At 36.6% G+C, this 72,089-nt stretch overlaps 5 protein-coding genes across 6 annotated transcripts; 2 read left to right on the top strand and 3 right to left on the bottom strand.

Annotated features, from left to right (window-relative positions):
* Positions 1-1,416: 1,416 nt before the first annotated feature.
* On the top strand, positions 1,417-2,546 carry LOC132162879 (zinc finger BED domain-containing protein RICESLEEPER 2-like). Its single transcript, XM_059573097.1, has 2 exons — positions 1,417-1,510; positions 1,606-2,546. Exons 1-2 carry the CDS (start codon positions 1,417-1,419, stop codon positions 2,544-2,546), a joined length of 1,035 nt encoding a protein of 344 aa, XP_059429080.1.
* A 10,351-nt stretch (positions 2,547-12,897) lies between these two features.
* On the top strand, positions 12,898-19,038 carry LOC132164204 (NADH--cytochrome b5 reductase 1-like). Its single transcript, XM_059574640.1, has 9 exons — positions 12,898-13,114; positions 15,396-15,537; positions 15,706-15,796; positions 15,897-15,974; positions 16,412-16,492; positions 16,610-16,699; positions 17,503-17,568; positions 18,774-18,860; positions 18,941-19,038. Exons 1-9 carry the CDS (start codon positions 13,006-13,008, stop codon positions 19,031-19,033), a joined length of 837 nt encoding a protein of 278 aa, XP_059430623.1. The 5' UTR covers positions 12,898-13,005; the 3' UTR covers positions 19,034-19,038.
* Positions 19,039-20,561: 1,523 nt separating this feature from the next.
* On the bottom strand, positions 20,562-32,222 carry LOC132163987 (T-complex protein 1 subunit eta). The gene is made up of 14 exons (XM_059574382.1): positions 32,108-32,222; positions 31,754-32,014; positions 30,533-30,658; positions 30,251-30,454; positions 28,450-28,619; positions 28,226-28,361; positions 24,195-24,311; positions 23,927-24,046; positions 23,737-23,835; positions 23,560-23,649; positions 22,636-22,723; positions 22,177-22,265; positions 21,920-21,994; positions 20,562-20,898 (listed from the first exon to the last, which is right to left on the bottom strand). The coding sequence occupies exons 1-14, from the start codon at positions 32,120-32,122 to the stop codon at positions 20,800-20,802; spliced, it is 1,689 nt and encodes a 562-aa protein (XP_059430365.1). The 5' UTR covers positions 32,123-32,222; the 3' UTR covers positions 20,562-20,799.
* A 2,564-nt stretch (positions 32,223-34,786) lies between these two features.
* On the bottom strand, positions 34,787-54,783 carry LOC132163940 (probable apyrase 6). 2 transcript variants are annotated; one of them, XM_059574324.1, is made up of 8 exons: positions 53,925-54,783; positions 49,951-50,046; positions 48,356-48,474; positions 43,849-43,903; positions 43,164-43,319; positions 39,563-39,660; positions 36,215-36,411; positions 34,787-35,327 (listed from the first exon to the last, which is right to left on the bottom strand). In XM_059574324.1, the coding sequence occupies exons 1-8, from the start codon at positions 54,526-54,528 to the stop codon at positions 35,057-35,059; spliced, it is 1,596 nt and encodes a 531-aa protein (XP_059430307.1). In that variant the 5' UTR covers positions 54,529-54,783; the 3' UTR covers positions 34,787-35,056. The 2 variants fall into 2 exon arrangements, with proteins under 2 accessions (XP_059430307.1, XP_059430306.1); XM_059574323.1 differs by having other exon boundaries at positions 48,367-48,474; positions 49,934-50,046; positions 53,925-54,782.
* A 13,768-nt stretch (positions 54,784-68,551) lies between these two features.
* Positions 68,552-70,310, bottom strand: LOC132164172 (geranylgeranyl diphosphate reductase, chloroplastic-like). Its single transcript, XM_059574609.1, has one exon. It carries the CDS (start codon positions 70,109-70,111, stop codon positions 68,771-68,773), a length of 1,341 nt encoding a protein of 446 aa, XP_059430592.1. The 5' UTR covers positions 70,112-70,310; the 3' UTR covers positions 68,552-68,770.
* Positions 70,311-72,089: the final 1,779 nt, after the last annotated feature.

Genomic DNA, 72,089 nt, shown 5'->3' on the forward strand with positions numbered 1-72,089 from the left:
ATCAAGCTGCCTTAGCTGCGTCTCAGTCTCACGACTCTCACGGTTTCACCCCTCGGTAGTAGGTAAAGAAATCTCAATTCTCATATTTGGTAAATTGGTATGAATAGATTTTTGGTTTGATTTGTTGTTTTGGATTTTTCGTCTGTGAGTAGGGCCTACTGATTAGTGATTAGGTTTTTGGTCTATTTTGATTATGCAGTATTGATTATGTTTTTGGTTTTTGGTATTTTTTTTTTTGTCTAATTTTGCTCATTAGTTAATTTTGCTTATTAGTAAAAAACTTTTAATGATTTTGCTGATTAGTTAATTTTGTTGATTTTGCTAATTAGTAAAAGGGCCAACTGTTAATGATTTTGCTGGTTTGCTGATTATGCAGTACTGATTAGGTTTCTGGTTTGTGGTCTGATTTTGGGTTTGATTTTGCTGATTATTTAACTTGGGTTGATTTTGCTAATTAGTTAATTTTGCTGATTAGTTGATTTTGCTAATTAGGGCAATAAAAGGGCCCAACTTTTAATTGATGTAAATGTCAATTAATTATTTGTTTCCTATTTTATAAATTGTTGATTTTTTTTTTTTTTTTCCATTTATTGTAGACTCATGGCTGGTCATTCATCTAGTGGTATGGGTTCTAGTTCTGCTTCATCTACTCCTACTCGTAGTGATAGTACTATGCCTTCCATTGATAATGATACTGTTGGATGTGTTGGTGTTGGCACTCAAAACCCTAGTTTAGCTCTCCCACCAAAACCTAAAAAATCTGAGTAAACATCAATGGTTTGGGAACATTTTACCAAGGTAGAGGGGGGTGATCCCGATGATCCTAAATCACAATGCAATTATTGCAAGAAATTGTTTAGTAGTCACAGTAAAAGGTTAGGTACTTCATCAATGCTAACACATTTGAAGAATACTTGCAAAAAATATTCCAGTAAGTTTGATAAGTCACAATCAAAGTTAAGTTTTGAGGTTAAGAGGGAAGGCCAAATGGCAGTGGGAGAAGGAATTGTTGGTAATTTGGTGATTACTAAATACAATGCTGGGAAAATAAGGGAAGCAATTGCGAAGATGATAATTAAGGATGAGTTGCCATTTAGGTTTGTAGAAGGTGAAGGGTTTCGGGATTTCATGAATATAGTTGAGCCTAGGTTTTCAATTCCTTCTCGTTATACTGTGATGAAGGATTGTATTAAGCTCTTCTTGTCTGAGAAGGAAAAGTTGAGGGCAATGTTTAAGACAACTTGAGTTCGGGTTTGTCTTACCACTGATACATGGACTTCGGTTCAAAACCTTAATTATATGGTAATCACCTCCCATTTTATTGATAGTGATTGGAACTTACACAAAAGAATTTTAAACTTTTGTTTAATTCCTAATCACAAAGCTGATACCATTGGGGAGAAGATTTTGTCGTGTATGCTTGAGTGGGGTATTCATAACATTTTCACTATCACAATTGACAATGCTTCTACCAATGATGCTGCTTTGGAGTTTGTGAAGAGGAGAACTGGTAATAAGGAGGGTCTGCCATATTAGAGAGTCGGTTTATGCATATCAGGTGTTGTGCACACATATTAAATCTTATTGTGACTGATGGTTTGAAAGAGGTAGATGACTCCATTGTGAGGGTTAGAAGTGCGGTGAAGTATGTGAAGTCTTCACCTGCAAGATTTGAGAAGTTTAAGGGTTGTATTGAAAGAGAACAAATTTCTTTCAAGGGTTTGTTGTGTCTTGATGTTTCAACTAGATGGAACTCTACATTTTTTATGTTGGAAGGTGCTGAAAAATGTCAATCTGCTTTCCAACTTATGGAAGAGTTTGATAAAAACTTTAAGAGTGCATTGAATGAGGAAAAGAATGAGAAAGAGGGTTTGGGACCTCCTACATGTGTTGATTGGAATCGTATTAGGATTTTTCTTAAGTTTCTCAAACTTTTTTATGATGCCACAATGCGACTTTCAGGGTCTTTATATTGTACATCTAATATGTACTTCCAAGAAGTTTGTGGCATTCAAATGCATTTACAAGAGTATATTGATAGTGATGATTTTGTATTGAGTTCTATGGTAGAGAGGATGATGATGAAGTACAATAAATATTGGGGGGATCTTGAAAACAATGATAAGGTTAACTTGATGATGTTTGTTACGGTTGTACTTGATCCACGAACCAAATTGGAGTCATTGGAATATTGGTTCAAAGATGTGCTTGGTGACAAGAAATGTGAGGAGATGGTGAAAAAATTGAAATCATGCCTTAACAAATTGTATGATCACTACAATGTTGGACAGAGTTCATCTCAAGTTCAACATGGTAGTGAATTGCTTCAAGGTTCCTCAATGAAAATAGAAGAAACTGAGAGTGCCAACTTTTACTTCATGAATAGGTTTCATAAATACCTAACTTCTAAAGGTGATATGGAAAGCAAATCGGAGATCGATCGATATTTGATGGAGGATGTTGAAAAAGCGAATGTGAATTTCGATGTTTTAAATTGGTGGAAGGTGAACTCAACCGAATTCCCAATTCTTGCCAAAATAGCATGAGATGTGTTGGCCATTCCCATTACAACAGTTACTTCAGAATCGGCTTTTAGCACAGGAGGACGTGTGTTGGATCCTTTTCGAAGTTCACTGGTCCCAGGAACGGTTGAAGCATTGATATGTGCACAAAACTGGTTAAGATCAAAACCTTTAAGTTCTGACTCAGATGTGGTTGATGATCCTGAAAGTTATAAGCTTGCATCAGGTAAGCTTTTTGATTATTTTAGTTTACTTCTTAATTTGTTTTCCTATTTACAAATTTCATTTAACTATTTCAATTGAGATTGTAATTTTTTTTTTTTGATTCATTCTTTATAGAAATAACTTTGAAGAATATCAGCATTCTACTTGAGGATGATTAGTGACTTAAAGCTGCATTCTGCTTGGTGGCTGTTGGATTTTGTTGCTAGGAGCCTAGGCCTGGTGGTCTAGTGATTTGTTGGCCAATAGCTTGGATTTTGTAACTTTTATTTTTGATGTAACAGAGTTTTATGTGTGCTTGCCCTTTAAATTTTATTTATGTAATATGTGCAACACTGCAACTGTTAAACATACATTTTATTTGCTTTTTTCTTTTTTTTTTTTCTTTTTTGGTAGTTGTTTAGTGCCCTACTGTGACACTGTCCAGGTAGAATTATTTTGTAGTTTGATTTTTTGTTTAGTGCTCTACTGTCTAGGTAGGGTTATTTTGTAGTTAGATTTTTTGTTTAGTGCCCTACTGTCCAGGACTCCAAGTAGAGTTAGTTAGAGTTATTTGATTCACACAAAAAAAATCCAACCATATATTTTATGAAAATTGTAAACAATACAAGACAATGAATTCTTGATGGGTTTTAGTCCAAATGTAGTTTTTAAAAAAAGTTACAAGAAACCAGTTTTTAAAAAAAATTACAAAAAACCAGTTTTTTTTTAAAAAAAATTACAAAAAAACCAGGACTTAAATTGAAATTGATACCCATTAAAAATACCCGACCCGCCCCGAGCAACCCGAGCAACCCGCCCCGTTCTACTCGAAACCCGGCGGTTTTAGTGCATACAACCCGGGTAATGGGTAAGGGTTTATCAAACCCGATGGGCACGGGTTGGGTGGTAAAAAACTCCAAACCCGCCCCGAACCGACCCGTGCCCAGCCCTATACAAAAGCACCATCTCCTCTAAGCCTTTCTCTCAAGCCCATACTGACACAATCATTTACCCAACAGTGCATGATTGAACCTCAAAAGGTTCATCTTTGTCAGTTATGGAAAATGAAACATTGACTTCACTGGAATTTCCTAATTTGCAACCATGAGTGAACGTAGCTACACAAATTTCAAGTGAGGTGTATATTTGGAGCACTTGGTTAATACAGTAAAAAAAAATGTATTGAACAACATATGTGCTCAAAGAACTTATTACAAGGAAATTTCCTAGCTGTGCAACCATAATTTGTGGTGACAATATCATGTGTTCAGATTTTTCATGGGGTATATGCTTGTGAGTATGCCCTCAAGGAAATTTGACACATCAAGTTTATTGTAAGATGAAGTTTTACAATATCATGGTATGTGTTCAAATTGTTCATGGGATTTTGCATGGCCTCAAGGATTTCTACCCTCTAGCAGCCTCTCACAATCTCAATGATTTTACTGTACAAGGCGGCTTCCTTAGCTGTGGTTAGGCTTTTTCTCCACCCATTCTCAGCCATCAACAAAGGGCCAATCACCCAAAATCACAATTAAACCCACACCAATTTCAACCCAAAATCAACAACTTCAAATCCTATCATAAAACTCAATGTGGGAAAAATATAGCACCAACAACTGAAAATCACTACAACCAACCACAATAATTTGAACCCAAAATCAACAAAATCAAAACACATCCGAAATTTCCAAACAAAAACTCTCATCCAATGGGTATAACCCTGTTTAAACTACAATGGAAATCCTCAAAGTTAAACCCTAAAATTTTTTAACCCTCACAACACACCAAACAGCAACCGAAACGCTAGAAACAATGGCCCCAAATTCTGAGGAAAAAGAAACCAAACCGAAAGGAATTCAAAAAAGAACGACACAGGGGGAGAAAAAGAAAAGGAAATTCAAGCTCTTACCTTGTGGTCGCACACTGATTTTCCCCCTACTCGAAATAGAGCATACGTCTGAAACCACGGTGAAACGGGAACAAGAGGCTGTATTTTCGAAAGGGGTGGGGGTGAAACGACAGCCGGTATTTTCGCAGGGGGGGGATGGGTGCTTCAGTCGTTTAGGAGAAGCCACAGAGATGAAGAGCGGGCTGGAGGATTTTGAGAAGCTGGGGGAAAACAGACGCTGCGCACGGACGGTTTTGGGAGAAATATAATCAAGGGCAAAAGTGTAAAGACATATAAGGAAAAAGACAAACACAGTGTTGAGGCCGGCCTCAAGGCTATTGCCAAACGCCACCTTAATGTATGAAGAAAATAGCAGAAGCAAGAACAAAGAGAACACAAAAATTTGGGATGATTTGATTTATGTCCACCACTGGCCCATTAGAAAAGAAGTTTCTCAAGAGTTGCATAAGCAATATATTGGTTTAGTGCTCTAATCTTTTTTGCCAAATGTGTGGAGCTTATGACTTGCGACTATATGTCGGGAATATCTACTAAAATAGAATTGAGGTTTAAGTTCTTTAGAGGCTGTCTTTTGTGCTCTATTAACGTTAACGTATAGGCATAGGGATGAATTCCATGTTATAGTTTTTCAAAGTATGGTAATGTGTTCATGGAACCTCACAGACATGTCTTGCATCTTCGTGTTTTGAAGAATACTCAAACAATCTACAAAGAAAGAAGTTAGAAATGAATATGTAATTCACATAATCAAACATTCTACTATTTTATTATTTCAAGCAATATCTTACACCCTCTTTGTATTAATGGTTCTCAGAATTTTACAAGCACATGGTTTTACCTCACAACACGGTCACACACTCACACAGGCATACATGCCTGAAAAAAACCTATAGGTTGACCATTCCTATGTTGGCTTCACTTCTCTCAAGGGTGTGTAAGTTACTTTTGATCTTCCTGGCCAAATGAGTGTGAGAAGTTTAATTATAAATCAAAGTTTGGAAACTCATTCAACCCTGTAAAAACAAAACAGAACATTTAATTGCCTCATTTGTGGTTTTGTTTTATAGGTCTTCTTCTTTAAGTATTCATCGGTTTTGTTTTATATGGCTTTAATTTATTAGTCTATATTAATCATGTGCTACTTCTCCTTTTAGGGAGGCTAAATTTAGTTTTGTATGTTTTATGTTTTGTGTTTTAAATTTATAGAACGAACAATTGGTGACTAATTTTCATTTATGAAATATGCAGAACGAAGGTGATCGTATTTGTGATTATTTTATCTGGGTTGACGAAGAAGTTATGCTCCCCGTGTCACATTTCAATGCCCACTTAAGAATGTTATTTGCCACTTGCTTGATTTTAGCATTTTTGTTGTTGTCTTGTTTTGTTAGTGTTAGGGAGAAACATCATTGCACTGTTAGTAGGCAATGTTGTCGTGAGAGGGAGAAACCTATGTAGTTTAAGAACTTTTATTTAGTGGCTTGTCTTAAAGTGCAAAAACAATGTTGCCTATTAATTTTTGTTGAACTTCTTTTGTTGATGCAGCTCTTAATGTATGGACTTTTACTCACCTTGCTATTAATTTGCAAAGTTATTCTTGTTGATGGTGTTGGTGCAATGATGATATGATTTGTACATGATATGGCGATGATAAAATGCATCTATATCCTAACGGTTGCCAGTTGTAGTTAGTGGAGCCTTGGTTAACTGGATGTAGGAAGGGAGCTTAAACTATGCCATTAGTCATCTTCTCAAAGAAGCAACGAAACTAATCCTGCATAAACTAACCAATTATGTCTGAAGCAATTTAAATAAGCTTATTCCATTATTCTGTGGCCTGAAAAATGGCATAGTAACAACTAAGTTTGTGGTTCATCTAGACATCTAGACATCTAGACATCCACACATTTAGACATCCAAACTGGATATTCATGCTTGCTGAATTTTGTACAACTAAGTTTGTGGTTCATCCATATATATTACACATCGAACATGACCATTTGTTGCTTCCACCATCCCTTCCTTTGGATATAATATTTTTGCCAATCCGGCTTCTTTCCTTTTTTCTTATTAACCTCTATTACTGCAATTGCCTTCTCCACAGTTGGTACAATAGTTTTACCTCTTCTGGCAGGTGTTGATGTACATGCATTAGTAAGCCCATATTGTGGTTGAGGAGGCTAAGAAGATCCAATTGGTTGAGCAAACCCTTCTGGTTGCGATGTCCCATATACCTGCGTCGACAAGTGTGTGCTTACATTAACCAACCATCAAATTCAAAGGAAAAAAATAAATAAAAGAAACATTTAGTGTATGAAGTACTCACAATAACACTAGCATTGCTCTGAGACTATGTGGACTGTGTGGACTGTGTTCGAGGAGGTCCATACAACCGTATTGTGTTGACAGTACCCTAAAACTATGTAACATTAAAATAGTAACTTCCATTCAAAAGTAAAATGCACATTAAATAAAATGGACTACAATGAAATAATATTATCAATAGTTTACTTACACTAGCATTGCTCTGAGATTGTGGTGTTTGATTTCGAGGATGTCCATACAACCGTATTGTGTTGACAATATCCTAAAACTACGTAACATCAAAACATTAACTTCCATGCAAAAGTAAAATGCACATTAACTTAAAAGGACTACAATGAAATAATATTATCAATAACTTGCTTACACTAGCATTGCTCAGAGACTATGTGGACTGTGTTTGAGGAGCTCCATACAACCGTAATGTGTTGACAGTACCCTGAAATTGACAGTACACAACCGTAATGTTTTGATGTTACATAGTTTTAGGATATTGTCAACACAATACGGTTGTATGGACTACAATGAAATAATATTATCAATAACTTGCTTACACTAGCATTGCTCAGAGACTGTGTGGACTGTGTTTGAGGAGCTCCATACAACCGTAATGTGTTGACAGTACCCTGAAATTGACCTCTACCTCCACCCCTAGTCCTTGGTCCACCTCTATGCAGTCCAGTAGGCCCTCCCCTAGTCCTTGATCCACCTATTTGCAGTCCAGAATACCTTTTTAGGGTAGGTTGACCCCTACCCCTACTCCTACTCCTATTACTCTCTCTACCTCTAGAAGATGCATCAGTAGCTTGCGAAATCTGTAAAGATGATGTAAACATGGTAAACCAAATGTAATGAAGTTATGGCAATGAGTAATGACATTTTAATAGTTTGGAACTTACTGTTTCAGCATCAGAGGTTGGCTGGGGAGTTGGGGTCTGACCACATAAACTTGGACCACTACCATCTTGTACCTATGATAACAAACTTGTCAAACATTAACATAATATAACCAAAAAAAAAAAAAAAAATCTACATAATCAAGTAGTAGCTCACCTCATATTGTCTTGCACTCCTGCTTTCTCCCCTGTAATTCACTGCCCCTCTTCTATTCTGTGGACATGTTCTGCTATTGTGTCAAATCCCTCTGCATTTGCTGCATCTCATTCTAACCCACCTTTTCTCATACTGTATTGATTAATAGGCTTTTCTGGACTCCTTATTCTTACTTTTTTGGGCCTCCCTAGTTGTATTCTACGTAAGGGGTCCACATGGTCGTAGTTTGTCTTCACTCATTGGTCCTTTCCAAGCATTGGATAAACAATTTCATCATAGGCTTTTTTATACATCTCAACAGTATACCAATCATCTACATAATCTTCGGGGTTTGCATTAACAAATCAAATTGCAGATATTACATGTGCACATGGGATTCCTGTCAAGTCCCACTGTCTACAGCCACAAGTTCTCCTCATCATATTTACAACATACTGCTTGTTATTGTGTGTCACCTCATATAACCCAACCCCAGCATATGTGATGTAGCAATGCCCAGCAACTTGTCCAATTTCATCCAATTTGGCAACAACCCTTGGACAAAGCCTACCAGTCATGGTTGGGATGTCATCCCTCTTTGTTTGATATCTTTTCATCAACTTCTTCCTTATAATTTCTAACATGGATATGATTAGCAAGTCACGTGTATTCAGAATATAAGCATTGAAGCACTCGAACAGGTTGTTTACAAGTAGATCACACTTGAGAAATGTATTGAACCAAGCCCTGGACCATGAGCTTGGGTCAATCTTTGACAAATAGCTGTATGCATCCTCGCTTATATGCTTCAATTCATCCATTTTCTTATGGAACTCGGCTTCAGTGTATGATGCAACCACAGCTCATAACTTGTCCTTCAATGCAAGACTACGATGACCTATGTCTTTGAAGTTTGCATATAAATGCCTCACACAAAACCGGTAGTCACCCCCAGGAACCACCACATCAAAAGCTGGTTGCAGCCTCTACACTCAGTCACAATAATAAACAACACTTGGTTACCTTTTGATGAAAACAAAGAAAAACAAAAATAAAGAAACATAATGAACTTAAAATATAATTACCTTTTGATGATCAGAAATAAATGTCCATCATTGTGCAGGGAGTGCCAAGATCTGATAGCAAAGTTTCAAGAAACCATATCCAACTGTCTTTGGTTTCTGTCTTAACAACTGCAAGTGCCACTGGTTACATGTTATTATTGCCATCCCTCGAAATGGTAGACAAAAGCTGTCTCTTAAAAGTCCCCTTCAAAAAACATCCATCTAACCCAATGATAGGCCTACAACCAGTTCGAAAACCTTTCTTCATGGCCGCCAAAGAGAAATTCAACCTATGGAAACATGCTGGATGGTCAGGTAAAGGTCTATCAATCTTCATCATCACACAACTACCCCAATTCGTTTGTCTAATTGTTTCACAATAATCCCAAAGCCTATTGTATTGAAGCTTTACTTTGCCCTAGATCATTTCCTTTGCAATTCTTCTAGCCCTAAACAATTGCCAATTATTAATATCAACACCCCACTTATCTTTCACTTCCTCAAGAATTGCCTTCAATGGCATGTTAGGTTGTGCTCTAAACTTGTCAATTAGTTTATCAGCAATCCATGCAGATTTCACAGTCGAATTCCTATGCTTCCTTGTACAAGTGTGTTTGTCCTATATTGATCTAATTTCAAATGACTTCAGATCCTTACATTTACGACGGTAAACCCGATACCTACAATCTGGATCACTGCATACCACAATACATTTGGCCAGGTAATTCTTTTTAAACCTTATATCCTTCCAATTTTTTAAATTGTTCTATCTAATAGCTTCTCTAAAGACTTTGATTGAGGAAAATCTCTGCCTATTACCCAATTGTGGGTTCGACATGTCAGTTTCTTGAAACTCTATTCGCCTAGTTACACATGTAGTAAGAGATGAAACCTCATTCTCCTCATCATTTATGGGAGGGAATACAAGAATGTCACTTCGTGCCATGTTAGAGTTTGCATCATCATCATCAACCTCATCACCATAGCATTTACCCCTTCCACTATCTTTTTCAGCTCCCTTTGCATTTGTATTTTGATTATCATCCTCCGCCTCCTCATCACTCTCCTCCTAATCATCATTATCCTCACCCTCATTACCCTCCACATCACCCTCAACACCACCCTCCTCAACATTGCCCCTGCCATAGATTGACCAGGTAGGTTGTTATCTTCATCAAACAAGTCCAATTCTAACACCTCTTCCCAATAAGGATCATCTCGATCAATCTTATTGTTTTCACCATATTCACCATCATTATCATCATTACCGTCTTCATATTCATCATCATCAACTGTAGGATCATAAAATGAAACATGGTACAACTCAATAACCGGTACCCCTTTATGTGCAGCAACCATTTCCAACACATTATAGTATGATGAAATTAATTTCAAACCGCTTTGGATACTACAACCCAGGTGTAAGAAATATACCAAATCCCCCGACTTGTATCCATACTTTTTGACTATACCTTCAATCTCAAAAAATGACAACTTGTCCTCGTCATACGTCTCATTATACACATCTACCTCACTCTCCACATATGAGAACGTAAACTCCCTATTAATCGTACTACCATAATGCACCTCAATGACAAACTATCGTGTAGTCATCCTAAACAATAAAAAAATTAAAGAAAATTAACAACTCAATAAAATATTAAACAAATCAAGCTTAAGTAAATATCAAGTAAATATTAAGTACAATTTAACTTTAATTAATTGGGCACATCCCGAGACCACATGTAGACAATATATGGTCATTAATTATGTACACAATATTATATGGGTACATGCAGCTTTCTATGATCTATTATTGAATTACCTATTTGCCCTGTTCTTTACACTTAAAAGGGTAAATATCATTCTATTTCCCGTTTGTGCTTTGGTGGACCTTGTTGTTAATGCTAGGACCATTTTCTTCATTTTGATAATTTGTTATGTTCAAAGAATACTGATTCAAATTGTTTAAACTTAGGCACATTGTTTCTTTATTATTATTATTATTCAAGCATAATAATTTAAAATGGTTTTACCTTAGTTTATCTTCCACTGTTGCAATATACTAGCACTTGAGCAGCACATTTGTTTTACTATTTACCACAGACAAAAGGGGACCACAAAAAAAAGAAAAGAAAAGAAAGGAAAAACAGACAAGCAAAAAAACAAGCAGACAATAAACCCATCCGACAATAAGTAGACAAGTAGACAATAAACCCATTAACCAGAAACTACAAACATTATTCAGTGGAACCAAAACCCCCAATAAGTAGACAAGCAAAAAAATATACAAAATAAAATAAAATAAAAAATAACAAAGGGACCCATATCATTTTCTTTCACCATAAAGTCAATTTGCCTTCACACTAAACCAAAAAATCGCTTGGGAGAACTACAAAATGACCTAAACCCATCGAGATTGAGCTTTCTGCACAAACCCTAAAAATAGAAAAAACTCAATTAAATTTAGTAGGTTACTTTTAGTGCCGAAATCTTCAAAGGATTTCAAAGTTTAATAGGTTGGCCTTCAATCTTTATGGTTTAACGATATATACTTTTTTCGGAATTTAATGGGAAGTGAATAAATCTGAAGCAAACGTTGTTTGTTAGGTGAAGGCAAATTCCTTAAACACTTGCTGCGTGAAGGGAAGAGAAACACATAGGTTATTTTGTGGGTGAGGGCAAATTCCTTAAACGGCATTGTTTTGAGGGATTTATTTTTAATTTGATTTTTTTTCCCAAAATGGCATTTTAGTAACTTAATCTTGCCAAAACGACGTAATATTGAATTTTTCATCCAATTTGATGGTAATGACTAACGTAGTAGCCAAATTGCAACTGGTTGGTAGTTTGGAGGCTATTTTATCACTCTTTGAATTTTAGGGGGCTAAAATGAAAATGATTGGTAGTTTTGGGGGTAGATTATATTTTTCCCAAAAAAACTAATAAAATATTCTATTTGATTCTCACTCCTCTCTACAAATAGTGAAAATAAATAAATAAAATTAATATTTTAAATGAAAATAATGAAAGTTGATAGATAAAATGCTCAGCCATGCTTTGGATAAACACCAAGCAGTCACATTGGGCTAGTCAAAATAGCTAAAAGGTTATTTTGGCTAGCCCTATAGCAAAAAAATTTCAAAAAAGTTCAACATTTGGCTAGTCAAAATGGCTAAGGATTTGTTGAGAGCACTGTAGCTCAACAATACATAATTTATATTAATAAAAAAAATAAATATGATTCTCTCTATTTTTTGAAAATAGTAAAAGTAAATAAAAAATAAATATTTTAAATGAAAAATATATTTTTTTAGCAAAATTTTAGATAAACACTTTCTAAGTCAAATGAATTCTCTGGGTTTATTTGATAAACGATTTTGTTTTGGTTTTGGTTTGATATTGTAGCAAAAAGTAATTGATGTGAAAAAAAGTAAAAATGTTTTTTTTAAAAAAAAAAAGTGAAAAAGTAAGAATGTTTGGTATGAAAAAATGAAAAAATTTTGTTTTGTATTAATTTTTTTATTTGAATAATAATAAAAAATAATTGATGTGATGTAAAAAAAAAAGAAAATATTAAAGAAATGAAAAAGTGATGAATAGTGTAGTGCCAAAATCATAAAAAAAACCTTTATCAAACAAAGCTCTATATTCCCTCCCTGTGTTGACTAGTTTTTCTATTTAAAATTCCCAATGGCATCACATCCAAAAAAAACAAAAAAAAAGAAAAAAAAAGAAAAGAAAAAGAAAAGCAATAAATAATTATGATCAAAATAAACAATTTTCTTTTAAAGCAATCTTTTACTTTTAGGTGGGCAATTATCGTATGCAACAAAGAAAGTTTCTATTTCCTGCAATCACATCACAATTTCTGTTGCATAGTCCCAGGAGCACGGAGTTGCACTGAAAAGCTTCTCCCTCCATCTGCTGAAATCTCTCGCTCTCTAAAATGGAGCTTTTACAGTCGCGCAGGGCGGAGATGATAAGCATAGCCGTGGCTCTCGCAGCCATCGTCGGCGGTTCCGCCTACTATTACTACCTCACCAGGAAACCTAAAGGTTTGACTTTCACCTCTCACTTCGTTTCTCATTTTTGGCTTTCTTCGCATTTCCAACATGTTTTCTTTAATGCTTAAAATCATAGTCATTACTCAAGTTTCATAATTCCTTGGTTTTTGTTTTTGTTTTTTTTTTTTTGATTTGGTAAAGGTTGTTTGTGTTTGTATCTCGGATTACTAGTCTTGGTTTGATCTGTCCTGAATAGTTTGAGCAATGCTGATAATTGAACATCTAAGGTTAGATCCGATGTTGTGTATGGTGCATTGAAAGTAAATTTAGAAGACACGATTGATAAGAGAGAAAAGCAAATACGGTTATTAGTTTGAAGGAATGGGATTTGGTTCCTAATTCTTGGGATTTCCGAGTGAAAGACAGTTCGTCTAAGATTCTGTAGGAGCTCATATGAGAGAGAACCTGATTTGAATAACACGAAATATTGTAAAATCAGATTTTGTGTCTTGGACCTTTAGAAGATTATGGTGCTGTTGCATTCCTTGAAATTGGAACTGCTTTAGAAGATCATTACAATCGCATGGGCTTCATTAAAATTTGTAAACTAAAGCCTGACACGCAGATGATGAAACTTATGTAACAGGTAGGTGGAGTGAATCCTGCTATAGCATGTGCAAGATAATGTGTTTGAGATGATTGTATATCCAAAATATCCTCAAACAGAACGGTTTAAAAGCAAATAAATTTAGAAATTACTACTATCAAATTGCAAGAAAAATTGAACCCCCATTTGTCATTTAATGAATTTCAGGAGAACCTCTTCAATTCATAGTCAATGAGAGACTGTTTCCTTAAATGATGTACACACTCACTTACAATAGACCATGAATGTAGCTACTGACAATGTATTTTGGGCATGGCCTTGTGCTTGTGCTATGCCCATTCTGTTCTCTTAGTCAATTCTTATTACTTAGGTAGAGTTTCTACTTATTTTGTGAGGCAAATCGTGAACAGCTCCATCATTTGTGTTGTTTATTCTTAATGTTTTGAAGCGGTTTTGGGGCTGAAAACTAATTTATCTAAATCAGAGTTAGTTCCTGTTGGAGATATGGTAGTTGTAGAAGGCTTGGCTAGTGTTCTTTATTGTAGGGTGGCATCTTTGCCGATGAAATATTTGAGTCTTCCTTTGGGAGCTTCGTATAATACTACATCTATATGTAATAGTATTGTTGAAACAAATGAAACGGCGTTTGGCTGGTTGGAAGAGGCTTTATTTGTCGAAAACTTGTAAATAATACAAATTTGTACAATTCATAAAATATTTTTCCTTTCTCTACAAAATTTCAGAAAAAAGTAATTAAGGGTGTAATTATTGAATTTAGCGCTCAGCTACCTAAGTCTTTTGGATGAGGTAACAGTGTCCTGATATCCCTATAACTCAAGCTCATTTTTACGATGGTTTTTGGTGAGTGAGCTCTAGAACCTTTACTATATAGGTTTTGACGATGGAGATATTTTGATAGGGTCGGTCTTAAGGGATGGTAATTTACGATGACAATTCAAAGAATTAAGTGCAAGGGAGTTAGAAGCTATAGGGGTGTTTCAGCTGACTTTTTCACAAAAGATAATCTCTATTTCTAATTATCAGGATAACAACTGTGGCTAAGGAGGGGTTTAGGTGCAAGTGTAGAATCCCTCCCTCCCCCCCCCACCCCTCTTTTCTCAATTTTAATTAGTTGTTTGACTTGAAACTACTTGGAATATTGTAACACCCCCTTCGTATAGGAAGACGATATTACACATTTTTTGAACCAGAAATGCAAGGATACAAGAATTCCATAAATTGAAAATAAACAAATTAAACATCTTATTATAATTAAAAGTTCAATTTGAGTAAACTGAAGTCTGAAGGATACCCTAGACTTGAGTAAACTGAAATTAAGAATGATGGGGGACCATGAAAGGATATTCGGCACAGCTTTTGGGACTTGAAACTAATTGATTAACTGGACCCTTTATTCTCATTTTGTGATAAGTGACTCTACATGGTATTAAGCTGAAATATACCGCATGGTGGTTTCAGTTACAGATAGGCACACTTCCCTTTATGATAATTCTGTCTTTGCTCTTTTTGTGATGTTTTCAAGTGGTAGTTCAAAGACAGTGTTTTGTGATGCATGGTAAAGCAACATCCTCTTGGTGTTTCCTTTGAAGTTGTGCAAATTAAAACAGCATCCTCTTAGTTTCTTACTCTTTTTTCTTTTGTGCATAAAGAGGTTATGCCTCTTTTTACCTGCATTTTCTACTAACACTTTATGTGGCATATTAGGTTTCTTGGACCCTGAGAACTTTAAGGAATTTATACTTGTTAAACGGACCCAGCTCAGCCATAATGTGGCTAAGTTCAGATTTGCTCTTCCTACGCCAACCTCAGTGTTGGGTCTTCCAATTGGACAGCATATGAGTTGCAGGTTTGATTTCTAGGTTTTGTCTTTTACTTGTCCAAATCACTAAACAATGTCAATGCCTAGTTTTCTTTTTAATAGGATCCAGTCCCAAGTTATGCATGTCTACTACTTGAATGACACATTTTAGTTACTTTATGGTTGATCATGATGATTATACATTTTATTATACAGAGGAAAAGATGCTCTTGGAGAAGAAGTTATTAAACCATATACTCCAACAACTTTGGATTCTGATGTTGGATACTTTGAATTAGTTATAAAGGTTCACATTCTCTGCAACATGCCATTCATGATTTACATTTTCTCATGAATCAGTTATTGTTTGTTTTATTTATTGCTATTTTAATTTTCATGTCAAATAGATGTATCCACAAGGAAGGATGTCTCACCATTTTCGAGAAATGCGTGAAGGTGATTACTTGGCTGTGAAGGGACCCAAGGTAAAATTACTCCCTTCTGAGATAAATTGTCTTCAATTTCCATCTATGCGCTCCTTTCTCCATGCTGCTTTCCAAAACCCATGTAGTGATTCCTTACATAAGGTACCCATGTGGAAGAAGTTGATCTGGTACTCTTCTACTGTGTAGCCTTTTGAATTGTGTGAATCATTTAGAATGAGTCATTTAAATAAAAATAGCATTATTGTATTTGAACACCTCGACTAATATTGACTATTGGAAGTTATGTAGGTCCTTTTGAGTGAGCCTATCTCTTCTAGCTAATGCCCATTAAAAAACCTGTTATATAAAGTGAAGTCATTATTATATTTTAGTCCTCACTCACAGACATATACATATTTGCTATCATCTATGAAAGAGATACCAAACTTTGAACTTATATTGAACAGTTAATAATATATTTATTTTATGGCTTCCAGGGACGCTTCAAGTATCAGCCCAACCAAGTTAGAGCTTTTGGGATGCTTGCTGGTGGAACTGGCATTACTCCAATGTTCCAGGTATCTACTTCTGAAGTGTAGATGCCAGAGGACCTTTCATGTGCCCCTTCTTTCAGTTGCGCATATCATTGCTTTGAGTTCTATAATGACTTTCCTTTCTCTTTCTGGTTTCCTCAGGTTGCAAGAGCCATACTAGAAAACCCAATTGACAAAACCAACATACATCTTATTTATGCCAATGTCACATATGAGGACATTCTTTTGCAGGTAAAACTCTCTCTCTCTCTCTCTCTCTCTCTCTCTCTCTCTCTATATATATATATATATATATATATATGCCTAACACTCCAATGTGGCTTGTACCCTTATGCATTACATAGGGTACCAATGTGTAAAATACAACACTTGATTGTGAAGATCAAACCTTCTTAACCCCAAGCCTCCAACATTTTGTGAAGAGCGCACTGTGTCCTACCCCACCAAGCGATATTAGACTCCGCCATTTAAACCTCCCTATAGAAAAGCTTAGGCTTAGGGATGTGTGGCAATCCTGCTGAGATTACCTTTAACATTTTCCTTATTGGAAAGGATTCATATCCTTTCAAAATCATAAGCTGTTATATGAATGGCCAAAATTGTTTTGATGCTGAGATGAGAACAACAAAGATTGTACATCATCAAGAATAATATTTTTTGGAACATATCATGCATAAAGTTTTGGGAGGAAAGAAGTCTAGACACTAAAAGTATGTGGAAGCACTTGTTTGGATTTTGATACAAAAAGGATAAAAAGAAAATAGGGGTTTGCTTCATTACCTAGATAACGCATAAGATACATATCATGTGATGATAGTGGCTCCAAGATATTGTGGATTACAAAGCAGACATTTCTACATGTGAGAATGATTGGACACAAGTAATGAATTTCTTTGCTATATATATATATATATATATATATATATATATATATTTTGAAATGTCCACACAAGAGGGGGGAGGGAGATTCGAACTAGTGACCTCTGCTTCATAATTGCTATTGGGTTAACTATATTGCAATTATATCTGTACAGGAAGAGCTGGATAACCTTGCCAGTAACTTTCCCAACCGCTTCAGTGTCTACTATGTTCTGAATCAGGTATTATTTGTTACACAAGTTTTTAACACTATGTATTGTTGATTTTCCTTTCCTTAGTAATTGAGTTGAATAATGAGTACTTCCATCTGGCATATCGTTTTCTAGAGGTTGCATCTGAATCAGAGTCGTATTCATTCAAGATTCGATTTAAAAGTATTAAGGGCTTTGTTTAGACTTCTCACATTCATATCTTAACACATATTTTAAAGATGCAACAGGTTGTAGTAACTGCTATATTGTAGTCTTTCTATTAGATAAGATTTGTATCAGCCATTGATATTGCTTAAAAAGTATAAGGCTATTGAGAGTGCACTGTACTTGATCTTTGTCACTGGCTCTCCCTTTCAAGTGGGTTTCAAGCACACAAAACCAATTAGGCACTAGATTTTCATCGAGAAATTCTTAATACAGTTACATTTTTAAAAAATCAAACCCAAATCAATATGAAGTTGCTGAAAGAGTTGTTTCAGTCAAACACCGTCAAGGGATAGAGAATCCAATTTGACCAGTGGTGATCCTGCAAACATTGTTAGTCCACTTCTTAATAACTTGAACTTTTGGAACTGATGATTTACTGACATGGCACTAAAGTAGGAGGTCTTATGTTCAAACTCCATCCGTTGCTCCCTGTTAGGTTTTTGGAATTACTAGTAATTTTTCATTTATCTAAGCAGTAGTTGGATTAAGAGGTCTTCAGCTCATCCCCATGGGGTAACTCATTTGGCTAGGGATCACGCTTCATGTGGCGGAGGTCACTAGATCGAAGTCTCCTCCCCCCTCCCCCTCCCTTTGTGCGGACATGTCAAAAAACAGACATGTCAAAAAAAAAAAAAAAAAAAAAGGTCTTCAGCTCAATTCCTAGAAACTCTTGTATGGTGATTTCTTCTTATCTGCATGTGGAGCAATACCTGCATTTAGTTCACACTTTATGGGGTTAACTGCTGAAATTGAAAGTTGGGTAGAAACATTGCAACGATGGTGTAATACTTTGGAAGCTAATGTGTCTAGAAAAAATTGTTTCTTGCTTTTGATGATATCCTAATGCTTTTTAACTGGAGACATTTATTTTTGCAACTATATGGTTAGATACGAATTTCCTTGTGTTCAAAAGAAGAAAAAGGGCAATCTCTGTTTAAAACAATCATTTGCTTGATGATTTCTTTGTAATCTGTTTGCCATAATACTGATTTGAATACGATCTACAGCCACCTGAAGGATGGGAAGGTGGTGTTGGTTTCGTATCTAAGGAAATGATTCAAACACGCTGCCCTGCACCCGCACCTGATATTAAGGTGAAGTCAACCTCTCTCTCTCTCTCTCTCTCTCTCTCTTATAATATGATATAAGCTGATGCCAAGGACTATGATTACAGATATTGAGGTGTGGGCCACCACCCATGAACAAGGCTATGGCTGCTCACCTTGATGATCTTGGATACGCTAAGGAAATGCAGTTCAAGTTTTAAGCCTCTGATGGAGTGGGGAGTGTGTGGAGGTGGGGGGTGGTTTGGAACTCTTTTTTATGCTAAATGGTAGCATATGAGACATTTGTGTAATTCCAGGCTTATCCGATTGTCAGTTCGACAATTCAATTAACATACATGGGCTTGAGTTTGTCTCTTTATAAACCTAGCTGCTCCCTATATCTGTGGTGGCGGAGAAACAATATTTAGGTATTAGGTAAGCCTTATAACACAATCATGAATGGAGGCTGGCACTCAGAATTTTCAACTTTTTAGGACCTTTTTTCAAATTGCTTCCAATAACCACTCATGACTCATCATTCAACGAACATTCCTGCTATTGTAAATTACATGAAATTTCTTTGCTCTGTTATTCCTCAAGGTAGTTCTGTCAAACAGGCAACACCAAGTGGACGTGCACCATTGAGACATCGCTCGCAATAAAAAGGGTTACAAGGAAAATGCTAAACTCATCAATTCTAATTGCAATAGTCAACATGAGATTAGGGCTATTAAAAGGTTAGACGTTAAAGAAAGCACGCAATAGTTCCTTGTTGATTTTGAAGCATTCAGCTTCTTAATTTTCAGCCAAAAGTAAAGAGGAAAACAATAATATTTGGGGTCACTATAGGCCCTTGAATTATTACGCAATTTAATAAGCTCATAAACTGTAAAACTTTTCAATTTGAACACCTGAACTTTCAATTGCAGTCAATTTGAACTCTTCCATTAGATTTAACCGTTAACTTCCAACGACAATACCTAAAGAGACCAAAATATCTTTAACTTTCATTTTTTTTTTTTTTAATTTTTTAATTTGGAATGAAGTGTAAATTTGAAATTTTATAAATAAAAAAAATCAGGGATATAAACATCATTGTCTCACTTTTAACGTTTAAAATCTAACAGAGAAATTCAAATTGACTGTAATTGAAAGTTTATATGCTTAAATTAGGAAGTTTTAAAGTTTATGAGGGCTTGACAAATCGGATAATAATTTAGGAGTTTAAAGTAAAGTTATTTAAAGTAAAGTTATCCCATAATATTGTGTCTTGAATTTGACCCAAAAAAGTAATAACATTTAGATTTCTTAGGGGCCAGGAAAAAAAAAACAAATAAAAAAACCAAAAGAGGATGAAAAATAAGATTGGAGTCGCAATGCTTTCTCCAGGAGCACAATTCATTTTTTTAATTATGAATCCTTCAATGCTTGGTGATCTCACGAATCAATAAAATTGTAGCCGAGTCAATTGCAGAATACCTCAGTATTAGAATAAAGCACTACAAACGCACATTTTATTTTTCAATTATTCTCATGCAGATGTAGATCATTTTAGATTTTTATGATCATGGAAGCAATTTCCTCCAACCAAATTTGAAGGAAATTTATATCATTTTAGCATTGGTTCCTAAGGATCAAACTTTTGGATCACCAATTCCTATTAGAATAAATCAATGCCTTCATCTTCCAAAGAAAAATCGGTAATACACAACCCCCAAAAAAAAAAAAAAAAAAGCCATAAGAACAAGATTCAATCAAAACAGTTGCCACCTATTTTAATTCTAGAAAACCAAAATAGAAGTTGTCTCACATTTGTAATTAATATAAAGTACAATGTGCTGCTCTGATCAGAAAGCGGTTCATCGCCTTCCACATTACTTGATGCCGAGCATTGGACGGTTAAAATACGGGTCACTCAATTTTCACACATCAAAAAGGCAAGATTAACAGTGAAAAATTAAACAAGCCTTTCAAAAATCTAAAGAGCTCAGCGCCTTCGCATGCCGCGTCCGCGACCAGGGAAACCACCTCCACGTCCTCTACCACCCATGGCACTAGCAGCAGCTTCTCCCTGTGCACTCTCAGACTGCATTATCAAAATATTAGGGAACCATAAGATAACTGAACATCATGTACAGTATGCTGAACATCACATATGCACTATGTTTAGAAGTAAGCTGAAGTACCAGAATATTAAACCCTAGAGTGCTAGGAAGTATCATACTACATCAGACTGCTGATGATATACGTAAATGGCGAGATCTATGATACTTCTGTATTGCAATTGCATAGGTCATAGTGACAATTCATGCAAAATATGTTTAAAATATCAAACAATATAAAATTCTTCTTGAGTGAGCACTAATTTTATTTTAAAAAAGAAATAGAATAAGACCAGCACAACCAATTTGTGTTACTTTCTTCATAAGCTATACTACCAAACAATACACTGTGCATCCGTGTGTGTGTGTAGTCATGTAAAGAAAGATTACAAAGACATCGAAGTATAATTAAGATTCTAAATTCAGAGAGATTGTCTAAGTTCTCTCTATTTCTTCCACTCTTACTTATTCCTCTTTCTCCTCCAAATTTCTACAACTGCTTACTACTCACATTTTAAGATACCACACAACAAGCCATCAACAAAGCCCCATAATCCCAGATCCTAGTCACCAATCTTAAACCACCTTTTTGCTGAAAACAACATAGACGCTTAAGATTACCAAGACTATCCTGCATTTTTTTTTTTCTTTCTTTTGGATGAACAACTATCCTGCATCACCTCCAAGCATTTATTGTCTAAAGTGTGTTCTTAAAGTCAACAGGAAGGTGGCAATAGTTGTGGTTAGAAAGTCAACACAATATGATTCATGGGCATTTTCCCACTATATAAATATTTCTATGGGTTCTTGGAATTGATATTTTTAAGAGGCTATTAGGATTTTTCCTTGGACAGTTTATTCTTTCTTTTTCTTCTGGCCAGAGGAGACAATCTTACAATATTCAAAGTACCCTAACTGGTCAAAGTAAATGATCATTTTGATTGCATGAACATCTCAACAAAAGAAAGAACCAAAACTCAAAACATGAAACATAATTTACTTTACCTTTGGGTTTTTGACTGTCTCATCCACGCTTAAAACAAGGCAGGCAGCCTCAGTAGCAGCATTTATAGCATTAATCTGCAATAAAGCAGTCAGCATAGTGCCCAACAAAAGTTTCTTTCTTTTTGATAAATAACCAAGTATAAATGTAAAATATTTTTACACTTTTTTACACCCTACAAGTATAAAAATATCAGCAAAAAAATTACAAACATACGGGCGTGTGCGCAGACACAGCAAGTAACCAAAAATTGAGATACCTTCACAACCGCTGGTTCCCAGACAAAATTAGCAAATGAATCGGCAATTCCACCAGTGTTGATATCCACTCCATAATTTGTGCCTTCACCTGATAAAGATTTGAATCATCCGTCAAAAAAACATATAACTCATAAACTACTTATATATATAAACACCATATAATCTGCTGCTAGACAAAACCATCCAACATAAAATGTCCTCCAGAGAAGGAGAGAGCACCCTCTTTCTAGAGTAGAATTTTCTTTTTTTATAAGTAATAAAAATATCATTAAAAGCATTAGGCGCCCCCCGGCACACAAGAAGTATTCATTGAATATATAGCAATATTATTTAAATTAATTGATTCTGGTGACCATATATGTGAAAAAAAGCGAAGTTCCAGTAACCAACCCTTATTTAATAGAAAGAAGAGGGACAAAAGAGAGCCAAAAAAAAAAATCAAACAGAACGATGCCAACCAGATTGAAGTGCGTGTTTCTGTCTTAATTTGTTCAGTACATCAGTTGCATCAAATCCAGCATTGTCACACAATTGCCTTGGAATAACCTGCAACATCAGAAGAACATATCTCGTCAAATCGATACACTAAATAAACAACACAAATAGATACTGTTTTTTTTTTCTTAGTAAGTACACAACTCCCACAAGATTAAACCTGTGATTTTACCCTTCACCCAATACTAATGGAGGGAGGATGTGCCACTTGGTCCAAGAACCAATGGCTGAAGATAATAGGCATAATTTCAGAGAAAAAGAAAATAGTAAGGGTATCTCAATTCTTATGATAGATCTTTAGAGTTGAGGGTCGGACACTGCCAAAGCAATTATCATCATGCCAGTACCAAAGAGCCACAAAGAAATCAGAGCGTTACAATAAATCAGTAGGTTTATTGCCCAGCTCACCCATCTGTGAGCCAATCTTTAAACTGCTAAAGAAGACTCCCACCTTTTTCACTTTTAAGAAAATCAAAACAGAAGGAACAAGGATTGCGAAAAAAGGTGTTTGAAAATTTCCAGAAAAATCACACCTTACATATCTATGACGTCAGAATGTAATCTCCAGCAAAAAATCACACCCAAAGAGATCACTATGCCAAGACTGGTTTCAAAGATTAGCAAATCAAAACCATACCAAGCCAAGAAATCCCTGTGTTACCAATAAATGCAAAAACTGTGGTTCTCAAACCCATGACTTCACATATCTATTCCAGGGAACAAAAAATAATTTAGAAAAAAAAAATACATAGCTTCAACACCAGTTTTTACACACTAGATCAAGAATTGATAAAGCACTCTCACTCCCCTTGAACGAGAATTTCCATGTAAGTCAACCAAACCTTTTTTCATGTAAATTGAAATGCAGTTAGCCCAACAAGACATACCTCAAGAGCTTTAGCATAAGAGTTTATAAAAAGCTGAGACTTTCCAGCTATTGTGCGAGCATGCTGCCTCAAATATCGACTTATCTCCATCTGCCACCCAAAAAACAACATTTTGAATCACCAAAATATAGTGACAATTCACCAAGATCTAATTAAAGTTCTAAAAACCATACATACATCTATAGCACCACCCCCAGCAACTACAGTGGAGTTCTTCATAGCCCTTCTAACAATCATGATTGCATCATGTAAACTCCGCTCAGCTTCCTCAATGAACTGAATGCATGAGAAATCCAAGGTGAATATATGCACATGCGCAGATGCACATGAATAACACAATTGCACTAGTTTTCAACATTTGACAAACCTGATCAGCTCCACCACGCAGAACTATAGTGGCTGTATGGCCAGATGGACATCCACTAAATATATTAAACCTCTCATTTCCAACTTGCCTTTCCTCAAATAGCTCACAAGTTCCAAGAACCTTGAAGACAAACAAATCTCAGTAGTTTCAGTTGGTAATGAATAAAAGAAGAATGCTCTCCACTAACATATAGAACAACATTTAAGCAAAAGAGTATCTCCATGCTGAAATGAAAAATAATACCAAGTAAAAAATTCAAAATAGAGACCTCATCAATAACATTGTTGACAGATGTTTGTATAGTCCCACCAGTCGCAGCGGCAACCCGTTGCAAATCTTCTTCTGTTACACGACCAGCACAGAAAATATCTCGATCTGCAAAATACTGTCAAACAGAACCCATTTATTTAGTCTGTGAAGAATATTTCTTTAGAGTTGTCACAAAAGTCATGTTATTTATGTAAAACTATGAGTTATTTAGAAGAGTGTATTAAAAGCACATGATTATAAATAATGTTTTCAGCCAATAATAAGTTGAACGACTGTGATTTATTTTTTGATAAGTAATGCAATTCATTAAGACAAGTATAGGGGCACACGCCTAGTATAAAAGAGATGACCCCCACTAATGATAAAAAGACAAACATAAAACCACAAATTCGTAAGAAAAATGTAAGAAATTATATGTCCGTGTTTTGACCAAGATATTCTTGAGCTCTTTTTTTTTTTTTTAATAAGTAATGTTGATATAAAACAAAAGAGTAGAGGGGCGCAAACCAAATACACATGAAGTATAAATAGAGAGCACCTAAAAGGAAGAAAAATGAAAGACAAAGTCAGAAAAACTAATCACTAAAAGAGCCAGCCAAGCGGCCGTCCAAGAGTAAAGAGTAAAAAAGAAAAAATGAATAAGTTCCTCTAAAGTCCTAGTGGAATTTGTAAAGCATCTAGCATTTCTTTCGCTCCATAAACACTACATAAGACAAAGAGGAATCACCTCAAACTTACCCTTCTTAGACGACAACCAGCGAGTACGATCCACAATACCAAGGGAGATCTTACAAAAATACAACCGATCAAAGAAAGAAAGGACCATTTCCATCTCCCAATCCTGGACGGGCTGCACAAAAATGGCATTCCACTCAACAACCCTATTCCTCCAAGTAAAGTTATCCTTCACCCAAGCTTCTTTGTATCTAGCAATACTGAACAGGGAAGGGAAGTCATGCTTCAAAGATTGTTCTCCACACTAAATATCATGCCAGAAACGAACTTTCGAACCCACCCCGACCTCAAACCAAATACCTTTGGCAAAAAAATTCTAACCTTGTCGGATATGCTTCCATAAACCCACACCATGAGAGCCCGAAACCTCCTTCGTACACCACCCACCATCCTGATCTTCATACTTGGCTTTGATAAATATTCTTGAGCTCTTCCACCAAAATGTCATGATCTTCAAAACATCTTGCATTCCGCACTCTCCATATGCTCCACATTAAGCACAAAGGGGACATCCTCCAAACAGCTACAATTGAATGACTTCCCAACTGACCTCACCAACAATCTAACAAATGCATCACCCATCTAGGCATAACTCGTTCCACTCGACAACCCCATTCCTCCAAGTAAACTTATCATTCACCCACGCTTCTTTGTATCTAGCAATACTAAACAGGGAAGGGAAGGCATGCTTCAAAGATTGTTCCCCACACCAAATATCATGCCAGAAACGAACTTTCGAACCCACTCCCACCTCAAACCAAATACCTTTGGCAAAAAAACTCCAACCTTGTCAGATATGCTTCCATAAACCCACACCATGAGAGCTCGAAACCTCCTTCGTACACCACCCACCATCCTAATCTTCATACTTGGCTTTGATAAATATTCTTGAGCTCTTCCACCAACATGTCATGATCTTCAAAACATCTTGCATTCCGCACTCTCCATATGCTCCACATTAAGCACAAATGGGACATCCTCCAAACAGCTACAATTGAATGACTTCCCAACTGACCTCACCAACAATCTAACAAATGTATCACCCTTCTAGGCATAACTCGTTCTACTCTGAAAAAGGCAAAAATCATATTCTATAATTCCATTGCCACTTCACAGTGAAGAAGAGGATGATCTATAAATTCCCCCCTCCTTTTACACATGCAACACCAATCCACCACTATTACTTTTCTCTTCTTCAGATAATCCAAAGTCAGAATCTTTCTAAGAGTCGACGTCCACACAATGAGACTCACTCTCAATGAAACATAGACTATCCAAATACTCTTCCAAAGAAAAGATGAACCCTCCCAAACTAGATAACACTAGAAAAAATGACCTTCCAACTTCCTCCTCTTAGAAGGGATCCACCAAATACAATCTTCCCCACCTTGTCTCAATCTAAGGGAATACATCAAATCATCAAATACAATCATCAAATCGACCTCCAATAAAAGATAGGTTACACCGAAGATTACCATTATAAAGCTGGATATTATCCACAACCCACGCCTCCTTACAAGCAATAATACTAAACAATTCCGGAAAAGAATCCTTTGGTAGATGATCCCTAGACCATAAATCTAGGTTCCATCTCCCACTTCGTATCTGCCAATCTCAAAAAAAAACTCCCCCTCCTCCCAATAAGTTTCCTCACTCCAACAACAAACGGTCCATTTACCTCAGAACAATAAATTCCGCTCATACTCTTGCATTTTGCTTATGACACTAAACTCCACAGCCTCCCTCTCTGTAGCTTAACACCATAACACTTACCCAGTAGTGCTTGATTAAACTAAATCGAGTTTTTTACCCCTAATCCACCCATTTGCTTTAGAGAACAAATCTGACCAATTAATTAAATGGATAACTTAAACTCCTCATTGATAGCTCCCCATAAAAAAGCTCGTAGAAGTTTCCCAAGCCTATTAGGCACACCAGTTGGAATAGGAAGCAATGACAGATAGTATGTGGGCAAATTGGGTGAGTAAGTTTCTTTGTGGATGGCGACTCACGGTAAAATTCTGACTTTGGATAACTTGCGTAAGAGAGGAATCATTGTGGTGAATTGGTGTTGTATGTGTACGAGGAGTGAATCATTTACTCCTTCATTGTGAAGTGGCACAAGCTTATGGAGTGTGCTATTTACACTTTTTAATGTCACATGGGTCATGGAACGAAGGGTGGCAGATTTATTAGCCTATTGGAAAGATTAGAGAGGTAATCGTTCAGTCAAGGAGGTGTGGAGAATAGCCCCATTGTGTCTAATGTGGACTATTTGGAGAGAGCGGGATGCAAGATGATTTGAAGATCAAGAAGAGACGCTAGACGAGCTCAAAAACTTGTTTATCACGACTCTATTCCGTTGGGCGGGTGCTTTTAATGTGCCTCAGTTTTCTACTATGCCTCAATTTGTGGCTTTTTGTTTTTCTTTTCGCCTTTAGTGGGGCCTTTCTTTATATACATCATGTGTACTAGAGTTGCATTCCATTGCGCTTTTCAATAAATTATTTATTTAAAATAATAAAAATAAAAATAAAAATAAAAACAAATAGAGCCTCTTCCAACCAGCCAACCACCATTCCATTTTTTCTACAATACCACTCCATATAGAAGTAGACATATATGGTGCGCACCCAAAGGGATACCCAAATATTTCATCGGTAACAAAACCACCACACACTCCATAATACTGGCCAAACTTTCTATATCATCCACCACACGAACTAGATAATTCTCTGATTTCGATAAATTAATGTTTAACCACAATACGCTTTGAAGCATTTAAAAAAAAATAAGGACATCGCAGATTACGAAGATATTCACAATTAGCCTCCATAACAACTAAAAAAAGTGGAGGAGATAACAGATCCACTTGCCTTAAACTATGAGAACTACTACAGAAACCAGAGGGGCCTCCATTTTAAAACAGAGAATAGCACTGTAGATATACAAAAAGCAATCCACGCTAATTTAACATGCAAAACCTTGTAAATGTGTGAATAACCAAAATACTTATATAGCCTCCAGCAAAAAGCTAATGAAATTTTTATGACACTAAATGAAAGTGTTGAAAATAAATATGTTAGTGTGTCAATGATCTTTGGAGAGTGAAATCACAAGTTCAATCCTATGTGGTTGCATGAGTTGAGTTGAGTTTACCGATTAAAAAATCATTTAAATGCTCGTGAAGTGTGTTATAGGTTTTTTTTTTAAAAAAAAAAAATTTACTACTACATGAATTAGAGGCATCGCAGGAAAAACTGAAAAAAGAATAAATGCATTTAGAAATGGGACCTGTGTGCCAAGATCACCAATAGCCAGCCGTGAAAGAACAACTTTAGCCCCACTCTCTACACATTTAGCTAACTTGTCATAAATAATATTCCATTCTGCATCAACAATTGATTGATATTGCGATGGATCTGAAAGTCTACAAAAGATGGGAAAAAAAAGTTAAGTAGATAAGCACTTACTCTAAAGGACTATCTAGAAATAAAATAAAAAACCAAAACAATTACCTTATCTCAGCATTTTCTTTCTCAGATTTCAGTTCCAATTCAATGTTTAGCAGAAGTATCTTGGGATTTACAAACTTCTTTGGCTGCTGCTCAAAACCCGCATATGAAAATGTCTTTTTAAAGGCAACACCATTTACCAGAAAGGAATCACGCATGTTACCACCAGGAACCTATAGAAGCAACCCAGGTGGCCCAATTCTTTGATTTAGAAAAACACAATACTAGCTAAGAACAAGTTTCTACTGAAATTATAGAAGATCAATATGGATGTTAAAAGACAATACATAAGCATAAAAACTTTAATACAATATAACGGAAATGACATGACAAGGAAGAAAATTCTATCAAATAATTTTTTTTTTTTTTTTTTTACTTGGCACCGAGTATCCAAAGCTTCGCTCCGACTAATCTCGGGGGTGCACAGACCCTCGGCAAGGAGTTCCCACAAGTGCACCTCGATTAATTCAAGGGGCGAACCCCCAATCCAATGGCCCCAAGAAGCAGTTTGCACTCAATGAGTTTCGAACCTAAGACCTTGGGGAGCATACTCAAAGTTCCAAGCTGTCCAACCACTAAGCCAACCCCTTGGATCAAAGTGGAGTTACATAGTAGTTAGAATGACCTTTTCTAAACAAGATTTAGAGTAAAATGCAACAGTACCCAGCTAATGAGCTTTGGCTCAAATAATACATCCTCCCTCTGTGCAAACAAGATGGAGGATATGCTTGTGCATTCAAGATCCATAGATACTTGCATAACTTACCAATAAAAAAATGCAATAGTACCTACACAAATGCTTTGTGCACGTTTCCCATGAGCAAAAAATGGTGAGAAACAATTAGAACCAACAAAATATAAGAAGTATACTAAAAAAAATTCCAAAAGAAGTCGAGGTCTGCCATGGGCAAGTCAACGAGTGGATTTAGTTTAAGAGGGATAAAAAAATAAAATAAAATATTATATATATATATATATATATATATATATATATATATATATATATATATTAAGAGAAATAAGGACTAATAGATGCTTCTTTGTCATGCATACCAACATTAGGAAACATCAACTTATGGACTTACATGGAGCCGAACCATCACTCCATATATAGGACATTTTTGTTTTGTTTACTTTACCTCAAATACATTGTATGGAAGTTTATAAATAGATATGTTTATAAATACATATAAAACTCAGTCTCACCTAGTATGAAATCAATATGGGACTCAGCACAAGAGCAACTTTATAATTTATACACTCAATGTGGGCAATCCACACACCCAATGTGGGACTAACTTTCTATGACATCACAATCTACGTCCTCGTGACGCAGTATTCCAATGTCACATGGTGTTATTAGGTTGTTCTGGAACCATTTCTAATGACCCAGAGAAAGCATTAACCATATATGTGCTATCACTCCGAAAAGACTAGTCAAGTTACATTATGAAAGTAACTTTCACAGGTGTCACAGAGGGGGGTGGAAGACAGTACATAACGATTAGAGTGGTTGGGAAAGCACACATCAGGTCATAAGGGGGTCTATTTCATTGTACATTACATCTCTGCCTCCTCTCACATTGCTGGATATATCTTTATCCACTCTGCAATCAGACTCACAAGTACAATTATAATTTTCCCAAGTGCAGTTTCAGCATGCATATGGATAATATACATTCTCTAGTGTGAAGTATAAAAATAGACCTCATTGGGCTACAATCCAATCCAAGCAAGTAGATTGAAACTTGCAAAACAAGACAAACTATAAATGGCAGCTTATGAGGCAAACAGTTGAAATTACCTTCTTTATTCCAATCATATTCAACCTATCATCAGTCCCAATTGCAATGACAGCGTCTACGACCATTGATGCAAAGAACTCCTTTTCTCCACCAATGAGTTTTGAAGAGAGTGTCGTAGCAGCACATTTGGCGAGTAAGCTTTTCTTTTCTTCCAGACTTTTTCCCTCTATGCTAACAGCTAGTTCTTTGATCTTCTCTATTGCCTATAACATTATTCGTAATATTTAAGATGGAGAAGGATGAATGTAATCTTACTTGGGAAAAAAAATCATATCATATACCAGATAGCTTGCAGTCCGATAACTCCTAATCAAATTTTGCGGGTGGACCCCATCCTCGATAAAAGGCTTGGCCTCCTTCAAAAACTCCCCTGCAAGCAGAACTACTGTAGTGGTCCCATCACCAACCTGCACCACACACATAACAATCGGTAAATCATCCAAGACATATGCCAAAAACATGTTAAATATGTGATAGACAGTCACAAAACAAAACAATATGTTGCACATAGCTGAGCACAAGAACCAGGTTAAATTATCTGTAGGAGCTCATTATTCTCAGCAGCATGAACAGCATGGACAGTGTCTTTGTCCCATATCAAACCCTAAAAGCCATCACTTATGACATAATTTTTGTAGCTGGGCAGTTCAGATGAATTTTCATAATAAATAGCATTTTACATCAATTGTTAATTGATAGACATAAATCTTTAGGACAATTGAGCAATTCATAACAGAGTTATAGGCCAAATAGCAGAAAAAACAAACAAACAAAAAAACTGCTACATAAAAGGTTATAATCATTTTAGGCAAGTGACACTAACAATTTTTTTTTTTTTTTGATAATTAATGATGCATTAAAGAGCGCAGAGGGGCAGTGACGCTCAACAATTAAATATCTTAAACTGAACATCTAGTCTAAATTTTAAAGACGATGCCCCAAAAGACAAACAGTTCACTTCATTTTTATTTTTTTTTCAAAATATAAATTCCACTAATAAAGAAAAACACAATGAACAGAATTTGATGCTATAGTTTGTTGCTTGGGGGAAGGAAAAGGCAATTTGGAATTGATTGAAGTTCTTTGTCATTACATGTAACCAACACAACAAAAACATACCGTTCAAAATTTTATTGCCTTTCCCTTCTTCCCAATTTTCATAACAAGCAAGTGGAAGACAAATGGCTGAACCATTCCAATTCAGCTCATTTCCATCATACATAAATGTCAGTTTGCAATATGGTAGAAACACAAGAAGCCGAAGATACAAAATAGCTCAAAAGTAAAAAAAAATTGATAATGAACAAACACTAATTATAACCGATCTTAACAGTCAGGACCTGAAATCTAAAATACTAACAAACATAAGACCCCAGCAGTCCATTCCCCAAACTTTCCCCCCCATTTCCCCCGCATCCAAACATAATACGTTAAAGAAACAAGAATATAAGGATTGCAACTTAAAAAGTACAAAAATAAAAAGTAGAAACAGAAAAAGAAACCTCGGAGTCTTGGGACTTGGCAATGTCGACGAGGATCTTGGCGGCGGGGTGGACGATGTCAAGGAGTTTCATGATGGTGGCGCCGTCGTTGGAAATGGTGACAGTGCCCTTGTTGTCGTGGATTAGCTTGTCCATACCCCTGGGCCCCAGCGTGGTCCTCACCACATCGGCCACCGCCGTGCAAGCGTTGATGTTGCTCACCAGCTGCGATTTTCCTTGAGACGTATCCGTCCCCTCCTTCAGCAGTATGATCTGCGGTTGCTGTTGTATTCACAAAAACACAATGTTAGTAAGAGCCTAGAACAACTAAGCCTAACAATCATCCAGATTCATAGAGAGCGAGAGAGAGAGTACCATCATGGCTGCCATTGTTGGCAACAGTGGAGGTTAGAGAGAGAGAGAGAGAGAGAAGGCTAGGGTTTTGTGGTTACTTCAAACCTCAACTCAGGCTTTAGAGTCTCTTTCTCTACTTTATTTTCATTTTCTGGCGCTTTCTAGTTTCAGCGATTCGGGGAATTGGTGACTTGGGTGTGCTGCGGTGTACCATAACTACTGTGTGCTAACAACGAGTGACCTATTAGAGTGCAGTAATGCTAGAAGTTGGGTTTTAAATACGAAAAATGATAAAGACAACACTTTTTGCATAATTTTAGCTCAATTTTTCTCTTATTTTTTATTTATTTTTAAACAAAATATAAAATATAAAAAATTAAAAATTAAAAATTAAAAAAAATTCTGAAGCAATCCTTTTTTTAATTTGGTATTTTTTAAAAAAAAGATAGTATTTTTCTTCATAAAAATTGTCATTTTTTAAAAAAAATGGTCATTATAATGAAGAAAAAGTCCATTTAAAAAAAAAAATAGCAAATAAAAAAAGGACCATATAGGATGTTATTGCTTCAGAAATTTTTTTTATTTTTTATTTTGTTTTTTAAAAAAATGACCACATAAGTGAAAAGTTATGTCAAATTGTGTCAAAAAGTTGTACATTTATCACACCTCTTTAAATACTGTGATTTTAAAAGAGAAATGTTATAGTGTAATAAAAAAATTATTTTTGACCCATAAAAGTCATAGGTGGTAAGAGGCCATATGCTGGAGCCACAGCAACTACCGATGAGGCCTATGACCTCTTGTTACCTAGGGTTTTTATGGGTCAAAAATAGTCTTTTTATTGCACTATAACATTTTTCTTTTTAAAATCACTATTAAATTTAGATAATTATTATTAAATTTTGATCAAATAATAATTTTAAAAATCACGTCACATAATTTTGAAGATAAAAATATGACAAAAATTTTGCTTCTAACATTAACTCATTAGAGTGTGTATTTGAAAGCTTCATTTCACTTGAACTGAGATGTGAGATATGGTCTAGTGTGGAAGACCTCACTGTTACTTATATCACATCTTGTGTTATCGATACATAACTTCAGAGAACCAACACTTTTGGATTGGGATCACGACTCAATAGAGAAGATATATGTTTAGGTAAGTACATTTCATATATGTTTTCTTATATTAACTGTTTAAATTGCTAATTGTCGTTGATCAAAATCCTACTTTATTTGTATTGGTACTTTTCTAGGCAAAGTATATATGTCCAACCGCATAAACTTGTATTAAGTAAATGCATTTGATGGTGTATTTGAAGTCAATGTTTGCATGTCTTTTAAAAGTTTAAATAATGTGAAATTATATATACAATTAGATGCACCAACTTAAAATCATGATAATGAAATGGAGAGAGCCCTATTTCATGATCAATAACTTCCAAGAGCAACGTAAAAGAGTTTATAACGTAACAAAGACAGCAACATAGAAGTTGAAGCAAAACAGTTATAGCAGAATGTTGAGTTCCATTTTTATAAGTGTTTGAGTTGAAAATTTAAATATATTAAGAAACAATTATTATTATTATTATTATTGTTAATATTGAGTGGATACTAATTTTATTTTGGGAAAAGTATACATATCCTTCCTTAAATTACCAATATATTGTCAATGTCTCTCAAGTCTCAAACTACCAATTGTGTCAATTTCTCCCATAAATTACAAAATACAACACCCCCCCTCCCCCCCCCCCTTGGAATTGAAACCACTAAATTCCATTTTGGCCCTATGGTGTGGCCGGGCCACCCCATATGTATATATTTTAAGTTTTAGTTTTTTTAATTATTTTTATGATTTTTTTATAGGACATGTGACACGTTTTTGTTATGACACATGTCAATCCATTATTTTAGCTGACAGAATAGTGACAAAGGTACTAAACCAATTTTTATCCATAACATAAGTACCATCTATGATACGAATTAACATCTAGGTGAAAAAAAAATAAAGTCTCAGGTACTAATAAGGTGTTTAACCGAAAAAAGAAAACAAATATAAAAAATGAAAAACCGAGCCACCCAGTGATTTTTTTAAATTGTCTTTTTTAAATAAAAAAAAAAAAAAAAGTTTTTGATTTTTTTTTTCCCCTCAAATTTGTAAGGATAATTTTGTTTTATTAAAAAAAAAATATATGATCACTTTTGCCTTTTGCTAACCTTGGGGAACATTAACATTGTTCAATAATTTAAGAAAAACATTGACACAATTAGTACCGAGCAACATTGACAATGTGATAGCAATTTGAGAGGTATATGTACTTTTTCCTTTTATTTTTTATATATTAATTTAATCTTCAGTATTAATATATATTTTTATTAATGTTTTGGCCCCCTATCTTAATATATAAATTCAGCTGGATCTGTTGTCTGTCCAAATTTGTTTTGGAGTAGTGCCCTGAGGTGTTGCTCCATGCCTTAAGAGCTGCACTGCCTTCTCCACCTTCCTCTATTTACCAAAAAAATAAATTTTAAACTGACCCAAAAGAGTAGGAAACCATCACCATTCTACTCTACCCTCCCTCGTATACAAAAAACTCCAGAAATTCTAACAACTCTTCCTTCATTAAGGATTTCAGCATCACCATTAGGTCTACACCAGTAATGTATAACTGCAAGTTTCTCAAACATGCTCATAGAAAATAATAACAAATAACTTGAACTACTGGATTGATATTATTAGTAAGCAGGAAACAATAATAATACATTACAAAATGAGTGGAGATTCCCCTGCTGTTTGTCTCTCTAGACTTTGGACATTGTAGCTGTGGTTTCAAGCAATGAAAGCTCATTGTTGCGACAGTGCTCCCATAAATTTTCTAAAGAATTTCTAGATCTTGAAGTACATAGCTGAATTTACAGATTCTTTTCAAATGAACAAAGAGAAGAATAAGGTTGGGGGAAGTAGGACAGTTACCTAGGTAACCGTGTGACGATATACCGACCCTTTTCTAGATCATAAATAGTCTTTAATTGTGGTTTCTGCCATTGCAGTACAAAGACCGTAGCAAGTGCTGCTATTAAAAGAAATGCAAACAATGAGAAGTAAGTGACTGACTCATTTCCAACAATCTTGCCCATGTTACCAGGTTCCAATTCGAGGGGCTCCACCATTGTCTCGATGATGAAAGCTCCAAGTGTCCAGTCAAGGGGAATGCTTCCAGTGTGATTTGCAAACCCAACCCTACAAATAGTTAACCTTTTGTCTCAATTTCACAGGTTTCTATTTCTTTCTAACAGAAAAATAATAATAATAATAATTTAAATACACAAAAAAGCTTGCCTCTCAAATGAGTCTACCATCTATAGTTGTCAATACTTTTCAGGGTCAAGCTATAACCTCTGGAAGTAGGATTTGATTTATAAAAGTTGAACTTATACATGGAGACTAGATGTAAAATTCAACATCTCAACATGTACGACACAGTGCCATGGGCACCCAAATCCAATATTGCAGAAAATGGTGAATAAGTCAGGAAAACTAATTTAAAATTAGGCCTCAACTAGAAGCTGAAATTGTATTTATGGCAATGGAACATATCTATACCATATCTGAGGCAAGTTTTTAGGCTAGGAAACCAAGAACTCAGCTTTCCATTTTCATTACATATCTATATTAAACTTCTGAAAGATTTTACAGAAAATAGAATGTCAATTTATGTCTTTCTTGTATACTTCCCGTGCACTAGGATTGCACTTCTTTGCTTTTTTATAAAATTTTGATTACTTGTAAAAAAAAAAAAAAAACAAAAACAAAACATAAAAAAAACGTAGTCATTGAAAATGACTCTAATCACTAACATTCAAAAGGTGTGTCAACAAATACTTTTCCAAGAATGTTAAACTAGTTTGATATGATACCAAGAGAAGGTTTAATATTCTAGGCACTAGCAAATTGATTCCACTCAATTAATTGTTGACATCTGGCTGAATGTAAGCATTAAGCATTTAAGTTATCTTACTTGATCCGAAATTGACACTTTGTTTTGTAAAACCTTGAACTAAATGCTATATGCCACTAGGAAAGGAAAAAGAATGGCATCCGCATCTGCATCCAAAGAGAAACAATACCTTTTTTCGTACATAGGGATTCCAAGACTGTCATGCAACAGTGCCACCATAAATGCAGAAGAGAAACAATATCTTGACAAATCCAAATCATCAATGTTACGATGCTCAATTCTCAGTTTACTCCAATCATCTTCACAGTAATGTTGACCAGCTGCCTTCAATGCCAACAAAGAAGCCCTAGGAACGAGCCCAAAAAACTGTAGGAGGTAGAGGCAGGGAGAAGTGATTAATGACAAAAAGAAACAAAAGACAAAGTATGCAAACATGGTTTGACAATGACACTGTTCAGCCAAGGGTAAATTCAGTTGCATTAAGTGAGATTAGGATTACTTAATTGTGCCCCTTCAGAATACTAAAGAAGAAGAAAAAAAAAATCCAAAGATTCACTTTGCATATCACCTACTTCTTGAAAGAGATTCCAGTATTAAATTTTCATTTTGAATTTGAGTTGTCCACTTGTTGAGATTGACAACTAGTAATTTGTGCAAGCTCTCCTCCAAGTGCATTTAGGTTGAAGGGATCCCCATCAGCATTTTCTATGATTGCAACTAAGGTTTTGATGTTTTAGGAACTGGGTTATAATTATCCAGGCCACCCCACCCAGGACCTACTTAAGTGGAATTAGCACTAGGTAATGATCCCCTTCCCCCCCTTCTTCTTCTAAATAGGATATGCTTAATGATAACATTATAATCAGTGCCATAGAAGTCCCCCTATTATTCACATAATGTTATATACCACCCCCCTCCCTTTTCTTTTCTCTTTCTCTTTATCTCCCCCTACTGGCGGTTGGGGTGTCCGGTGGGTTGAGGGCCAGGGGGTGGGGGTAGGAGGGTAGGGTATTTCAGGAATGACTGGGATTAGACTTTCTAAGAGACTTCCTCCAGACCAGTATATGTTGAGGTACAAGAGATTTCAAACAGTAAGAGTGGTGGACAATTAGCTTGTCCAAGCATGCTTTTCAGTCCTCGTAAATATAGAAACCAATTCACTTTTTGTTCTCACTATTAAACCTCAAAGCATTAAGATGTTTGACTGGCAAAGGAGAAAAGAATCACCTCGAGCAGCCCCACCTAAACCAAATCTCTAGACATGCATCACTGTAAAACTGACAAGTGTCTTATGCATATCTTATTTTGATATTTTTTTGGAGATTCTGCTGTTAACTATTTCAAATTTTATTTACACAGGTCAGATCCCAACAATATCAATCCATTTTACAATATAAATTTCAAAGGAACTGAAAACAGATAATTGAGAGGTCCGGAAAGTAGGAAGTTCCCATGTCTTAAAATTGCTCTATTACATGGGATTGTACCTTCTATACAATTCAATCAATTTTGATGCAGATCTCGGAAGAATTTTGGGCAGGTACTCATGTAGAAATGAAAATTCTGAAACTTGGAATAATTTCAATGTTACATCTAGTTCAAAATTCTCTAGAAGTATTTCAAAGTGGTAAAGAGTTTGAATAAGAAGCAACTGCAGGTGTGTATTACTTTCAGTTTTTGTCTCTTGGGTTTAGTCTTGATAAAAGTTTGACTGATATACTAACTTTACATGGTCCTCTAGTGTGCTTGCCCAGCAAGTACGTACAGCCTATATAACCTATGCATAAGTGCTTCCTCAATTACCTTTTTAGACTTTAGTATTATTATTATTTTGATCTCTTGTAAGGGTCCTTTCGTGTACTCTCGGTTTAGAGGGGTTGCACCCTCTCCAGTTCCCCAGAGTGCATTGCACGGTTGCACCCCCTCTGGCTCCCTATGTATATTGCACCCCCTATGATGTTTCTTAGTACTCCTGCACCCCATTTTGTTGGTCAGGTTTCAAAAATCCAACTCTTCAATGGAACACAATAATTGTTGCTCTCAAATTCAAATTCAAATTTAAAAAAAAAAAAAAAAAAACCAAACAAACAAACAAACAAAGAAGGCACTACTTTCCAAACATATCTCTCTATTTAGTTTTAACTCTATTCTAATTCAAAATAAGGGTGTTTGAAAACAGTCATATAAATGTGTAAATTGTTTTAGGAAAGTGGACGGCTATTTTGGGACATCCCAGAAAGGAGTACAGGAGCAAGAAAATGGGCAGAATGGATGGCTTTTCATATTTTCTTTTATTGGTAGGTCACAGCGCACCCACTTAGTCTTGAACCCACGATATCACCCTCCACTCACCATTGTCAGAGAAGGATGTACTATTTGAGGTAGACCTCATTGGTAGTAACTTAAAGAATAAGAAAGCTATATATTGTCTTATTTTTAGACCAATGAAGAAAAGCATTTCATCCCCTTGCAGTTTTTTAGTGTGATATGATGGCACATTTGGCTCTTGATACATCTTAGCAGCAATGCCTAGGTTTCTTTTGACCTCTTCCTTCTCCATTTTAACTTCTGATCGGCCACATTTTAGTTTCCAATCAGTACTCTAACCCCAATTACGAATTTACCCTCACCTCCCCTTGTAGACAAAATATTACTTTTATAAATAATAATAATAATAATAATAATAATAATAATACAGACCTTTTGTTCTATAATTATAGCACCCTAACCGTCTTCCTTTAACCTGCCATGAAGTCCTTATTTTCACTGCATTCAGATGCTGAAACTAAAGATCCTGCTCCAGTCATTGTAGTCAAATTTCAGATCCTATGTCTGTTTTATTTCAGATCTGCCTGATATCTATAATATCTCTATTTGTAATGCATCTACACTCCAAAATATCCTAAATTCCAATTACATAATATCGTCATCATATTCTGTTTGAAAAGATCAAAGTTGCTGGTCTGAAGCAAACTGCTAACATTAAATTCAAAATTCTCTAAAAGGCTATCTAAATGCTGAAAAGGAATTAGTACTTTTCTACATTTGGAACCCTTTGTTGAACGTAAATACTGATCTCTTTTATAGTATGAGTTCACAGGGTCCAATTTCAAAGCAAGGCCATGATGCTGGTTGCTGTGTCTCAATCAGACAAAATGGCCACACAATTCAGCTTTAATGCTAACCATTTAGTTCAATCCAAGGCCACAAAGTTCAGAATTTGACACACTTTTATCTCAGACCTAACCATTTTTTTAAAGTCTCTTGGCTTTGAACCCACAATCTCATCCTCCACACTCCACCCATTTCTTATGGGGGGAGGAGGTGCCATTTGAGCTATAGTTCATTGGTTACATCAGATCTACTTTATGCTAGGAAAAGGCAAATACCAAATTCAACACATTTTCACTTCTCACCAAGTCACATCCTTAGCTTGTATATAATAAGTATGAACTGCTATAAACGAAATTGTTGAGAATGAAATATCAATTTATGTGTTATGTCATTGTTTACAAACCTCAGAAGTAAATAAGAAGGATTCCGAAGAAATTGGCTTGCCTGGTAACTCAGAAAAGAATGATGAAACAATTTTGCAAGGCAGCTGCATGCATTTATCTGCATTGGAAATATAGAATTGTCAACAGTTATAGTTTACCTAAATATTGTGAAATCTAAAAAACCAATAAGTACAGAAAATAAAATAAAAATAGTTAACAAGAAGACATATGTAAAATATATATGTCTATATACTTCTATACAATATTTCACAAAGAAAGTTACAAATTTCTTTTTTTTTTGATAAGTAATAATGCATTAAAGAGCGCAGAGGGGCGCAACCCAAGTACACAGGTAGCATACAAGAAAAGGCCGGCCTAACTAGGTCATGCAAGAAAGTTACAAATTTCTAGAGATAAAGGCCTAACTAGGTCATGCTGTGAGATGTAATCAGTATATGTATGACCTTTAAGGCATTTACTGCACATTGCTTTACAACTTCAATTTGATAACTAAACCCTCTGTAATGCATAAATATAGATATTCAAGGCAGCATAAAATAATATTGGATACTGATGATGAATACAGTACTCTAATTACGAAGATCAAGCAGTAGATCATGAAAACTTAGCAAATTAAGATTTAAGGCAGTTGTCCGGTAGTAAAGAGTTTTGAAAAAGAGAGACTTCAGTTCTATCACTGTCCTCTTGTGGTCTTCAAAACTTCTATATCATTTCGTTCCCTCCAAAGACACCACAAAAGGTAAGACAAAACCCTCTTCCACACAATTGCACTCTAAGGATTACCTCCCAACCCTCTCCAACAAGCGAAAAGGTCTACTACTCTTCTAGGCTAACCCAAGCTAATCCAAGACGAAGATATCACTGACAACCTCACAATGGAGAAGAAGATTATCCATGGTGAGGATCTTCCCTTAGGCGGCTGTCCAAGCAAAAAACACCATTCTCAAGGGGACATTACACCACCAAATACTCTTCCATGGGAAAGGGGCACTCTCATGAAGTAATGGCATAATACTTAGTTTTTGTATTGTGCTTTTACTAGACATAGGCACATTACAAAAATTAAGAGAGCCTTTACTACACACAAACTTTCATCTTTAAAATGTGATCCCTAATAAGATTAGCTGTTCAATGAGTCGGAAAAGAATCTTTTCCAGGTCAAGAAACCACAATCAAAATTCAAGAAAAGACAGGCGAACAAGAAATTTGACCATTTGAAAAGACAATACTTGAAGTTCATGGAAAAGTTAAAATTTCAATTAATTTCACCCAAAATGCCGTCACTAAGGTACACTAATACTTTAAATGGTCTGGGATTATAGATGGTAAGCTAGTTTAAATGCTAGAAGTACAAGCATTTTTTTTTTTTTCTTCAGGGGATACACTTACAAGCTGACTCTTAGGGTTTTAATTGATAACATGTGATGTAATACTCTCAATAATCTTAATTGGGACTCAAGCGCCAAAGCCAATAAAGACAACGAGATTTTCAAAAGCAGTACTTTTCAATATCTGAGACCCTTGGCCTCTGAAATGATTCAACTCTGTTATCACATGACTTGCTATTTTAAAAACCAAGATTAGGAGGCACCATCAACTAATATCAATTCAATGTTCAAGCGTCTTTGACTAGACGTGATTGTTACAACTGGAAAAGTTGAGAAATTTGATTGCTTAAAGACTTATTAGAAACTCACCCCAAACCACATATTATTAGAATGTATTTAAACCTAATGCATAATACAAATCGCACATGATTCACAAAGTGAGGAGCCCAACTCAAGATAAAATATTATTCCATAATTTAAAAGGGTTCATACTTAAGGGATGAGGAAAAAAAATTAAAGGAATCAAGTAAAAAAGCTTTATTTGTAAGACCAAATCACCTAAACCTGGCCTCCCAGTAATGAAAACTCACAGCTACCTGTTTGACTTGTAATTTTTAGAAGCTGTTAGTAACTACGGTATACTAGAGCATCATATCCTCTTTTAACCCCAAAATTCTCATCATTAACAACTTCAGAGAACATACAAAGGACAGATTTCCTACAAACGGCCTCGGTAAGAAAATTCCTCTAACCCAGTCTCTAAAAGTGTCATATATATTTTTTTCTTCTAATCACATCCTTTTTTAATGGCATTAATAAAAAAAACATGTACTTTTTACACGCTCAAAAACACACGTGTCACTTTTAGAGACTGGGTAGGAGGAATTTTTACAATCAAGTTTGTGGGAAATTTTGATCCATATAAGAAAGATAAGATACGTGTATAGGTGGAGAGGGAGTATTTACGTGTATGTGAGTTATGTGTGTGCATGCATCCGGCCCCTTTTTTACTCCCCTTCAAACCCTAGTAACATGAATTACCTTTTAGCTCCCTTGCTTTTAGGTGTAAGTGCCAACCCGAACGGGTTGAATTTCACCTTTCTCAAATTTTGACCTGATTGAGATTGGAAATCGTATTTTGGTGCTGAATCGAGCCTACACACTGACAATTTGTTGTTGGGTTGGTGGTGACTGCATGGCAGCAAAGGTGCGAGATCTCACATTTGTAGCTGGATCTCCATCATATCTGGCACTGACTGGCCACGGGGTGTTAGATATTGAATGCCGACCACCAGATATGTCGGCATTAGCTGGGGAGATGCGATATCTCACACCCGCCATGCCAAATCTGGGAGCAACTGAGCAGACAATCACCATAACTTCCCAAATTGCCAAAACACTTGGTCCTCAACCACCATGATGGCGCTAATGAACTCCCAACCACCCAAACACCTTGAAAGAGAAACATGCACCACCACCAAATACTACCATTTAAACACCCAAAAACCCAAGGACTGACTGAGAAAAAAGAGGCAAACCAGGAGAGGGGGGGCCGGGGGATTATGTTAGAACATAATAGATTATGGTTGGATCACCATCTTGACTAGAATTCAAACACGGATATTAAAAACAAGCTTTTCTTGCCTCTACTTAGCCCTATATCATGGCAAGCCTAAGACTACAAATCAACAGAGCAAACTGCCATGATATGTCACATTTCCATGAATATCCCACTAACATAAATAAGCTGGTTGGTTCATGCACTCTTATTAGCTCTGCAGACAAAACATTTCCAATGAGAAGTATAGAAAGATATAAGAGTTGTTGCATCTATATTCAACATCAATATAAGTTTACTAAAGCTTATGTTGCTATTCTTAAAGACAAAGAACAAGCATAATAGTGAGAGTGAGTGCGAGGCAATTTTTTTTTGGAAGTTTCATTTCTCATCAACATTGATAATATTATATAAGTTTCTTGTTTCCTCCATTTAATATGTTTCTATCAATATCATCTCTAAATCATAATAGCTCTTCAAGCTCTAGACACAATTTTAATCTCTTTTCTCCAGTAAATGCTAGAACCTTTTTTAATGGATATGTAGAAATAATTCTATTCAGTGATAAACAAAGGGGGATAAAGGCCCATTTTCTGTTGAAGTATCCAATGAAACTTTCCGTCAAAAGAAAGTATAAATTCACAATCCACAGAAAATCAAGTTTGAGCGGAAAAGATCCAAACTCATCATACAGAAAGCAGAAGAAACAGCTACCTTCTTTTCTCTTTAACAATGCCAACGCTTCGTATCTGCATGCAGAAAAGTTTCCAGCTGGAGATGCCAGAGGCTTTGCATAACTTGCATTCAATGGCAGCTTATATCCTCTAGGAATGCAAGGGTTACCAACAAAGCCATCACTAGAACTTGAAACTGCAAAAAAACCAATAATGTAAACATTACAATTACCAATGTTTCAATTCCATTATTGAATACTGAAATAGGACATTATGCATGATATCAAATTTATATGTTGATGCGAGACTCTTTGATGTAGGACAGATACAGGGAATCTGTCCATGTGTGCTTGAGGTGGGCTGAGGGTTAGAAAAATGTATAGATCTATGGTTTAGAAATGGTTAGGGTACAAAGATTGACTAGGGTTTTGATACAATGGGGGACAAGGGAAAGAAAGCTATTTCTTGAGCAAATAGGTTGCTGGAATATTCTGCACAATGGCTGTGTTTGAAAATATTCTGGACAATTGCTATGTTTGTCACAAATAAACCAATAAAGATATATGAACAAAAAAAATGGAAAACCAGAGCTTCAAGACCAAATATCATACAAGCAATTGAAAGCCTGGCAACTGCCCAGTAGCAGTTATAAATGAACTGTTAGTATTCACCTACAGAAACTCAAGTTCTATCTCACAGCATTAAAAAAGGAAAGTTGAACTCACAAGATGCCAATTCTCTAGAATTGTGAGCCTCGTGCAATGATTCCCAAGCGGCATCCTATACAAGAAAGAATGGTCAGAGTTTTTCGTACAAGAATCTTCCACTACACACAGTATCAAAAATAAGAAATCAAGGTCAAGCTCACTGCAAAGGATTATGAAGCAGCAGTCTTACAGAAGATACTATCTTAGAGTTCAATTGTCAAAAATACCTCATTCAATCCCTTCCAAAACTGTTGTTATGCCAGCTTCAAATTCATCCCACAAATAAAAGCTACATTACATCCTTTATACATGTATTAAAAGCTACCGTTGCTTGGAAAGCAAAGTTCAATTTAATGCTTGATTAAAGAAAGCAAGAAAAGTGCTTTCCTGTGGTAAATTCAATAGATCTAATCAACAGCATCACCACAATGCCAAAGTTGCTACGAAAGCACGTAACTGCTATTTCCTACTGTCACCATCTCATTACTGCCACCATCACTACCACCCCATTACTGTCACCACACAGCACCACAAACTGTTGAACTAAAGCACACTATTGGAAGGATGCATATATAACATTAAATTCAAATTGACTTGATGTTGAAACCATTAGGGGTGGTTTTGCAAAAAAAAATTAGGAAGTTGATAATTCAGTAACGCTCAAAGCCTAGCTAACTAACAGATCAACTACAGGTGCAGGTAATTCCAATGCATTAAAGAATCCTAAACACAAAACCATACGTAAATACATATGTTTTTATCAATTTAATAATGCAACATATTCTATTTCAAGCATGTCTACTACATTTTTTACTGCTCTACATTATCCAAACCAGATTTTTATTTATTAACAGTTTTTTTATGAGTAATTATAATTTATTAACAGATTAAAAATAGAAAAAAAAATGAAATAGCATCCTAGGTTACCCTTCCCTGCAAGACTGTCTTTATCATAAATACCCCACTTCCTCCCTCGCATGTATTTGGGTCCATCTCTACCTATTTCACAATCAATTCCATCTCCTGCCATCAAAGGGAACCTACCTCCCTCAACCACCAATTCCCCCTCCCTCCCCAAGCCTACATACCAAGCAAACACAACCAGAAATATGATGTGTATGCACAGGTGTGTAGTACATTCATTAATTTATATAAACACAGTTTCCTTTTCCAATAGCAAATGATATCCACATCAGACTTTCTAAAGCAAAAGAGTGAAAAACAGATTAAGTATATTTGTAACAAGAATGTCATATATCAAACATGTGGGTTGGTTCAACTTGTAAAACTACACTCACTAGGGTTGAGGGTTTAAGGGAAAGAACAATGCCCTTTGATATGGTTCATAGACCCAATGGTCAAAACATATAACTGAGCAGAACAGGTTAAAAGAATTCCACACATCCAATGGATGAGTTCAAATTCCATCTAGTTAGCTGGTCTAAGATTTGTGCTCTGATTTCCTCATGCGGTTTGTGGGTCAAAAACCTCCTTCTCTTTAACAAAGCTCTCTTGGGGAAGTGGTTATGGTGTTTTGCCACAAAGAGAGAGGCTTTGTGGAGACCATTTGTGAAAGTTAAATATGACAGCATGTGGAAAGGATGGTGTTCCAATGCGGTTATTGGGTCCTTTTGGGTTGGAGTGGGGGAATTTCTCTAGATTTGTTAAATTTGAGGTGAGCAATGGGTCTAAGATTAAATTTTAGCATGATGTGTGGTGTGAGGATCAGACCTTGAAGGGAGCTTTCCTGGTGTTGTTTAGCATTGCTCGCCGTAAGGAGGCTTCGGTGACAAATCATGTACAATTTCTAATGATATTATACAATGGAATATCACTTTTAGAGCATTCCCAATGGAAGAGCTAAATGCTATTTTTATCTAGAATAGCTCTTCAAATGTTCAAAAAAACTCCTACATTGGATGAGCTAAAAATAAATGTAAAATAGATATTTGATTAGAAGAGCTAAAAAAAAAGTTAAATGTAGCAGCACTTTTTAAGGGAGCCATTTATCTTTTATTGTTTCTCTCACCTGTTTTATCTTTTTTCCAAATCGTTTCCTACTTTTTCTCTACATGTTCTCTTTTTCCCAAAACTTTTCTTACTTTTAATAATATTTTAATAGAATATATAGAAATATAACTAATCGGATGTAGAGACATTTAAAAATGGCTTAGCTAAACTAGATAAAAGTGAGTTTTGAAGAGTCATTTTACATAAAAATATAACTCCTCCATTGAGAATGCTCTTATCAGATCAATGCATGATTGGAAGGTTGAGTTGATTTGTTCTTTAAGCTTTTGTACTCTCTCAAGTTGAGATGGGTGGCGAGGATAAAAAGTTGTTGGATGGATCCCTTCCAAAACGTGGACGTTCGAGGTCAAATCTTTTTATCATGCGTTTAGTTCTTCAGCTGCCTCTCCCTTTCCTTGGAAGAGCATTTAGAGAACTAATTAAGGCTCTTTCGAGAGTAGTGTTCTTTGTACGGATGGCAACTTTAGGGAAGATTCAACTTCAAATAACCTGAGTAAAAGGCAATTCATAATGATTGATTGATGTTGCATGAGTATGAAAAGCAAGGAAACCATTGATCATCTTCTGCTCTACTACGAAGTGGCTAGAGAATTGTGGGTATAAATTTCCATCCTTTTGGGATAGTGGGTCATGCCCCAACGGGTGCTGGAGTTGTTGGCTTATTAAAGAGGTTGGTTGGAAGCCACTGCAATTTAGAAATTTGGATGGTTTCTCTATGCTTAATGTACGTGGTGTATTTGGAGAGAATACAATGCTCAAAACTTTGAAAATTGTGAGAGAACGGTGATAAAGTTTTTTTTTGATAAGTAATAAAAATATTATAAAAAAGCATAAAGCGCCCCTAAGTTGTACAAAGGAAGTATACATAGGAAAACCAAAGCTAGCCCACAGGAGTCCCCCAAAAGAGAAACCTGAAACCCAAAGAAGCCCGCAAAACAGCCCCTAAATCCCAAAAGAGCCCTAAACCCACAAAACAAACATGCCTAAACCCCGACTAGAGCCACTGCCTCTAGCATCAAAATTAATGAAAAATTCCAAATTTTTGAGCTCCCTATTTCCCTTAGTTTTTGAAGCAGAAACCCCATCTTCACAATACTGATCCTCTTCAATAACCGAAAGAACATCCTTAAGTCTTTTCTCGTCCCCCCCAAAAGTCAACCCCCCATAGTGGGAGCAGGTCCAATCACATTAAGCACCACCTCGGAATAGCCCTCTACCCCCACCAACGGAGTGACCGCCACAGCCTCGGCCATCAACTTATTGTTCAGCTACGAACCTATATTGCCCTTTACCTTTCGAGAATACCTTCATTGTGACTTCGAATTAGAAGGATAAATAGATGCTCCACACTCTGACATTACAGGAAGAGAGAGGCACAGTCTCTCACCCAACTCAGCCACCCTTGAGGAAGAACCACCAAAAAACTCTAGAGAACCTTCCATTGAGGCAGTATGAGGGGCCTGTAAACTGCCATAAAAAGACCCCGTATTCAGTGGCAACAAAGAAGGTTGGACCACTATATCTGCTGTTGGAGAACCCATCTTAGAGTCGTCCTTAACAGCCAGAATCAATGAGGACACAACCTTCACATCAGGCAAAGAAGTGGTACTTGGTCCAAAAAAACCCCACCGAAGAAAGCCCTTTGTTGGAGGAGGTTTCCAAACAGCCTTAACGGTTGCTTCCTCCACTGCCGGAGTTTCAGAACTCATTGGAACCTCCTTCGTCTCTGGATCCATACACGCCGAAAGCTTAGAAATTAAACTCATTGGAAACACCACCGCAGAAGCGAGACAACCATTGGGTTCGTCGGAGAGACCATCAGTGACCACTAGGCTCAACAGAGAATTCACCAAGAAGTCAAAGACAGACTCCACGCACTTGAGAAGACCACCCTATACCACCGCCGATGCCAACTCCAAAGAGGCAACCCCAATACCTGCTTCAGTACCCGAAACCAACCCATCGAGCGAAACTTCAACAAGAATCTGGGGAGAAACCGCCCCATGAGGAACCCGAATCCGAAGAAGATATAGGACCTGAAAAGGACCCATATATGGGCTTCATATCATAATCCAATATTAAAGGCCTAAGCCCCGAACGAGGTCCATATACAGAAACCTTCTTCAACTAAACCTGAGCCCAGCCCTCAGCCTAAAACCACGAAGGGATTTGGGCTTCAGGCCAAGCTCACAGGAAATGACCCGATCCACATCAGACCTAATCTTCTTGAGAATGAGAGAATGGTGATAAAGTTAAAAGCTATTATGTCCAAATCTCCTTATGTTTGGATAGCTGCTTACAACAATTCTTGCTTTTCTAATTTTCTAGAATTTATGGATTTGTATTTTTCTTCTCCTCCCTAATTGAGTGTCTCTTGTATACTTTTGTGTACTTGGGTTGCACCCCTCTAGACTTTTTAATAAGATTGAATTACTTATATATATAAAAAAGAACATATTAAAGTCTAAAACATTTCATTTATAAAGGTAATTACATGGGAAACACCTGACCGAATATTGGAAAGCTTTGAGTATAGAGATAATAAATAACTCCTGACAATTTCACAGTTCTTGTCGATTGCAGTAGGTCTGTTTCTTTTGTAGCAAATGCAACCTGCAATTGAGTAGTTCCAACTTCAATTCAGCATCTCTCAAAATAATAAAACATTTCATATACATCTAAAGAAGCAAACCAGAAATCATAAAATAAACAATATATATATATATATATATAAGAAAAAGGAAAGATTTACATATGATCATCTATGCTCCCTACAGGTGTAGTTTGAATGAATTCAAAATCTTGATAGTAGAATTTTAGACAGAAAATACTATCCAAAATAGGATTGAGAGTAACAAAATCTAGAATCACTTGCACCATACTTCTCCAATCAGATCCAATAACTCTACTTTCTTCAACAAGAAAAACAGTAGAACAAATGTTTAAGCAAAACTGTCATACCCCAAACCCGCTAGCGTTTAATACATGAGAATCACCTACTATCTGAAACCTGAATGAAATATTTTTGAAAAAAGAATTCATTTCCATCAAGGTAAGTAATCAATCCACCATATGTAAAATATTAACCTATTAAAATCTCCCAAAACATAATAGCTATGTAACACTGGGCTACAAAACCAGCAGTCTCTATAAAAAATACAAACCTTTAATTATGTGCTAAAGAGAGATTAATCAAAACAACTAAATTTCAACAACACGACAAAGCAACTGGTAGCAAGCACCACTCAAATTGAAGGGCCAACACTTCTTAAGTCAATAAATGATAGGAGATTAATCAGAACAGTACAAGTTAAACACGCACACCCTTAAGCTCTCCAGGCTTTAAAATCATATCAACTTTTGATGGGAATGAATTGTATGCAGGTTATATTGTGTAGAGAGTAAGGACAGAGAACGAGTAAATAATTAAATAAATAAATACCAGGAGGAAGTGAACATAAAATCAACTCTGGCCTACACACCACCCTGGAAAATAATAATAATAATAATAAAAGATGCGGGTCATTAACAAGAGAAATCAACTCAAAAAATAAAGCAAAACTACAGAAATATCATCCACATGCCAATTTGATCTCAATGGTTCTTACAATGCATTGGTTGTGGAGTAAAAACTCATTATATCAGAAGTAAACAAATAGAGTTTCAGTCCAAAACAAAAAATCTTGCATGCAACTATACTATCATGGCAGCTCTGCATATTGCAGACTTGGGACAAAATACATGTATGTTTGTAGATATACTATACCGAACGTACATATATGTAAGGTTGCATAAGCACGCAGGAGTGAAACAATGATAACAATGATAACAATTGTAAAATAGTTCATCGACAAGAAGGCAATATACTACTGCAAATTTTTTGCGTAAGAAGTGGACTCCCAGAAGCATTCAAATAGGTGTCGGACATGTTCTAATAAGCCGGTGAATAAGAGTCCAACAAAACAATTGTTAACAAGAAGAAAAATCACACATGTAGGCATACAAGCAAGCATACATTTTATAGATAAAAAGTACTAAGATCGTGGTCAAAAGACGCTTAGTGAATGATAACCTGCAAAGAAGCCCCACCAAGTTCAACTATCCCAGTGGTCTCTTGAGTTTCACCTCCCAAACTTCCAAGAGCATAGTTTGCAGCAACCCAAGCATAAAAACCTTCATCTTCACCTGTTTCAAGATCATGTCATACTTCACTTACAATAAGAGTAATTCCAGAAAGAGAAGCAGAAAAAAGCAATGGCCTTTCAACCAAGCATAATATATATATAAGTAATATTGTATATACCAAAAAGCGCAGAGGGGTGCAACTCTAGTACACAGGACATATACAAGAGAATGCCTAAGAAGAAGAAGTAAATAGAACAAGAAAATCGTGGAAGTTAATCACTAACAGAGCTAAATAAGTAGTTGTCTACGTGAACAGGGAGAAGAAAAAGATAAAGATTTAAGCTCCTCCAAAGACCTCTCAAAATCCTCAAAACATCTCGTATTTCTCTCCCTCCACAAACACCACAAAAGGCAAAGAGGGACCATCTTCCACACCGTAGCACTCCGAGAACGACCTCCTGTCCACCAACAAGCAAACAGATCCGCCAGCCTATTAGGCATAACCCAATTCAATCCAAAACGGCTGAAAATAGCATACCATAGTGCTCTGGCAACCTCACAGTGGAGAAAGAGATGATCAACTGTCTCCCCATCCGATTTGCACATGCAACATCTATTGATCACGATAAGTTGTCTCTTTTTGAGATTGTCCAATGTAAAGACCTTCCCTAGCACCGCCATTCATACAAAAAAAGCCACTCTCAAAGAAGCCTTTGTCCGCCAAATACTCTTCCAAGGGAAAATGAGATTCTCATTGCAGGTAAGGGTCTTATAAAAAGAGCTCACATCAAACTTCCCTTTGCGCGACGGAACCCACCAAATCACATCCTCCTTATTCCTTCTCATATTATGAGAGCACAACAAAGTATAGAAAGAAGCTAACATATCCACTTCCCAATCATGTACCAAGCGAATGAAGCTAACATTCCATTGCAGGGAGCCACTCGAATAATCCAATATTAGCAGCAATAGACGCATCCTTCACACTAGCCATATTATATAAACCTGGGAAAGCTACCTTGAGACTTGAACCTCCACACCACTCATCATCCTAGAATCTAATATTGGAACCATCCCCTGGATCAAATTTGATATGACTAAAAAATAACCTCCATCCCTTCCTAATATTCTTCCAAAGCCCCACGCAATGCGGCCCAGAAGTTTCGATACAGCACCACCCACCCCACTCAAAACCGAATTTTGCATCCATCACAATTCTCCACCAAGCCTCCCTCTCATTTGTATAACACCACAGCCACTTCCCTACCAAAGCTTTATTGAACACTCGTAGATTCCTAATCCCTAGACCACCCTCAAAGATGGGAGAACAATCCTTAGACCAGCTTACCAAATGATACTTGAACTCGTTGCCTATCTCACCCCATAAAAAATCTTGTTGAAGCTTCTCTATACGATTAGCCACAGAAATAGGAATGAGAAATAGAGACAAGAAATATGTCGGAAGATTGGAAAGAATGCTCTTAATAAGGGTAACCTTACTAGTGCTACCACCCTTAGAAAGTTACATCCTTTTCCAACTGGCCAATTTGCGTTCAATTTTTTCCACAATGTCATCCCATATGGATTTAGCCTTATAGCAAGCCCCCAATGGAAGGCCAAGATATTTCAACGGAAGAGAATCTATCCTGTAACCCAGAATACCGGCCAAATCTCCCACATTGCCCACCGTGCCCACCGGAACAAAAACAGATTTGGCCAAGTTCACCTTCAAGCACGAAACAGCTTTGAAACAAATGAGTAAAGCATGAATAGATCGAATATGATCAGAATTCGCCCCACAAAAGACCAAGGTATCATCTGCAAACAACAAGTGAGAAATGTTCACCAACTCAGACAATCTCGATCCCACTGAGAAGCTTGAGAACCGCCCATTATCGATAGATGTGGTGATCATTCTACTACGGGCCTCCATAACAATAACGAACAGGAAAGGAGACAAAGGGTCCCCTTGCCTCACCTCTCGGGAGCTACTGAAGAAACCGGCAGGAGAGCCATTTATCAATACTGAGAAGCGCACCATCGAAATACAATGCTCTATCCAAGAACATCATTTCTCCCCAAAACCGCACCTCCTAAGTAAATACAAGAGGAAGTTCCAATTGATGTGATCATAAGCCTTCTCCATATCCAATTTGCATAGCAAACCTGGTTCACCGGTTTGCTAATATATATATAAAGAGATATAAAAATTGAAATATAGCTAATAACTTTGGTACACAATACAGACTTATGCTAGCAGATCTCGATGCATGCGTCATGGTCATATATGGAAATGCATTACATGCCTACCAATTGTTTTGCCTGATACATAATATAAGACATCAATTTAGTAGTTATGTTGTGATTCAATTTGTAAGTGGACTTGCACCAACACGGCCACCGAGTCTATCATCTGCAGTCTGAGCAATTGCTACAATCCTTTCCTTTTTTTTAAAGGGAGGGTTGGGAGGGGCATAAATCCAGTAAATTATATGAAGGGTCCAATAAATGCAGTCCTCTTTTGCATTAGTTAAGTAATTTATACCTGGAACAATGTGCTTGAAAAATAAATGTTTGAAGTTTTTCTTCTTTCATTCATTGATTTTCTTTTTTATTTTTTTATATATATAAGTAATCGAGATATCATTAAAAGTGTAAATGCCCCCATTACAAAGGAATTTTACAAGAGAAAAACACCTAGCTAGTAGGACCTCTTTCATCCATTGAATTTTATTAGTTACATTAATATGCTTCAATGCAAATGTTGATAAATAATTGAATTTAATACCAGCCCCATTCATAAAGAAAATTTCACATGATAGACAACTCAATAAAGCTCAACTACTTGGGGCCATTAGACATTATCCAAATGAAATCTTCTAGCAAAGAGGAATTTCTTCTTACCAGATCTCTGACATGAGTTGGCTTATTAAAATTACTTACTATAATAGTTACTTCAATGCCTAACAGCTCAGTTTAAGGAAATCGAGACTACTTACAGGAACTTATAGTGTTTCAAGATGCAAAGAAGAGCTTAAACTTTATCACTTGATGATGAAAAAATCAATTAAGTTGCATTCACCTAGAATCTGGTCGATGTCAGTTCCATGAAACAAAGTACTGACAGGGTCAGTGCTGGAAGTCAGAAATCTGGCCCATACCCACTTGACCTAGCCCCACAAAAATGCTGTATTAATCTGTCTTTTTTCATTTCCCAAACCACTGTGAGGTTGCACTGGCCCTAAACCTAACAGCCTAACCCACACCAAACCACCCTCCCTCCCTGTCTGCAACTGTGCATCAAGCCACTGACCTGAACCCACAGCCACACCCAGACGGCCAGTCCACCCTCCCCCTCTTTAGGCCAAGTGGCCGACAACCCTAACCAACACAGTCACCCTCCCTCTCTGTGCTGAACTCCTGAACCTAACCTTAATCCACACAACTCGCCTAGGCCACCCTCCCTCTCTGTGCCTAGACGCCGACACTAACCCTTGCTCTAACCCACACCGCCACACACATAGGCCACCCTTCTCTCTGTGCCGGCGACAATCGACAAACCTAACCCTAACCCACGCCCTGCCTTTCTTCTCTTCCCACACAAGGTCACACTCTTCACTCCCAAGTCCCACTGTGATGTAATTCATTAAAAAACAAAAAGTTCCAAAATGATGTATATATATATTGAACGGTTGAAAAAGGCTTGCATATGATTTACAAACACCACGCATAAATTCTTAACGAAGAACTTCATTTGTAGTACTGAACATAAGCCAATAATAATCTACTTCTAGACTTATAGTGCTTCAAGACGCTAATAATTGTTATATTCAACAACTAAACAGCATGTGAAGGAAATTATTAGTGAGTTAATCAAAGATTAAGTAACTACAATGCATAACTTCCCACGCTGCAAAATCAGTCCAAATAGACATTACCTCGAATGACACGCGCCCACTCGTCCTTAAACAGAAACTCTGACGACCTCAAAACCCGTCTACAAGACTCCAGAATCCTCTCCCTCAGCTCCGAACCCAAACTCTCCAACTCGGCATGCGCCATCAACTGGATCTTAGTGTTTCTCCGCTCCGCCTTGGGGACCCGCCGCCTAGCGAACCTGATCAACCGGGCGATCGAATTCCCGGCACCCTCTGGGTCGCCGGCGAACCCGGTCAGACCCGGACGCACCTTCATGGAGCTGGAACCGGTCCCGTCCATGAGCGGGATCCGCCCCTCGCCGAGGAACTCAAACACGCGGACGCGGGAGCCGGTGGGGCCGGCATTGATGAAAACGCCGAAGAACGTTGACTGGGGCTGGGCAAACTTGGCGGACTGGTGGATCTTCTGGGCGGTGGAAAAGAGATAGAAGAGGAAAGGGACGGTGAAGAGGGAGGCGAATAGGAGGAGGCATTTGGTTTGGGACTGGAAATGCGGTTTAGGGTTTGCGTGGGTTGGGGAGAAGAGGTGCATGCGCGGGTGCAGCTGGGTACGGTGGGGAGGGATGTAGGAGGTGGAAGAAGACCGAGATTGGAGATTCGACATTTCTCTTCAGTTGGAGACGCCGGCGAGGGGCCGATGAGGGTGGGATTTCACGTTATGGTGGCATTGTTTGGGTTTTGGTGGAGGGTGGTAGTCGAGTGCGATGAAGTGATGATCATCAATGAATTTAGTTTTAGGAAGAAGAGAGTTCCCTGAATTTTGATGGGTTCATATTTCGGCAAAATATCGCTTTCTTTTTTCTTTTATTTCTGTCTTTCTTTGCTTTGCTTTGTTTTGTAAGGTGGGCTCTTGATTTTGATGGATTTCAGGTGCAGCTGAGAGCTTCCAAGTGAGAAGTACTTCAGAAATTTAAAATAATTAATTAATTAATTAAGAAGAAATGGAATTTTTATGTTTGAGATATTTTTTATTTGTGTTTTTTTTTTTTTTGTTAATTAAAAAAAAAAAAAGAAAAAAAAAAGCATTTTACTGTTTTTAATGAGTGAAGTGTCTTTTATTTGTGCAAATAAGGAAATGAATGGAATACTATTTAATTTTTATTTTTCATTCTATTTTCTATTTTCTATTTTCTAATTTCTTTATCATTCTGCTTGGCATTTATAAAAAGCAAATGAATTAAAAGTGATGAGCAAATTAAGATATTTTATAAGGAAAACTTCACTTTAGCCCAATGAACTTCCACGTGATTTGACAAACCCTTCAAATTTTTAAATCTTTCACTTTAGACCCTGAATTTTTAATTTCTCTCAAGTTGGACTCATCCGTCTATTTAAATCATTAACCTCAAACGAAATTCACCTCACGTGATTTTTTACCCCAAAGTTATCTGTTTTGCCCTCCCCCTCACTCACCCTCACCTTTACAACCTTATATGTCCAACACACGACCCAATGTAATGCAACTGAAGACAACCCCAAAGCTAAAGACCCACTACCCAACCCAAGCTACTGAAAAAATGTAATGGGTTTCAGCCATCCATTCAAAACCGAAGAAAGAAAGCTAAGGAACTAGCTTCCAACCTTGTCAACGACATAACGACGGTGAAGGAGTCCTACACGACAGTGAGACCCAATACTGGTGAAAGTACCCACTATCATTCACGGGCAAAATTACCCACTATCCAGTACCGCTAAGGTGACGACAGTGAAAGATAAAGCATTCCGAGGGTGAGGTAAGCAATTCAGGATCGAGCTATCCAATTTACAAATGTGGAAGCAAAACAATTATTAAAACTGCATCAACAACTAAAAATCATGGCAAAAGGTTTTATGCCTGTGTAAATTATTTGGTAAGATGTGTTTAGAAATTTATTTTTTCACATAAATTCTTTGCTCATCCCGTTATGCCTAAATCCGTTAGTAATGAGTTAAACCCTAATTTGTGTGATTATGCAAAATGAACCAAAAAAAAAAATCATGGTTGCAATTTTTTTAAATGGATTGAACCAGAAATTTGTGTGTGCGGTGATCGAGTGATGTCGATGTTTTGATGGAGTGGCAGGACGATTTGATGTCCGAAAGGGCAATAGAAGTCTTCAAATGCAAGATTGAACTTACTGAGTACAAGTCAAAAATTGAAGTTGATGCTGCTAATTTTGCACATAAACTTGAAAGACAACAAAATAAGTATTGTTCGATGCAACTAAAGTATCGAGTTGCACTTGCATGTTGTTGGTGTCTTGTTGTTGTATTGATGTGTTTCCCTTTTTCTAATGGACTTGCATCAAGGCTATGTTGAGCAGATGAAAAAGACGTTTTGTTGTCTTTATTTGTTAGTCCAACTACTGTCAGACTTGTATCAATTGACAATTTTGTAATGTTTTTTATACCCAACTATTGTATAATATTTGGTATGGTTTGTATGAATTTTGTTGGTACAATTTAACAAGTATGCAAATGGATTTGTTCACTAAATTTATCGTATTGTGACCTCAATTTGCCTTATTGCATGCTGCTATGTTACTTTCATATTGGGAAGTAAAACATTGACTAAAAGTTGTCATCCACATGTACTCAATTTAACCAAATTAACACCACAATAACACTAAATGTATAAGCACTTCTAAACTAATTCAACTAGTCAACAATTTCAGCAAACACTAAATGTATAATCACAAATACTTAGGAAATTACATAGATAATCCAAATCCAAAAGTTATATTGTATCTAAATGTTCCCAAAAATATACATGACCATTATTTAGAATTCATCAATTACAATATTTACAAAATACCCCAAACAGTTATAAGTAGTAAGCGGTCAAACACAAAAAAGTTGACACAAAAATATACATGACCATCATCTAGAATTCATCTATTACAATGTTTACAAAATACCCAAAACAGTTACAAGTAGTTAGTGGTAAAACACAAAAAAGTTGACAAAAACATATTTTCACACAAAAAAGTCATGGTTCCGGCATTTTCTTCTTCCCTTTGTCCTACACTGTTTTGGTGGACTTCTCTTTCCCCTATTCATTCTTCGAACATGCTCATCAAAACTTGATGGATGGTTAGCAGCTGTCCATTGACCCTTTTGTATGTCAAAATCAAGTGGAGCAGTTCAAAATGTTATACTACCAACTCGTGGAGAAACCCAAGAGCATACTGGTCCCCCACCTGGAATTGGAGGTGGCCTAGCAGGGTCACCAGTCAGATCAAGAATAATCTTCTGCTTGTTGGTAGGTTCTCTTCCACTTCTAACATGTTCCCTTAACCTACCACCTACCCTTGACCTTGTAGCTATCCCTAGGGTTGTCTTCTTTCTATTATCAAATATGGTAGATGCCTGCAATATAGGTATACAATTAGTCCCATAATTTTTTTTCCTCTTAATTACCGAATATGAAGAATTACTCACATTTGGTTTGTATGCAAAAGGTGTTGCTGTTCTGACTGGCTAAGTGGCAAAAGATGCATTTGTTATAGAAGGTGCAATCTGTGAGGCTGGCCTAAATGCAAGCTCTAGTATAGGCTGTGATGCAGGGTGTGATGTAGGCTAGGAAGTTGTTTGAGTTGTGATAGTTGAACAACCACCAGATTGTGATTCCCTTGCCCTTTATGAACCTGATGGTGTGTTCACTTTTCCCCTTTTCCTGCCGGTAGTTGAAACAGCAGTTGAAGATCCATCCAACTACAAACAGAAAAAATAAATAAATAAATAAAAATTAAAGATATAAACCAATTTAGTAAATTAAACACTAAGCACTAAACAATAAACATTAAATATTGTAAATTAACAAGCCATTACCATGTCCAAATTCTAGTCAGTTGATGCATTATCTCAATGGTATTGTCTGACATGTGACCTTCTTTCATGTTGTCTCTGCCTGGCAACGCATGATCTCTTGTTGTAACCAAACTTCATGCAATGCCCACATTGATTCTTGGTACGGTGGTACCCCTTCTTCCTAATTGTATTTGAATTTCTTGATTCGTCAGTACCCCTTTATCTCACTTTTTAAGGATTGCCAGGAGTTGACCTCGCCTTGGGTGGCTCAATCTTAAGTTGGTTGCTTCTAGGCCATTGGTCTTCACTTGGCACAAGGTAGACAATGTAGTCATATGACTTGAAGTACTTTTTCTTGCCGTAGTATTTACTTAGATGTTCAGTTGAGTCTCCATCTTGGTGTAGAATGGCAGAAATGCTATGAGAACATGGGATACCAGTTATATCCCATTTCCTGCAGCCACAAGTTCTAGCATACACATCTACAACAAATTTTTCCCAAGGCATTCAACTTCAAACATACCCTGACCGGCATATATATACCAACAGTGACTGGCTTCTTCCTCTTCTTTTTCTAGCTTTCTCCTAATCTTTTGCCCTAAAGCCTCTTCCACTGATTTGATTAACTCCTTCTTCCTCGCATACCTTCTCATTAACTTACATCTAATTCCTTCCAACATGCTCAAGATTGCCTGGTCAATGAATTTTTTGATCCATGAATTAAAACTCTTACAAGTATTGTTGTGCAAGAGGCCAAACTTACAATTTGTATTGAAACATCCTCTACACCAAGTGTTAGGATCAACCTACTCTAGGTAGGCATGGGCATCCTTACTAACCATCTTTATCTCATCCATGACTCTGTAGAACTTTGTCTCTGTGTAGGATGCGGTAACTTGCCAAAAAAGATCCTTTAGTAATACCCCCCGTTGACGTGAGTTTTTGAAATTAGCATACAAGTGCCTAACATATATATGATGCTCAGACTGCGAACATACTTGTTCTAGGCTTGGACTGAAGCCCTGCACAATAGTTGAAAATATAATTAGTTGCATTACACTAAACACTCAATTTATATGAATAATAAATAACTACTATTTTATCATCTGTCGATCCGAAATAAAAGTCAACCTATGTCAAGTAGACCCAAGATCTGGAACAAATGCCTCCAGAAACCATGTCCAACTATCTTTCGTCTCAGCCTCTACAATAACCATTGTAATATGGTACATGTTGTTGTTGGCATCCCTGCTCACAGTAACCATTAAATACCCCTTATAATACCCTTTAGAAAACATGCATCAAGACCAACAACATGCCTACACCCTTTCACAAAACCATTCTTCATGGTTGTCAATGAAATGTAAAGCCTTTGAAATCTGCATGACACTTTAGATATTGGTCTCTTAACCATCAAAATCAAACAACAATCCACATTAGTGCTCCTAACCATGGAGCAATAATCTCACAAATGATGGTACTGCTCATCCAATTTCCTATAGATTGTTTCTCTTGCTTTTTTCCTTACCCTATACAAAGAACTCACATTGACATCTACATTCTATTTGGCTTTCACCTTTTTCTGCAACACATCTATGGGCATGTTTGGCTGCTCTCTAAAAGAATCCATGCACTAATCATCAATCCAACTTGAGGTAACCAAATGATTTTGGTACTTCCTATTGCAGGTGTGTTTGGGCCTTAGGGATACTAACAAGAATGTCATCTCATTCTTCAACTGCCTCCGATATACCCTATACTTGCACCTTGGATCTTTGCAAACAATCACAATCCTCTTATTTTCATTTCTCTTGAATTTCAAATCCTTCCATCTAATAATATTGTATTGTCTCACAGCTTTTTTAAATTTAACTGCATTGTGAAATGTATTCCCTACAATCAATATCAGATTATTCATATCAGTAGAATCAAAAGGGACTCTTTTGGTTACATCCCTACGGGTTGAGTGCACTGTACTATCATCACCACTAGAATGTGGTGACCCTAGTTGATCACTATCATCCATGTGTATACTACCATCACTCTCTTCCCCACCCTCCCGAGCATCACCCTCCCCATTATTTCCAACAACATCCTCAATATCCTATTCTACCTCTTCAACAACCTTTTCAGCATTTCCAACCCCCTCATCAATGTCCTCATTTGGATGAGTATTATGCTCATCAGAATCAAGACAATCTATATCATCACTAAGAACTGAATCCCGAATGCATCCTTCCTAAACACAACTGCCCTCTCATACTCTGAATCCTCTTCTTCATCTCCGTCAACTACAACATCTATTACACTATAAGTTACCATATACAACACTACAAGATCATGATCTAAATATTTTGCCACCATTTTACTTACATTGTGGTCAGATGATAAAAGTCTTAACCTTTGGTGTAAAGGCAATCCTGGTAAGCTGTAATAAACAAGGTCCCCAAACCTATACTCATATATCCTACATATGTCCTATATATTAAAAAAAAATCAATTTGTTCCCATCATATGGGTCTTGATAATTACTAACATCACCCCCAACATAATTAATCATATATTGCTTGTTAAAAGTACCCCTATGGTGCACCTCAAACATCATAAAATGTGTACCCATCACGTATCCTGCCACATTCATTATATTAAAAGGTTTAATACCCTAAACAATTCTAACCACAAACAATTAATACAATGAGAAAGTTATAAATATACCAATGAGTAGACATTTGCATTAAACTTTTTTTGTCTTCATCAATCATTGTTGTAAAAACAACCCAATCATAACTGATGGCCAACAATTGGACGCAATCAAAGTGACTACTATTTTATCTTAGTTCATTTAATTACAAACACAACTTTTTAGAAAATTCTCCATCTTACCCCTATACTTAAACCAGCCACAAAACAACTAACAAAGTTTAAGTATTAATTTGCTACAATGATAACAAAACCAAATATAAATAGTACATTTTGCTGCACATTATGCATTGTGGTCCCGTTTTTTATAGCAGCAAAGGACTACATTATTCCTAAACCCTAAACAACAACTTCACAAAAAAAGTAAACCTTTTTGCCAATACACTAAGCACATTTGTCCCTTTTATGGTCAGCACCAAACATGAAATGTACAATGACAAGTAATGGAAGGGACCATTTGACCACTTTATTTAATTCATAAAACTCGTAGTGTTAATCATGTGTCCAACACAAGTCCAAGTTAGGGGACCACACTTAGATCAGAAAAACAACAACAACAATTGTAATGACCGATAAATTATTTAATGACTTTATTATGATTAAATAAAAATAAGTTAGATTTGTGTGGTAAAATAATATAAGATGCCAATTTCTTATATTGTGGGTCATAGTAAAAAGCCCATTTAATGAGAGAACTAAACTACTCATTTTGAGCCCAAGCATTAATGTCAAGTTTTGGCCCATTCTCCCACAAATTCATTTAAGCTAAAGGGGCATTTCTATAATTTCTGCATCACACCCTTATTCACTCCCTTGGCTCACGTGAACTACACATTGAGCTTACCTTCTTCCACATTTTTAGCTTCTCCTCGAGAAGAACCAACCCTTCCGAAAGTTTCCCCCATTTCTTCTCTTCTCTCATTTCTTCCTCTCCCACGTGAAGCATGAAGGTTGGCCATGGATTTTGAGATTTAAATAGTTAAGGCATAGCAAATAGTTAACTAAATAGTAAGTTCATTTCTCTCATTCTCTCCTCCTCATTTTCTCTTGCTATTCCATATGGGTTTGAGATTGTTAGAGTTGGGTTTTGAACTCAAAAATCACCCTTAAGAGGGTTGTACACGTTTTCCTTCATGGCTTAAAACTCATTGTTCTCACTCAAGCAACTTCACTCTCTTTCATATATGAACTAGGTTTGAGCATGGGCTTTGATTCAAAACCATTTTACTACCATTTCTAAGTACCGGGTTATGTTTGTTGGCATTCAAACATCCAATTTACCGATTGGACTAAGGTAATTTTGTAATCCCTAATTTTCCCTCTAAGTTAGGTCAATTTTTGGATATATGGCTAAATTCCTAAAATTGGCTTAGGGCTTTTTGTGTGTAGTGAATTGCTACACATTATTTAAGCATTGCGTTGTTAAATTAATGGAATGAAACTTTAATTTTGCCAAAAGGAAGAAAGAGCTAAGCTAATATCAAAAATACAGTTTGCAAAAGACCAAGAAGAAAAAACAGAAGGACCATTAATAACTAAAATAACATGGAGAGCATCTCATTCCACCGAGATAGGACCTACTCCCATAGAAGCAGCCAAATGAATCACCAAAAGGGCTGCATGAGCTTCACCTTGCAAAACATCCATGGAAATAAGTTTCTTGGTAACAACTGCAAAAATGGAACAATTTTCATCACTGATCATTGCTGCAACAACTGCAAAAGAGCCTCTCACCGCAACATCAAAATTCCCTTTTATCCAACCTGCTACTGGAGGTGTCCAAACGAAGGGAAGAGCAAGATCCCTCCAAGCATTATTGTGATGATTGAAAGTATTGGAGATTTGAAGAATCGCTAAACTTGGAGAAAGCTAGGTACCTTCATGAATCAACAGATTCCTAGCTCTCCAAATAAAGTCCATAGTAAGGGAAGCAAAGAGCTGGAATTTGCGCACATCAACCTTAGGAATAAAAGAGAGCTATCACCTAGTCCGAAATATGTCTGAAAGAAAAAGCCAACAGTGAGAGAGGTCGGGGGGAGCTTCTCCAAAGAATTCTACCCAAATGACAATCCAAGAAAGTATGAGAGAGTAATTCCACAAGCCCTTTACATAAAGGACACAGCCAAGCCTTTTGATCATCCGAAACCACAAACCATCCAATCTTATCTCTAGAATGCAAAATCTCCCAAGTCACCTTCCATAAGAGATGTTTTAACCTAGCTCGAGCTTTAGACCACAAAGGACCAACCAAGCTTCCAAGGAGAGAGGAGAGGGCCTGCCACCCATAATGAAAGGAAGATCATAAGCAGACTTTACAGAAAAAAAACCCTAGCACAAGAAGGAACCCACTTCCATTTATTAAAAGAAGGTTGAGAGGGCAAATAAATACTTAAAATATTCTGCACAGTGGGGCATCAAAGAGATCTTCTAAAAGATGAGAATTACAAACCTACCTACCTGGAATCATAAGATCAGCCACCATAAAAGCTTGAAAGTTCACCAAGTTAGCATTTGGAGTGGGTTTGAAATTAGGCTACAAGGGAATCCAAGGAGAATGTCAAACATCCACATTAACACCACAAGAAATACTAATACAAGCACCCTTTTCAACAATCCTCCGATTCTTAAGTAATCCTTTCCAAAGCCAAGAAGAAGAAGGAGTAGAAGGGGCATTCAAAAAAGAAACACTATTCTTTATATACTTGCCTCTAAGAGAGTCAACCCAAAAAAAAGACTGATTTGAAGTCATCTTCCAACCAAGCCTAGCAAGTAGTGAATTATTCAAAGGCTCCATAGAATGAATGCCCAAACCTCCTAATGCTTTAGGCATACAAATACTCTTCCAAGAAAGATGAGAGAGGCAATGCTTTTTATCTTGAGGGTAACCCCACCAAAATTTTCTTAGATTGGAATTGATAACTAAACATAAAGATTTATGAATAAAAAATAAGGACAAGAGATAAGTAGGGATAACATTAGCCATTGATTTCACCAAAGTAGTCCTTACTACCTCGGATAAAAGACGAGCTTTCCACCCTGTAATTTTGGCAAAAAATCTGTCTTTACACATAAAGAGAGGAATACAAAGGTATTTAGCTTGAGCTGGGATTTGAGCTAAGTTGAGAACCGTGTTTACAGAAGCCTTTGCATTAGGGCAACAATTTTTACTAAAGAAAACAGCAAACTTAGACATATTAATGCACTGTCCAGATCAAGAGGAATAAGTCTTGAGGCATTTCAGAATCACACCAGCTTCATTCTCATTAGCCCTAGATAAGATAATCACATCATCAGCAAATAATAAATGAGATATCGGAGGGCATGATTTGGTCATCCTAATACCATGAAGGAGACCTAAATTCTCTTCTCTTTCAATCAATCTAGAAAGAACTTCATAACCCAAAATAAACAAGAAAGGGGGGAAGAGGGTCTCCCTGCCGCAGCCCACGAGTAGGAAAAAACCTCCCAAAATAAGCACCATCCAACAAAATAGAGAAAGAGGAAGTAGTAATGCATTGTTGGATCCATTGTATCCAAACATGATGGAACCCAAGCAAATGTAAAATCTTCAACAAAAAAATTCAATTCCATGGAATCAAAAGCTTTGGCCATATCCAACTTAAGTGCCATAAGCCAACAATTTCCTTTTTTTCTGCTTCATGGTATGAAACACCTCATGGGCCAAAATAGTATTATCATGGATAGATCTACGTTTAAGAAAAGCCGATTGAGAAGGAGAAATAATCTTATGCAAAACCAGCTTGAATCTAGAGGAAAGGATCTTCGAGATAATCTTGTAGTTGAAATTTGTGAGATTAATGGGCTTGCATTGATGCACTGATTGAGGGTTATTGACCTTAGGAATAAGGGCTATATTCGTATGATTAAATTCCTTAAGCATATAACCCCCTAAAGAAAGATTAAACAAAGGAAATTGCACTAGACTTAGCAATAGGCCAATAGGATTTGTAGAACAATCCAGTCATACCATCTGGACCAGGAGCCTTATTAAGGCCTAAATCAGAAATGACCAAAAATATCTCAGCCTCATCAAGAATACCACATAGCATAACATTTTCCTCATCCAAAATCACCTTCTCAACCAAATTTGAGAAGCCATTATCTAGCATAGGATTAGTAGTAGAAAAAAGGGAACTAAAGTGATGAACTAGAAAAGTCCCTATATTCTCTCTACCACCAATATGAATGCCATCCAAAGACTTAATACTAGAAATGGAATTAAACCTGGGACGACTTACAGTGGAAGCATGAAATAATTTTGTATTAAGATCAATACAAGTCAGCCACAACTCCCTAGACTTCTGCCTCTAGAGAACTTCTTCCCTCAAAAGCTATTCTTGCAAGTCCTATTGTAATACTATCTCCCTAGCCGCACTAATGGAAGAATGAGGAGCAGATTGAATTGAGTTGATATCAAATATCAACAATTTAATCTTAGACTGAATTCGCCCAAAATGATGATGATTCCAAGACTTCAAAGCACACTTCGTATTCTTCCATTTTCTACTCAAAGCAAAAGCAAGAGAGCTTTCAACATCTTCCAACCAAGCATTAGCTACAACAGCATGGCTGGACTTATCCCTGGTCTAGAAAGCCTCAAACTGAAAAGGCTTAGGGATATTAATATAAGAACAAGAAGTGGAAATTAAAATAGGGATATGATCCAATTGAATAGCAAGAAAATGACTTATCAAGGAATTAGGAAGAAGATTAACCAATTATGATTTGCCAAACCCCTATCCAACCTTTCTCTAATATTATCTCTTCCGATCCTATGAATGCTCCAGGTAAACTTATTACCTACAAATCCAAGATCAATAAGTTCATTAAATTTTACAAAATCACCATGAGCTACAGAACCAAAAGCTTTACCACCACACTTCTCAAAAGAGGACAAAATAGAATTAAAATCCCCCAACAGCAGCCACACACCACCAAAAGAATTCCCAAAAAAAGCCAAATAACTCCTGGAATCAGCACGCCGTTGGCTAGTGCGAGGAGCATTTACACCAGAAAATAACCAAGGATTGTTTGGAGGATCCGAATACACTAGACAAGAAATACAATTCGTATCGATTCTTACCGGCTCAACTTCAACACCATCTTTCCTAGCAAAATAAATCCCACCTTGTAGACCCAAAGGAGGAACTTCCAACCAGCCAGAAAATCCAAAACCAAGCAAAGAAGCTTGAAAACGAGTAGAGGGAACCTTAGTTTCAGAAAGAAGAAGGAGATCAGGCCGATGAGCTCTGATCAGCGCCCTCAAAGCACGAATTGTTGGGCCACGGCCTAGACCACGACAATTCCAAGCAAGAACTTTCATTGGCCATACAACAGTCCATGTGTATCTCAATCTGGGTTAGCTGCTGGAATTCAGTGCACCGACCACTTCAATTCCCCAAAGTGAAAGCAGGGAATGTGTGTAAAAGAGAAAAAGAGAGAATCACAAAAAAAAAAATCATGGGGATTATTCCTGAAAGGAGGTGTAAGCAGCCCACATAGGAATGGTTGTAAAGAACTAGAAAACTAAGAGGAAAACCATATCTAGAAAAAGAAGGTTTAGAGGTTGGGTAACAAGAGAGAAACCCAAAAACTTCCACACAAGGCGGAGAAAATCTCACAGGGAGATGGATAGGCCTCACAAGGAGGTGGGTATGCCTCACAAGGAGGTGGTTGATCGCCAGAGCAAGAAGCTAGGGTAGCACTTCCAATGCTTTGCCTTCACTTTTGCTTTGTTATGTAATGAATGCTTTTAGAAAAATAGACTCATGTTGAAGCAAAACATAAGCTCTAAGAAACCAAAAGCCACAGCCATGGCCATCAATATTGGGAAAGCCCTTTCAAGATATCTAGCAATACTACACGTTGGTGAAAAATTGGGCAAACCCTAATTTATCACTACTTATTTATGCACAAATAAGTTGGCAGACCTCAACTACACTTGCAAGTCCATAAAAATAAAAAAAATAAAAACGCTTGCATTACTCAGCAAAGAGCTTCAAATATTGTATCATTTGTCTATGAAGAAAAATGTTTAGGAACTCAAAGATGATGTAACGCCTCACTCCAACGACACAATCCGCTTTTGGCTTTTTTGAACCAGACTTTCTAGAAGGTCACTCAGTTTGGTATTCCTTTCGCATAAACACGCATAGTTGTGAAGTTTTGATAGGTTCATGGTCACCACAACTTTAAAACGCGTTGTGTAAACTGTTAAAAATTGTTCAAGTATACATATAAATACATCATCATACCTAGGTGATGTGGGACAAGGATAACCACTCTATCAAGCTTGTCATGGAGTTTGGGGGTGAGCTTTTAGACATTATCAAGGATTAGGAGGCCAATGAGTCAGAGGGTCATTTCTCAAAGAGCATTGCTGCAAGGGTATATTTGGTAATCATGAACAAGGTGCATGTAATCCAATTAATCTCCTTTTCCTCTCGATGGCCACATTTCTTGGTATGATTTTTTTATCACATCTTATAAAACAACTATTAAATTTGTGAATTTATATGCACCCTACTTAAGTTAATGGTGAACACCACAAATCTAATAGTTGATCCATTGAATTTGTATAAGAATATGGGTCAAATATAGAAAACTTATTGACCCATAGTATTTCTCCTCTCAAATCATCCTATATTCAACTTCAAGTTCATTATTGAAATAAGCATTTGTTTTTCAGAGACTTCACTTCCCCAATTAACCTACTCTCATTTTCTTGCAAGCGAGAAGTCACAACCAATTTGGGCAAGCCATTTCAAGATATGTAGTAGTACTAAACGCTAAGTGCAAAATTGGGTGAAACCCAATTTATCTTTTCACGAGCCTCAACTACACTTGCAAGTCCATAAAGAAGTACATGTGTAACACCGTACCCCATACTTTTAAAGCAAATTCGTAAGTGTAAATATATAATTTCACAAGTGACATTACTTCATAAGAGATAATAGATCTTGGAGTGAATTTTTTTTTTTTTTTTGCTTTTAAAAAAGTAGCCTTCACATAACATTGCAAAGCCGCTGTATGAAACTCTATTTAAATAATATCAACATTATGTAATATAATATGCAGATTACATCTTAAATACACTCTAGTGCGTTAAATAAACATAAGTATCATTGGCAACACATAAGCAAACATACTTAAGAGTAACTATACAATACAAGAAAAAATAAACATAAGTCATATAATACTTAACCAAGGAAGTAGTTACATATCAAAAGAACATAGCTAGAACATCAATTTAAGGCAAAAGTATACAATAGATCGTTTCATCCATCGCTACCAAAACTGGAAAATAGGGTCATCGCTCTCTTCTTCCAAACCTACAACATTATCTATAAAGTGTGAAGTTACTACATTTATATAGGCAAATAAGTGAGTCTACTATTTCAATAAGTATAAAAGTCACTGGTTTATAAAAGTATCCTTAATGCCCGTTATGCAATTATCAACACATTCATATGCAATGTAACAACAATCTTATAAACATAAAGCATTATTGATTTATATACTCTCGTTTTAGGGCCATCAAATCCATGTTCATCTTACGGCTATTTATCTCCCCCACCTTATATGACACTGGCAATTACAACTTTCCAGTCTACATGTAGCTATAACATTTTAACTTTTTATTATTATTATTTTTCGAGTTTAGTAATTATAACTTTCTAGTTTTTTACCAACACATTCTTTACAAATGGTGCCTTTAGCTGAACCCACAACATCCATCATAGGTCGTTACAACTAACTTTATTAACAACTTTCCAACTTGCTTTTTCTATAAAAAAGATCCCCGAAATTGTGAAAATAACTTGCTTTGGATTGCTGTTAAGAATAGAGTTCTTTTTATTGGTATGTTAAGTATTTGGTTTCTATTATTAAAATGTTGAGTGAATTCATAAGTACACATTACCAAATTCACCCCCAAAAGAAAATATCCATGTATTTGTCTCCTAATTCACTCTCAGTTCTAGACTTGTATCCTACCTACATGCTAATCGTCCATGCCTCAATTACACTTCCTTCAATTAATTAGCAAAAAAAAAATCTGTACTTAAAAGATTTGAAATCCATGAAACAAAATAACTTCTAGAAATAACACCAATACAGATTCCACTCTCCAAACTAAGCATATGATTTCTCGATAATTTTCTATCCGAATTATTACAAAGAATCCTTACGAGATACCCACTCACTCCAATAGATGAGCCGATTACCTATGATTTGTTGAGGTAAGTGAATCCATACAATCTTTCTGACATCAATTCAACAACAAAATTGCTATGATTTCTATCCATAGCATTTGTTATTCGAATTACTAATGATAACTACCTTCCTATAATATTACACCTCATGAGACTCCCAACGGTATTCCATACCATCTTGGCATCCTGCCACCTATCCCCATCCGCCAACCTCTTATACAAATAGCTCTCAAACGTCATGCGCTGCACGTACTCATCCCCACACAGCTCCACCAGAGCTTCCCTAGACGCGTTGCTACCGTAGAAAACCCTCTGCAGCAGGTCCATAAACCTAAAGGTGCTAATGTACTTCGCGTCCCATACTCTCAGGTACTCCCTCTTCAAATCACCCTCGTTGATCATTCTCTCCCCGCCTTCAGATGCGTTGACTATTGCTTCCCCGCACATCCTCCCTGATTTCGCCGCAAAATAAATCCCTTCGCCCGCGCACTTCGTCACGTACCCCGCCGCGTCGCCCACAAGCGCCACGCGCCCCCGGACCCTTATCGGACGCGGATGCTCCGGTATCGGGTGGGCCTCCACTTTGATCACCTTCCCACCGTTGATTTTAGGCTTCACCCGCTCCCTGATCGCTCTCTGGAACAGCTTTATGTCCTGCTTCGCGCACACCGTACCCGTGCCCACTGCCACGTGGTCACATTTGGGAAATACCCACGCGTAGAAATCGGGCGAGACGTCGCTCCCCACGTACATCTCGGCCAGATTCTCGTAGTACTCCATTTTCTCGTCCGGCAGTTTGATCCTCTCCTGAAACGCGATGGCGCATGAGTAGCTCCCGGCGTGGATGGACTTGGCGACTCGGCTGTTGGCACCGTCGGCGCCGATCACGACGTCCACGGCCAGAGAACGGCGCGAGTTGTTAGCCGTGTAGTGCACGACGTACGGCGCGGCGGGAGTGGTGGGGACCTCGAGGTCCGTGACGAGGGCCGAGACGAGGTTGGCGCCGCGGGACTCGGCGCGGGAGCGGAGGAAGGAATCGAGTACTTCGCGGCGCAGCATGGCGATGAACTCGTCGGGCCTGAGGGTCTTGCCGAAGTCCACGCAGAGATTGGAGGGGGAGAAGATCCGCATGCGGGTGACGTGGCGGTCGATGAGGGGGGAGGGGATGTCGAACTCGCTGAGCATGCAGAGCGGAATGGCACCGCCGCACGGCTTGGCGGTAGAAGGTGGGCTCCGCTCGAAGAGGAACGTCTCCACGCCACCCGCCGCCAGTGCCTCTGCCGCGGAGGATCCGGCCGGGCCTCCGCCTATGACCGCGGCGCGGAGCTTGCGGCCGGGGAGGGGCGGGTTGGTGGACTTGGATGCCTTGATGGCGATGAGAAAGCGAGAGTGGGTTCTAGTCTTGGTGCGGAGGGGAAGATTGAATGTGGTGCTGGTGTGAAATGGGTGGGTTAGCGACGCCATTGGATTGGGGGGTGGTTGGTTTCAGAGGTTTAGGGTTTGATAACGAGAAAGCAATGCAGATGGCGAACTGCAGAGGAGAGGGAGATGGCTTTAGTAAAGTAAAGAGTAAAGACTGTAAAGTGGTGGGTTCATGACTGGATGCATTTGAATATTATTTTATTTAGTTCTTTGTTTTCGATCAGACAACTTTAAAGAAGATGCCCATTTTCCTGTTTTTAAATTTGTTATTTTATTATTTTTCGCACTTCTCGCGTTCAAGGACAAGATGGGAGCCTATCGTAGAGGCCCGAGGGAGTTGAGATTTTCGGCAGCCTACATCCCAGCTTCTGCCAAATTCTAACGTGGCCAAATTTGTTTTCTTCCGTTTTTTTTTTTTTCACAACGTCAGATGTTTTGGGCTTTTTATTTTTTTAATCGAAGAAGGGAAATATTAATACTAAATTTAAAGTATTAGTATTAAATTTGAGACATTAACATCAAATTTAGGATGATCAAATTCTTTTTGAGTGATATAATTCTTAAAGGGTTAACTTTTCACCCTTAGATTTTAATTTTGAATCCGAAAATAAATTTTGAGGCATTAAAAATTAAATATTAACTTATAAAAATTTAACTAACAACAATTTTTTTTTATTATTATTTTTAAATATATGTCCTACACTAGGCAACCGCATACTCATCATAGAGTACTCTTTTTTTTTTTTGGAAACCAGGGCAAAGGATCTTTCAAATAAGAAATGGAGAGAGTCAATTTGTCGATTCAAGAAAGATAAAATTATTATTAGTATTTTGTTTTTTTAACAATTTTGCTCACTTAGAATAATTAACCAATTGTCATAGTAGTTCAATCAATTGGGCAAATGCTACAATGAAGCCTTGGTCAGTAGTTCAATCTTTCTACCAACTACCATTATGGGCGTATCAAAAAATTAAAAATTAAAAAAATAATAATTTACCAATTTCTCTAGATTTCAAATGAAATCAAGAAGATTCTTCTTCTATCCGGCGTCAAAATGATGAAGTGGCACTCTCATAATCTCATTAGCGGTTACAACAATCCAAATATTATTTGAGAAAGAGAAATGCTACCAACTTTTAACTATGTAATATTTATGATGATATTAAAAATTACTATTAGATTGAATTTTCAATATAATAGTGATTTCGGCTTTTCTTCCGGCGGTTGTCATCCGTCTAGTGTGCTCATATTTTTAAATTTTTAGTTGTATTGCTTTGATTTTCCCTTTATTTTTCTTGTTTTTCTTGTTGCTTGTAATAAGGTCATGTCTTCTTTCTTGATCTCCTCGCTTGTTATTTTGGTCCAGACCCCTGGGGTTGTGGATGTGAACGATATCCTGGCTTTCGGGTTCAGGAGGATGTGTGTCGGCATGGGGTCCTTTTGATCCCAGGGTCGAGGAATAAGAGCTACCTATGCATTAATTTGTGTCTGCCTAGCGCAGATCCGTTATTCCAACTAAAGATTAGTTATAGGTTAGCGGATGTTTGACATCTTTGATGTGTAATCTTTTAGTTACGACTTTGATCTTTTAGCTTCGGCTAGAATCTTTCAGAACATTATATTCTATGATTGTAAGAGTTTTAATGCTCTTGATTCTTCTATTAATGAGATAATAATGATTTTCCTTAATATATATATATATATATATATATATATATATATATATATATAGTGATTTTTACTTTAGTATCATATTAGGAAATATGCAATTAAGAGTGTGAAAGTGAGAATGTGTATAGTATTTTGGCTAATCAAAATGTTTAAAATGAGTTTAAAATACTCTAATTTGGCTTATTAAATTGCCAAAATATTTGATTAGCGTGATTGGTGCTTACCATTTTTATTTGTAAAGAAATCCTTGATTTTTTTTAAATAGAATATTGAAGTGGATGTAAATACTGTGTAAAAGTAAGTAGAAAAAATAAAGAAATGTGATTTTTTTTTTTTTTTTTTAGTTAA

Source organism: Corylus avellana, chromosome ca10 (assembly GCF_901000735.1).
Source record: "Corylus avellana chromosome ca10, CavTom2PMs-1.0".
Lineage (NCBI taxonomy): Eukaryota > Viridiplantae > Streptophyta > Magnoliopsida > Fagales > Betulaceae > Corylus > Corylus avellana.

Coding starts and splice junctions, on each gene's coding strand:
- LOC132162879 (XM_059573097.1), top strand. CDS start 1,417: ATGCTTGAGTGGGGTATTCATAACATTTTCACTATCACAATTGACAAT. Junction 1,511..1,605: donor GTTTGTGAAGAGGAGAACTG/GTAATAAGGAGG, acceptor ATGGTTTGAAAG/AGGTAGATGACTCCATTGTG.
- LOC132164204 (XM_059574640.1), top strand. CDS start 13,006: ATGGAGCTTTTACAGTCGCGCAGGGCGGAGATGATAAGCATAGCCGTG. Junction 15,538..15,705: donor GGACAGCATATGAGTTGCAG/GTTTGATTTCTA, acceptor TTTATTATACAG/AGGAAAAGATGCTCTTGGAG. Junction 15,975..16,411: donor TGGCTGTGAAGGGACCCAAG/GTAAAATTACTC, acceptor TATGGCTTCCAG/GGACGCTTCAAGTATCAGCC.
- LOC132163987 (XM_059574382.1), bottom strand. Junction 24,312..28,225: donor TTGGTGATCTTGGCACACAG/GTCCCATTTCTA, acceptor TCTGTTTGACAG/TATTTTGCAGATCGAGATAT. Junction 24,047..24,194: donor TCAACAATGTTATTGATGAG/GTCTCTATTTTG, acceptor TTTGTCTTCAAG/GTTCTTGGAACTTGTGAGCT.
- LOC132163940 (XM_059574323.1), bottom strand. CDS start 54,528: ATGTCGAATCTCCAATCTCGGTCTTCTTCCACCTCCTACATCCCTCCC. Junction 43,904..48,366: donor GCTTTCCAATATTCGGTCAG/GTGTTTCCCATG, acceptor TTTCTTGTATAG/GATGCCGCTTGGGAATCATT. Junction 35,328..36,214: donor ATCCCTATGTACGAAAAAAG/GTATTGTTTCTC, acceptor AACTATTTGTAG/GGTTGGGTTTGCAAATCACA.
- LOC132164172 (XM_059574609.1), bottom strand. CDS start 70,111: ATGGCGTCGCTAACCCACCCATTTCACACCAGCACCACATTCAATCTT.